At 38.4% G+C, this 59516-nt stretch overlaps 1 protein-coding gene across 5 annotated transcripts; it reads left to right on the top strand.

Moving 5' to 3' along the window:
- Positions 1–6802: 6802 nt before the first annotated feature.
- On the top strand, positions 6803–40740 carry HNRNPR (heterogeneous nuclear ribonucleoprotein R). Of its 5 annotated transcripts, none has more exons than XM_059138470.1 (11): positions 6807–6959; positions 10170–10338; positions 12601–12719; positions 13370–13477; positions 15990–16103; positions 27525–27701; positions 29304–29439; positions 32123–32328; positions 37062–37211; positions 39196–39317; positions 39456–40740. In XM_059138470.1, the coding sequence occupies exons 2-11, from the start codon at positions 10182–10184 to the stop codon at positions 40066–40068; spliced, it is 1902 nt and encodes a 633-aa protein (XP_058994453.1). In that variant the 5' UTR covers positions 6807–6959; positions 10170–10181; the 3' UTR covers positions 40069–40740. The 5 variants fall into 5 exon arrangements, with proteins under 5 accessions (XP_058994454.1, XP_058994453.1, XP_058994450.1 ...); XM_059138467.1 differs by having other exon boundaries at positions 29304–29441; positions 32116–32328; XM_059138469.1 differs by having other exon boundaries at positions 6813–6959; positions 10173–10338; positions 29304–29441; positions 32116–32328.
- The last annotated feature ends 18776 nt before the right edge of the window (positions 40741–59516 follow it).

Raw genomic sequence — 59516 nt, 5'->3', positions numbered from 1 at the left:
ATGAGACCAAGCATTTATCGCTCTTAAGTCGGATCTAATAATCCTAATTATTTAGGAAATAAATTTTAAAAAAGTTGATTCTTGCTTTCTTGGGGTTGACTGGGGCATTGGAAAGGAGAGCTCACTTTTTTCAGTTTTGCCATATTCCCTCAACAGAACCCAAGGATAAGAGAGAATCCATGAAAAAAAAAAAAAAGTAATAAGGACAAAAAGAACTTCAAAATCAGAGACTTCCAACATAAGGTTTGGGAATATGAAGGCTTAAAAAGAGGGAGGTTTAACCTTATTGGTTTTTTTTTAAAAGATTTTATTTATTTATTTGACAGAGATCACAAGTAGGCAGAGAGGCAGGCAGAGAGAGAGAGGAGGAAGCAGGCTCCCTGCTGAGCAGAGAGCCCGATGCGGGACTCGATCCCAGGACCCTGAGATTATGACCTGAGCTGAAGGCAGCAGCTCAACCCACTGAGCCACCCAGGCACCCTAACCTTATTGGTTTTGATTCTTCTCTTCTGACCGTGTAACATAATGATTAAGAGACTAGAATTTGGGGGTGCCTATGTGGCTCAGACAATTAGCATCCGACTCTTGATTTCAGGGTTGTGAGCTCAAGCCCCACATGGCTCCACACTCAGTGGGAGTGACTAGAATTTGGAGTTATATCAGAGTTTGAGTCTCAGCTCTAGCTTGAGCCTGAGTTTCTACATCTGCAAAAGGGAGAGGATACATTTTGATATTTGCCTCTAATACAGCAAGCACTTAATGAGATAATCTCTTAAGTACTTAACAAGTGTTAACTAGTATTTTTTAAATTGGATTTTTTAAAAGATATTATTTATTTATTTGACAGACACAGATCACAAGTAGACAGAGAGGCAGGCAGAGAGAGGGGGAATCAGGCTCCCTGCCCAGCAGAGAGCTTGATGCGGGGCTCGATCCCAGGACCTTGGGATCATGACCTGAGCCAAAAGCAGAGGCTTTAACCCACTGAGCCACCCAGGTGCCCTAGTATTATGAAGACCATATAGGTATAATCTTCATGAGTCATTTTCTTTTCTAGCAAAACTATCCAAAGGACTGCTGCTTCCCAATGTTAGACCCTATGAGGCCACAGTTTTTAGATATGGTTAGTTCTCAGAACAAGTTCCAATTGCATTATGAAGCCACATAAGGAAAATGTCATTATCTTATATTATGATTTGCTTGGGACTCTAAACAGTATCTTCTAACTTGTCAGATTGACATTGATGATTTTTTTTTTTTTGATTGGGAAAAATGTGTACCTCTGCAAGCAAAGAACCTGTCGATGCTGAGACCTTAATTGAGAAGTAGCTTGGCGAGGTGGCTTTTGGAATCACGTGGAACTGTGTTCCAGTCTTGGTTTCAGCTGTGTGGCTTTGAGAAAATGTTTTAACCTGAGACTTGTTTCCTCAATAAAATGGGAAAATATCACTTATCCTTAAGGTTTCATTTAAAGATCAGCAGTAGTATATGTGAAACACCCAATATACAGTAGAAGTTCAAATCACAGTAAAATGTCTTGTTGCTAAGGTGGAGATATGCTTGCCATATTTTTTTAAAGTTTTTTTTTTTTAATTTATTTGACAGAGATCACAAGTAGGCAGAGAGGCAGGCAGAGAGGAGGAAGCAGGCTCCCCGCTGCGCAGAGAGCCCAATGCGGGGCTCGATCCCAGGACCCTGGGACCATGACCTGAGCTGAAGGCAGAGGCTTTAACCCACTGAGCCACCCAGGTGCCCCATGCTTTCCATTTTAAAGTGGCTTTGATGAATTTGAGAATTAGAAGAGAATTCAACGAGCTAGTGCAAAAATAACCACCTTCTCCTCCTCCTCCTCCTCCTCCTCTTCCTTCTTAAATATTTTATTTATTTACTTGACAGACAGCACAGACTAGGGGAGTGGGAGATGGAGAAGCAGGCGCCCCCCTGAGCAGGGAGCAAGACGCAGGACTTCATCCCAGGATCCTGGAATCATGACCAGACCTGAAGGCAGACACTTAACCTACTGAGCCACCTAGGTGCCCTCACCCTTTTAAAGATATATTTATTTATTTTAGAGAGAGTAGAGCTCCATCATGACATGAGCCAAAATCAAGAGTTGGATGCTTAACCAGCTGACCCACCCAGGCGCCCTTGGCACGTTCTTTTTTAAAAGAGCATAATCCTAGGAAGTATAAATGAGAAACAGCTTTCAGCTCTGGTCAGTTTGACTGGAGCACCACAGTGTTGGAAAGCACCTTAGAATAATAATTAAAAAATTAAAGTTTGATGAAGAAAGTGAAGCTTGAAGTTTTCAGGTAAAGCTGAGTAGAGAACTCTTGGCACCTAATGTTAAGAAGGGTTGGTTGGTGATGTCCTTTCCACAACATGCTACATGTGGCATTTATTTTCCATTTTTCTCTCCTCTTTCTTTCTTTCTTTCTTTCTATATTGTTTTTTTCTACCTCGCCCCTGCCTGTGCCTTTGGATTGTGGCTGCATAGCTTGTCCTTGTTAGTAGCAAGAGAAGGCACTTTGAATTGATGTCATCATGTTCGAAGTCTGAAGGAGATACTCAGTGTTATAAAAGGGGAAAAAGCATGATGAATATTGATCTATGGATCCGGTAAGAAGGGTTGATGACTTAAAAAATTCTCTGTTAACTTCAAGGTGTAAGTAGTAAAAGTCAAAGCTTCAATTTGAGTATTCTGCTGTCCTGTAATTGTTTTTAAGAAGCAAAAGCATGTTCATTAACATACCCGCTCAGACCCCAGGTTTGGTCTGTGACAGGTAAGGGTTGTAAGATGGCTTGGCTGCACTGTGCTAATCTCAAAAGATTAGGGATATAGCTAGAATGCTCCCTAACACCTCATTTTTATAATGTCTATTTATATATTTGGCCTGTGTTGTTAGCTTGAATGTAAGCTCTTAGAGGACAGAGATTGTGTTCCATTCATTTTATACTCCCTACTTTTAACACAGTGATTTGTCTGCAGAGGGTATACAATAGATGTTTGTGGAATATCAAATGCACACACACACACACATTTTTTTTGGAGGGGGATGCAAAGCTCCAATGACCATATTTTCCAAAATTTAAAAAATCACAATAAATGGTTTGAAAAGGTGGAGTATATTTCTTATGACTATATGGCCAAAATACTTGAAATGTTATCCCAGAAAATACTGGGTGATGGAATCACTTTAATTATGGTATTCAGCCCAAGGGTTTTTATCCTGTGGTCAGTGAATTTAAAGGAGTCTCCAGATGGAAGTGCATGGTCTTTCAAGTTAGATGAAAAAAGATAACACTTATAAAAAGATTTTATTTATTTATTTGAGAGACAGCAAGAGCTCACATGCATGATCAGCGGGAGGGGCAGGGGGAGGGGGAGAAGCAGACTCTGCTGAGTAGGGAGCCTGATGCAGGGCTCCATCTCAGGACCCCAAGATCATGACCTGAGCTAAAGCTAGAGGCTTAACTGATTGAGCCACCAAGGTGCCCCCCCCAAAATAAACATTTTTATTTTCATGAATGTCAAACTGAAACTTAGCATTATCCCCCATTGTGAATGCAGGCAACAAACCACAGTAGAATTAGCCATAACTTTCACTCTGTCACCAATATATATCAAAGGCATTTTCATATCACGTTAGAGCTTTGGATTTTCTTTTTAAGATTTTATTTATTATTGGGGTGCCCCGGCGGCTCAGTGGGCTAAGCCTCTGCCTTTGGCTCAGGTCATGATCTCCCATTGTCCTGGGATCAAGCCCCGCATCGGGCTCTCTGCTCAGCGGGGAGCCTGCTCCGCCCTCTTTCTCTGCCTGCCCCGCCCTCTTTCTCTGCCTGCTTCTCTGCCTACTTGTGATATCAATCTCTCTCTGTCAAATAAATATTTGACGGAGAGAAAGACAGGGAGAGAGGGAATACAAGCAGGAGAAGTGGGAGAGGGAGAAGCAGGCTTCCTGCTGAGCAGGTAGTGTGATGCAGGGCTTGATCCCGTGACCCTGGGATCATAACCCCAGCTAAAGACAGATGCTTAATGACTGAACCACCCAGGCGCTCCCATATCACATTATAGTTATCATGGACTTCTTGAATATCTTCTCATCACCGCTTTAAAATTTCTGTCGTTATTTGACCTGCTGCAAGAGCTTGATACTTAATGTCTTAATACAAAGATTTATTTCTTTAAAGATGTTATTTATTTATTTGAGAGAGAGAGTGGGAGAGAGAGCACAAGAGTGGTGTGAAGGGCAGAGGGAGAAGCAGACTCCCCATGGAGCAGGGAGCCCCACACAGACTCCATCCGGGGACTCCAAGATCATGACTCCAGCCGAAGGCAGACACTTAACTGACTGAGCCACTCAGGCGCTCGATAAACAGATTTACATCACAAATTTGCTCTTAAAATATTTTTCCTAGGGCGCCAGGGTGGCTCAGTCGATTAGACATCTGCCTTAGGCTCAGGTCATGGTTCCAGCGTCCTGGGATCAAGCCCCGCCTCCAGCTCCCAGCCCCACAGGGAGTCGGCTTCTCCCTCTGCCACGCCTTCCGCTCATTCTAGCAATCTCTCTCTCAAATAAATAAAATCTTTAAAAATATATATCTATTTCCCGGGGTGCCAGGGTGGCTCAGCCTGTTAAGCATCTGCCTTCTACTCAGGTCAATAACCAACAGGTTGTGGTATTCAGCCCCACGTTGGGCTCCCTGCTTCTGGGGCACCTGCTTCTCATTCTCCCTCTTCCTGCCTGTCTCCCTGCTTGTTCTCTCTCTTTCTCTGTCAAAAAATAAACACACACTCATATATTTCCTAACTGTATTTCAATATAAATTTTCTTTTGTAATGCTATGTATTTTATTTAAAATCTAGAATAGATCCATAGCCCTTACCAAATAGCACCAAAAATGTTAATTCTTGAGTTAGGGACACCTGGGTGGCTCAGTCGTTAAGCGTCTGCCTTTGGCTCAGGTCATGATCCCAGGGTCCTGGAATCAAGCCCTGGGTTAGGCTCCCTCACCTGCAGGAGGCCTGCTTCTCCCTCTCCCACTGCCCATGCTTGTGTTCCCTTTCTCCCTTTGTCTCCCTCTGTCAAATAAATAAAATCTAAAAAAAAAAAAATTCTTGAGCTAGAGGCTAATAAAGTTCAAGCCTTGAGGTCTCTCATTTGTACCATGCCCTTCCAAGATTCTGTTCCTCAATTTGTATTTATCATTTTATATCACTTCCAAAAAAGATCCCAGCATTTGTGTAAGTTTCACAACCCTTATTACAACACTTGGATCCACTGAGCCATTTATCTCAGTACTGAGCGCACAGTAGGTTTTTAAAAAAAGATTTATTTGGGGCGCCTGGGTGGCTCAGTGGGTTAAGCCGCTGCCTTCGGCTCAGGTCATGATCTCAGGGTCCTGGGATCGAGTCCCCCATCGGGCTCTCTGCTCAGCGGGGAGCCTGCTTCCTCCTCTCTCTCTCTGCCTCCCTCTCCATCTACTTGTGATCTCTCTCTGTCAAATAAATAAATAAATAAAATCTTAAAAAAAAAAAAAAAGATTTATTTGACAGAGAGAGCAGGAACAGGAGGGGCAGAGGGAGAGGAAGAGACAGCATCTCAAGCAGACTCCCTGCTGAGCGCAGAGCCCAAGGCAGGGCTCTATCCCACCACCTAGATCACCACCTGAGCCAAAAATCAAAGTGCCTAACCAGAGGCGCCATCCAGGCACTTCCATAGTATGCTTTTAATAATTAATTTGGGGCTGATAGCTTCTGGGAAGCTTAAATGATCCTCCAGTGTATCTGGAGATCCTATAGACCACTGCTTGACCTTCCTCCAGTCCCTAAGAGGGCTAGGGCATTGTATGTCGGGGTGGGGAACAGCTGGCCCTACAGAAGTCAGCTGGGAAGATTGTGGGAGGAGAGAGGTTTGCACCAAGGCAAGGACAGAAAACAAACCATAAGGGCGTTACGTTGAAAAATGGGTTTAGGAATAACAGCAATTCACCTCCTTGGGACTTAGCCCTTTCCCTGCACCGCTCTCTTGGCTTCGCAGATGCATGTATCTGCCGTACTTCTTCTTAACAATTAGCTGCAAACCCTGGGAGAAAAGGTCCCTGCTCTAGCATTTGTTAACCCTGCTCTCGAATGGTGCCAACTTCAGCGATTTCTCACGTTCCGAGCTGCCCCAACGATGTGCAACGGGGAGTCCGGGAACAGTTTTCCGATCGCTCCAAGAGATGATTTTTGTCCGTGAAATTCTCCAGCCAGACGGCTAGCCAAATCAACCTTATTAAAGTGTGCTCCAACGGGAGCCCAAAAGACGACCCAGAAGGAGGCCCGACCGCGTGGCGGTGGGCGTGTCTGGGGCGAACGCCTGCGGCGGCAGCGGCGCCGGCAGCGGCAGGAGGGAGGTTAGGGACGCCGCGGTGCCGGCGGAGGGGCGGGAGGGCAGCGAAGGAGCGGGGCCGAAGCGGACAGTAGGGGGCGGGGTTCCGGAGCCGGCCACGCGACGCCAGGCCTAGCTTTTCGGTCTCGCATCGCCCGCGGACGAGGAGCGAAGAGCCTCGCCCACTCAAGGCCCGGTGCCCCACAGCCTCGCCTCTCTAACCGGGGCTCCACCACAGACCCCTTTGTGTTCCTACCCCCGCCCCGGAGGCGCCCCAGCCGGCGGCGCTGACTTCCCTCATTGGCTCAGCCGACGGCTTCATCGATTGGCTCCCCAGTCGTCCAGCGTGAGCCGCTTCTTTCCGCTACTATTGGACGCCCGAGCTGCCTTTCAGGCCGCCGCGTGAGACGATTGCCCGGCCGCTCGGAGTCCCTGGAAGCAGTTCCGGGAAACCCCGCGTGCTGCCGGGATCGCGTCTCTGTCCATGAGGGGGGGAGGGGGTGGCGCGCGCGCCATTTCTAGTCGTTTTCAAAGCGCCTCGCGCTGATTCTCACGGGCCCGGCCGGCGGCCCCAGCTCTGCCCTGGTGAGTCTCGCGCCGGCCCGTGGGGGGAGGGGCCGGGAGCCCCGATCCGACCCGACGGGGCCCAGCCCGGGCTCGGCGCCTTGGCCCCAGTTTCCTTTTCGCTCCGAGGCCCCGGGGTGGGGGTGGGGATGGGCTGGGGGCGGCTTCGGCTTCGTCCGGCCGCGCCGCGGAGGGCCTAGCCCGGCCGAGGCGCCTCCTCGCCCTCGCTCATCCTCCCCCCGCCCCTCCAGCCCCCGGCCGGCGGTCCGGCCCGCCGGGCACCCTCCGCGCGGCCTGCCGGGGACTGCCGTGTTTTTCCCGCCTCCGCCCGCCGCTCCACGCGGCCGGCCCGGCCCGCGGCCTCAGACGCCCGCGGCCCCTTCGCTGCTGTTTTCCGGAGCCGCTTCGCGCTCGTCTCGGCCGGCCTAGCCACGAGTGGGATGTGTTGCTGATCGCGACGGGCATGAGGGGGTGGGGTGGGCAGAGGGCGGGATGCAAACCTCGGGTTACCTGAGCCGGGAGAAAACTTTTGTGGGAGCTGGAGCCCGAGGGCCGATTTGTGTAGGAAGCCTCCCTCCCCTCCCCCATTCTGCATGCTGCGAGCCGAGATTTGAAGGAAAAAATGACTACTAGAGGCCGTGAAACTTAGGCTTCAAGCGGCGCCTGAGATGCATAATTCTAAGAATGTCTCAGGCGCACTAAATTGGAAAGGCGATTCTTTTTCTTAAACGGTAGCAGTCGTGTTGCCACAATGTAAAACTTAAGGCCAAGGGGTTCTTGAAAGCTTCAGTCCTCTCATGCTGACCTGTTTGAGATTTTTGCTGTCCTCAAGAGACTCAATTTATGTCTCATGAGTCAGTCGTAGGATAAGGGCTTGACACTCCTAACCCATGAGATAACCGTTAGTTTTCATTTCGTTGGTTCTTTTAAAGCCCGTCTCTTAATATGAAGAATTTGCACAGAGATGTTCAGAAAAAGTCAGGGAGGGGCTCGTGCTCACTTCCCAAATCTCCCAGCAGCCCTTTAAAATCTTATTTAAATGTCTACTTTTTGCAAAAATGATCAAAAGACTCCAGTCACAGTATATTTGCTGCATCCAGAAATATGGTTTGGCTGTGTGGCATTGTATTGAACTGACACAAGTTTTAAACGGTCTCATACGACATAAAAGAGGTTTTTAAATGAGCACATTGTATTTGGCTTGAAGAGAGAGGTTTTCCTTGATCAGAAAGGTTTTATTTTCTACAATCTAATTATTTTATTTTATTTTTTTGTTAAAGTTTACAAACTTTTTGACAATATCAACCAATTTCAGAATCAACTTGTAGGAGAACCTTTGCAATGGAATGGTAGTCATAAATATTTCTATCTTGTGCTTAATACACAACTTGTCTTTTTTGCTTTACACATACTTAAAAAAAAAATCACCTTAGCAGATGTTCATTGAACTTTCCTGTTAAAAATTTGCTTTCTTTCTGTGACTAATAGTATTCACAGGTGCAATAACTGTTAAGAGTCTTGTGATACTGAGAACTTTTGAGTTCTGATGATCTTATGGTTGTATTTGGGGGTGCGGGAGCATGGGAAAACAGAACTATATGTTCACAAGGAGATTTTGGACTTCAGGGTGCATCTTTATAGAAATAGGTTGTATTAATCAGTAAACGTATTCATCTTACACTGTAAGTAGTTTCTTGATGAAAAGTGTGCCAGTTTTGAATGTTTTCGTTTTTGTCAGTTCATCAGAATTTGAGGCTTGCCTTGAGAAACCTTTCTCCACCCAAAGTTCAACGAGAATCTGCGTCTGTGTAGACTTTAGTGGGCTTGTATCAAGTCTTAATGTTTTGTAATCCTAAGAAGTCATGATATTGATCTTATTTTCAGAATAACCCTTTCTGCATTTTCCTTCCTTCCTACTATTACCTCGTTCCCCTTGGTCTTTCTCCCTTTCTCATTAACTTCAACTAAGTATCAGTGGACTTTGAAAAGAAAAGAAGTTGTTTTAGGTCAGAAAAAGGCACCTGGTGCACCTGCACAGTGGTTTTAAGCCATCTGGAAGTGTGGTTATCTTGCGGGGTTTAGTGCTTTTTAGGAAGCTTGTATTTTCTTTGTAGCTGACTAGGTACCTTGAGGTTCATCAAGAAAAGGAGGCTTCTTCTTGAGATCCATCTTCATGTCCTCTATTTCAGTATTTGTTGCAATGTCTTTATTCTGCTTATTATCTTCATCACATTAACCACAGACAAGTGCACTTTAATTCCCTGTCTTTCGAGGCAGTATAGAGACTGGCCTTGTATGGTTTTATTATCTAATCTCTCTCTTCAGGGAGCTGGTCCATTTCAGTACTATATACAGGTTGAACATACAAAATAGTTTGGGTAGGTTAATCTGGGACATCTGACCTAAGTTTACCCTCATTAGGTAATGTTTGTTGAAACTATTTGGAAGAAGTTAGCCGTCCATTCTTCGATATGTTTTTGCGGCTTTACTGATATGAAAAATTCAATATGTACTCATGATTTTTTTTTTTAAAGATGCAACCTCAATTATAGCTCACTTTTTATTTTACGTGGACTTAAAACAATCGTTTAGCTTTTAAACTTGGTCATTTTTTCTTTTAAATCTGTGAATGGGAATAGCAAATTAATTTTAGAACAAAAATTAATGTCAAGTTGTGTTTTTTTTTTTCTAAGTGAGGCGGAGAGAACCCAAACCACCAGCATGTTGAACTAGAGACAGCAGTGCATTGGTCTCACACCTATCCTAGATTTGAAGCAGAACTAGGAAAATTTGAAAGTCCTTAAACCTTGATTAAGTGGTCTGTGGGTGTTCATTCTGTTTCTAAATCAAACTTTTAAAAACTGTGTAAGAATTGAGAGCTGATGGGCTTTTTAGGATTTTGTGGTGATTTGTTGATATGCTTGTCAGGACACAACAGCTGCTTTTGTTAATCAGCAATTCTACCTTCAGTAAATTCAAGCCTTTTTTTTTTTTTTTTTAACCTCGTGTACATGAAGTTCCTTAAAGTTCTAATGCTTCCATGTACATTTTCTATGTTTTTACAGGGTTATTGTTGCAAATTTAGGTCAGATACATCACAAAAGGCATATAATATTATTTTGATAGAGTTTATTAGCAGCATGTATACAAATTAGTTTAGATAAATCATGCATTGTCCTACAAACTAGTTATTTCTGGCTTAATGTAATATAGCTCCTGAATTTTTTCCAGCAGCATAATAAAATGGCTAATCAGGTGAATGGTAATGCGGTACAGTTAAAAGAAGAGGAAGAACCAATGGATACTTCCAGTGTAACTCACACAGAACACTACAAGACACTGATAGAGGCAGGCCTCCCACAGAAGGTGGCAGAAAGACTTGATGAAATATTTCAGACAGGTATAATATGCATTTCTTGTTTCTGACTGGTTATGAAAGTGAGGGCAAACCACTTTGAATTTTATAGATTTTTTTTTTAAGGTTAAATAATACATATTGTTTCTGATCTATGTAGAGCTGAATGTTTGTTACTTTCCCTTCATTGAGGGCATATTGGGTTTGACTTTGATATTCTTATTTCATTATTTTGAAGCCTTCTTAGTGTTGAATATGCAGTCTTAGTTGTTTCAGAACAGTACATCAATTGGTCTTCGATTTACCACCAATTAAAATGTATGTGTCAGCATACCAAATGTTACATTTTTTTTCTTAATCTAAATCAGTCATCATTTTGCTTTTACTTTTCTACTTTTAGCTTCTTAAAGTGATTGTTAAATTAGCTTAGGTCTGATTAGGTGGCATAATGAGAGGACTGGTTAGACAGTATTGTCTGAAACGAAAATAAATGTCAGACTCCTTGAGAGTTTGTGGCCTGTCTCATTTCTAATAGACAAAAATCCACATCTCTCCGTAATCTGGAAGTGTTGGTTTGTAACAGCTGCTTTTTAAAAAAATTTCGAAGTCCCATGGATAAGTGCTTAAGCAAATTTGAATATCTTAATATGGTCGGTTGTAAGCGGTTTGAAGTTTTTAAAGAGGGAGAGAAATATTTACCCTTAGGGAGTGTTGTTCATTAATAAATGTGTCCTCCCCCTTTGGGGCCATAGATGGAAACTTTCTTCCTCTGTGTTTTGTGTGCCTATCCAGATTCTGGGAGAGAGAATTGAATGGTCTCACAAATGTGTCTTAAGTACTGTAGTAACAAATATCTGTTTTTTTTGTCCTTAAATTTTTTTTTTCAAATCTGAGAAGCTTCGGATAATTTTAGACGTTAAAATGACTTCCGAAAAATGACTCCTGGGTGATGGTTCCATTTGAAAATCAGTCCTCAGGAACTTTCTGTGACATTCTGCCATAGAGAATTGGCAGTGATTTGCTCAGAGATGCTCTCTTGTAGAGTGCTTTGTTATTGACAAGAGGCTGATGGTTCGGGTGTAGGGTTGGATTGACAGATGGATCGATGGGTGTCCTCTGAGTTGTGGCTTTGGGTGGTGGTATGGAATTTTGAAGTAAGGAAACTCCAATAATTAGGCATGCTCATTTTGAGCTTTTAAAACAAATCATGGCAACATTTTCTTAAAGTAACTTTACAAATGGCATTACATTTATTTAAAATATATTTACTGTATGGAATAAAGTTCTTTTTCACTTGATCAAAATGGAGTCACTTTTGATGTTCATAGGGACTTGGAGTTTTAATCTGCCAAATATATCCATTTTATGTTGGATCAATTCTGAAATATAGAGAGAAATACAACACAAACTTAACAGACTTACGAAATTACATTTCAAACTGAGTAGATGTTCTGTGTGCAGTTAATATACTACAGTATAGAATACAGTGCAAATATTTTCTGTATAGTTTACTTGTAAGTCCATAGTAAAGTCCTTAATGCCATTTGAGAAAAACAGTCATTATTGACAGTGTTGAGAATGCCACAGCATCTTTAAACCTCAGCTTGACACATCAGAAGAACAAAAAAATGCCTTAAAATATGACTTTCAGAATTGATTAATCAAGCTGCACTTGCATTTGTAGAAGAGTTTAAAATTATGCCTTTCCACATTCTGATTGCAGCAAAGTAGACGCTCAGATAAACAAATGCATTTCATTTTCTCTTTGGTGCTAAGGAGGAAAAGCCTTTGATACCTTTTGGAGAGTGGAAAGAATTATTTAGTTAAAATGGTTTCTCTTTTTTTTCTCCCACCTCTTGTGTGGTTAGCAACAACTACAACAGTCCATATAATTTGAAGCTTGATCCTTGGGGAATACAGTGTATGATTACCACTCTATAAATCAGAATTTATTGTATTAATACTTAATCTGTAGTACACTGTGTATATCAGATTTATCTTCCAAGCCTTAAGAAGGGGAGGGGAAATGGGGCTAGGTTTTTTGTGGGGTTTCTGTGGGATGTGGGGATTGAAATTCATGTTTATAAGAATTGAAATTCATGTTTGACATTTTATCTTCTATTTTCATATTTGTACTCTCGACCTTTTTGTATAGTATTTGTATAGCTGCCTATATGCATATTAAATGAGAATGTAGTTTGTTAGTAATAGTACTGAATATAACTATTCTTGATGAAACATTGATAGCACGGTTTAGGTTATCCCTTTTGTTGCAATAACATTACCCCTTTTCAATTTAATTTGTAGGATTGGTAGCTTATGTCGATCTTGATGAAAGAGCAATTGATGCTCTCAGGGAATTTAATGAAGAAGGAGCTCTGTCTGTACTACAGCAGTTCAAGGAGAGTGACTTATCACATGTTCAGGTAAGGCCACTTACTAAAAATGCCTTTGAATAACTAATGACCTGAAATTACTTTACCATTACTTTTTTTCCTGAAAAGAACGGATACTTTTTTGTTTGTGACTACCTCTGCTTATATTTAAAAAAAAAAAAAAAAAAAAAAAGTTTAAAGGGGAAAAAACTCTTTCACAGAAGAGTTCTCAGAAAGTAAAATCTCTTCCCACTTCTTTCCAGTAAGTTACTTTAAAAACTTAAAATCAAAGTCAGGATTTGCTGATAGTTATTAATGAGCTTTTATGGGTTTAGAATATTTCGATTTTAAACAGTTGTGGGTTTATCTGACCCTGTTTTATTATCTTGGAGGAAAATAAAGTAGGTAGGAGGAATAGTTTTGGAATGTTTGGCAAAGTTAGTCCACGTGCATTTGAATATCAACAAATGGAAGACTTGCCAGTGTGGAAGGTAAGCACCCTGAGGTCTTTCTTGGCTGTCTTATTGCTGTCTAATCCAGTTTCTGGCACACGGTAACTACTCAGCAAATATTTGTTGAGCGAATAAATGAGTAAATATTTGGTTAAAATTCTCGTCTTTTGAAACTGTAAATTAACTATGTATTTGACCCTTCGATGATTCCTGGTGATTCTTTTTCATTGAATTACTTGTCTATTCTAGAACAAAAGTGCATTTTTATGTGGAGTTATGAAGACCTACAGGCAAAGGGAGAAACAGGGGAGCAAGGTGCAAGAGTCCACAAAGGGGCCAGATGAAGCGAAGATAAAGGTAAAACTGGACTCGGGTCGTTGCAATGGTAATAAGTTGAATGATGAGATTGAATGTTTCTTTTCATGTTTCCTAGAAACAGTTTTCATTGTTCCACATTTTTTTTTAAGCTAGTGTTTTAGAAATGAGATAATTGAAGGAAAATTACACAAGAAGAATTCAGGGGGCAAATATTCAGTTGTATGTTTGGTGGAAAAAAACCTTAATTCAGACCCTTGCCTCATTGTTCTGGCGCTGAAGGATACGTGTTTATTGATGCTTCCACTAATAGCTTTTGAGGTTGACTCAGTCATGTCTCTTAGTTTGGTTTCTTTCTGAGCACTTTATTTCTCTCTCTCTTTTTTTTAAAGAGGTATTTTATAACTGCTTTACTCCTGAATTTTTATTTTTATTTACCTCAGTTTAATTATTTGTAAACTGGGCATAGTAATAGTACCTATTCCCCTAGAGTTGTGAGGATTAAAGGAATTAAGACATGTCAGGTGCTTAGAATAATGCCTGGAATGTAGCAAGAATTGTGTAACTAGCACCAGTTACTGTTATCGTTTAGATAAACTGCTCTGCGAGATAAATACAGGCTTTTGGTGAAAGATCAGTGAACCTCATTCCTTAGTTAAAGGGCTGTTGATGTTTTGCCACAGCGATAGATTTTTCAAATTGAAGTAGTTATTTTACTTAATGAAGTTTGTATGGTTTTGTTTTAGACAGAAAATAGAACTTGTAGTTTCTGACTTGGAATAGTTTACATAGAGCTCCTTTGTACCTTTTTCCTTCATCTGTAAAATGGCATAATTCTTAAATATATTTAAAATAAATACATGAAAATTCCATTTGACATAATAGTTGTTTTTAAAAAAATATATATTGGTGTGTATTGAATAGGCCTATGTTATTTCCCCAAAAGTGGGTATTTGCTTTTGATAAGGTATATATTGCACATGTGATACGTGTATATTACATATTAGACAAGTAAAGTTTAAATGTATAAAATGTATATCGTGTGTATATTGTGTTACACGTGTTTCTGTGCTTAAAATTAGAGCAGCTCTTTTTGGGTCAAAGGTAGAAAAATAGAAGACCCTAAAGTAACTCCGGAATCCTGGGAGTCCTCCGACCATACTTTTGAAAGCCACTAAACTTGATGTCTGGTCTTTCTTGTTGCTTTGATATCCTTTATAGATCTTCATCAGCTTAGGATGGGTTTATCTCGACGTGGATGAAACTGTCCTTAGTCAAAAATATACCCAATGGCACTTAACCTGCCAAACATAGCCTAGCCTACCTTAAATGTGTTTAGAAAACTTACATTAGCCTATCGTTGGGTAAAGTCACCTCTAACACAAAGCACATTTTATAACGAAGTGTTGGCTATCTCGGGTAGTTTGTAAGAGTTCTGTACTGACAGAGAAAAACAGTGGTTGCTATGGATACAGAATGGTGGTTAAATGTATTGGTTGTTTACTCTTGCGATTGAGTGGTTGACTGGGAGCTGAGCCTCCCTGCCTCAGCCTAGCATCACAAGAGTATCATCCTGCATATGGCTAGCACTGGAAAAGATCAAAAATCAAAATTTGAAGTGTGGTTTACTGAATGCATATCACTTTCATACCATCCTGAAGTTGAAAAATTGTAAGTTGAATCATCACGAGTTGGGAGCCATCTAACTTTTGAAACATGAAGTGTAAAAATCTCCCGTTTTTAGGTAGATGACATTTCTTGTTTTCCATTTTGTCTGAGCTGTTGCCTCTCATATAAATACAGACCCTTAAGGGCAAGAGCATTACCTTCTTTTCTACAATCCCTCTTTAGTACCTAATGTTGTGAAGAAGGTTGGTAATCAGGAAACAAAAGGTTTTGTTTTTTGAAACCTGAGAATACTCATTTGGTAATTGCCAAATACTTTGAGTTTGTGTTGTATGAGAAATGGTCTGGTTGTTATAGAGCTTATGATAGAGCAGAAATACAAAAGGATTAAACAAAATAAAGGTTAAATTACTTGACTATAATAGAAATTCACAGTAGGAAGATGTGAGGAATAGTGAATGAGAGAAGCTGCATGAAGAAGGTAGAACTTCTGATGAGAGAACTTTTTTTTTTTTTGAAAGGAATCACAGGTAGGCAGGTGGTATGTAAACGGAACAAGTTAAGGAAAGCTCTCATTGAAGTAGAGGAAAATGCAAAATGAGGACTGCTGCAATACGGAAGTATGGATAGGTATCCTGGGGTCGGCTTATGTCACGTTTGTAATAATCCTTGCCCCATTTTTCTGTTTCTTCATATCAAAAAATCATCGTGTGCTTAGAGATTTAATTTGTGTACAATTCTTTCCATTCATTGTATGGAAAGGAGTAAAATGAAGGGGAACAACACGTGCGAGTGATACCAGTGTGAGTTTTGACATTATTTTACCTAAGCTACATGGCCTATGATGTTGGGATATCCTTTGGAAAAGATTAATATACTGATGTGTGATATAATATTTAAGTATAAACAGATGTATAATTATCTTTAGGCGTTGCTTGAAAGGACTGGCTATACTCTGGATGTAACCACAGGACAGAGGAAGTATGGTGGTCCTCCACCAGACAGTGTGTATTCCGGTGTACAACCTGGCATTGGAACAGAAGTAAGTGTTCTTCAGCTGTTTGCCGAAATCTTTCCAGTTTGTAAATTATTCTTTCTATTGTATGATGGGGAAGAGTAGTTGATTCTTTTTAAAGTTTAGCTGTAATTATTTTCTTTGGCTAGCCATTTGCATTTTACTGTAGTCATAAGCAAGGAGAACCATGTGACTAGTAGATGTCCAAACACTCTGTAAAGGAATGTGGAGTTCTTGGAACTGGTTGCTAAAACCATGCAACCAGCAACACACCATTTTAGGTGCTTGGGTTGAAGTTATGAAAGAGAAACATTTGCTTTATTCTGTTTTGTTTTAGGTCAGTAATTCTGAATAGCACTTGTCCTCCCTCCTTGCCCCTACCCCCACCACATAAAGGGTACTCAGTTTTTGCTGAGAGATTTATTTATTTATTTATTATTTTAAAAAAAATTTTTTTTTTTTTTTTTTAGATTTAATTTATTTATTTGACAGATAGAGATCACAAGTTGGCAGGCAGAGAGGCAGGCAGGAGGAAGCAGACTCCCTGCTGAGCAGAGAGTCTGATGTGGGGCTCAATTGCAAGACCCTGGGATCATGACCTGAGCCAAAGGCAGAGGCTTTAACCCACTGAGCCACCAGGCACCCCTGCTGAGAGATTTATTGATGGGAGTGGGTCACACAAGGGAAGGGTATAGAATCAGATAAAAGGTCGAACACATTGGTCTGTCATTGAACAAAGCAATTTCTGCTGTTCCATCTGTGCCTTCATAGAGGTTTTTTTATATACCTCTATGTTAGCTAACTCTAGCCCCTCCCCTTTTTTTTAAAAGATTTGTTTATTTTAGAGACAGAGCGCACGCAGGGGGGCTTGGGGGTCGGGGGAGGTATAGAGAGGGAGAGCCCCAAGTAGACTCCCATGCTAGTGTGGAGCCTGATGCAGGGCTTGATGTCACAGCCCTGAGATTATGACCTGAGCCAAAACCCAGAGTTGGTCTCTTAACCCCCTGTGCCACCCAGGCGCCCCACCAATTCTGATCCTTTGGTAAAAACTGTGTGCCAAAATATAAATTTACCTCAGGGTCTTTTCTTTCTGGTGTCTTTTCAGGTAGCCAAAAGAATAGTTTGTGAATAAAGACATTACCAGTTAACTTTTTAGATTTATATCAGAAGTAATTCCAGTGTAGTCTCTGTATATAAAATAGAGTTTACGTTCATTGGTCTTTGTTCCCTGAACTGCCTTCAAGCATTATGACAGTTAATATTCTATTTCTTAATATTTAGCAGTATTAAAGAGGACTCTAAGCATCTTTATTTTTCATGATACCTAAATCAGCTGTATATTATTGTTTTGTGTCTCTTTAAAAAAAAAAATTCCAATGTCCATAATTACTGTAGAGTAGGAATTGGACTGTGAGCCATCTAAGTTTGTTCTAGGAGCAAATGTCATGAAATACAGAATATGAGTGAATAGTATTTTTTTTTTTTAAAGATAATTTATTAATGGAGTGCCTGGGTGGCTTAGTTGGTTAAGCATCTGCATTCAGCTTAGGTCCCCTCAGTGGGGAGCCTGCTTCTCCCTCTCCCTCTCTGCCTCCTGCTAACCCTCCTTGTGCACCCTTTCTGTCAAATGAATAAATACAATATTTAAAAAAATAAAAGATTTTCTTATTTTTAAGTAATCTCCATACCAACATGACACTCCAGCTCAGAACCCTGAGATCAGGAGTCACAGTCTACTGACTGAGCCAGCTAGGTACCTCAAGCCATCCTTCATTTTTAATGTTCTGTTTAGATTGTGAATGCTTTCAAATCTACATTTACATTTTATTAACTTTTTTTTTTTTTTTTTTTTTAAGATTTTATTTATTTGAGAGACACAGCGAGAAAGGGAACACAAGCGGAAAGGGAGAGGGAGAGGCGGGCTTCCTGCCTAGCAGAGAGCCTGGTGCAGGGCTCCATCCCGGGATCCTGGGACCATGACCTGGGCCGAAGGCAGATACGTAATGACTGAGCCACCCAGGCACCCCTACATTTTATTAACTTTTGAACAATATACAAATGTAGTTCAGTTTTCTTACTTGAACAGCTATTGTCATAGGTATTTTTTTTCCAAATGACTTTAAGTTTTGTTTTCTTACCTTAAACCCTCATATAAAATAAATAAAAAATGTAATTGCTCTTTTGCTTCTTCCTTATTTAGAGGCAACCTAAAACCACCTCCAAGAGGGAGATACAGTTTGAAAAAGTTATCTATAGTATGCCATCCAGCATGTGATATCCTTATTAGTATTTATCAATTATTACATTTGTCTTAATCTTGTTTCTTTAGTTACAAAAACCTTAGGAATAAAAATTAAATCTATATAATATTGTTAATGTTCTTTCCAATGCCCAGTATAGCCTGGTATAAAATTAGTTGGTTGTATCTATTTCACAATTACAAAAATGAACTTTTTTAGCCTGTTAGATTTGTTTTGTTAATGAGCTCATTAATGGAGACTTGTTTTATCTTTGTTTTATATAGATAAGAAAGGAGTTTGTTAGTATTCGTACCATTTTGCTGAAAGCATTTAAACAACTTAATAGGATAAACTATTTTGAGTATCCAATTAGAAACAAAGGTGGCATCCTAATTGTAAAATATGGTATTCTTTTATATTGTATTGTGTCTTTAGGTAAAATATGGTATTCTTTTATATTGTATTGTGTCTTTAGGGGAAAGATGCATTTTCCTGTATATTAGATATCATCGCATATGGCAGATACCTTTGCAGTGAAATCCCTGTATGAGCCTAAGCCACCCCTATCAAGCAGTTTGTTACAACAAAATCTTAGGATAAAGGTTTGGGTTCTTCCCATAAAGTTAAATCCCAAGAGGTTTGGCCTATACCTGTTGAAAATTAAAGTATTGTTTTGTTTTCTTTTAAAGATTTACTTATTTTAGAGAGCATGTTGGGGAGGGGCAGAGGGAGAGAATCTTCAGGCCGGCTCCACGACCCATGAGATCATGACGTGAGCCAAAACCAAGAGTGGGACACTTGACCAACTGAGCTGTCTATGCTCCCCTAAAATTAAAGTTTTTAAAAATTCAGAAAAATAGGTTTTTAACATATTGGATTACTGATTTAATAAATAAATTGGTTTTAGTTGGTGTCATTTTTGATGCTATGAGGTTTAAGTTTTTGTTCTTTTATGTTTCACTATAGTCATTAAAAATTTTAGCTCTTGATTGAGGAAGTTGAAATTAGGGTCAGCGCCTGAGTCTGACAGTATTAAAATTAAGTTATGAGAAGAGTGAGGTTTTTGTCTTGGTAAAATCTATTGTAAATTAATCCTATAAAGGAGCACTCCTTTGCATTGTTTCTAATCATTGTCCTGAGATAAGAAAGATAGGTATTAATTTTGAAGGGTGTTTTTTAGTGTGTCTGGGCCCTTAGATGCAGTCTGGTTATAGTATCTTTGTGTTCCTCAGCTGGCATTGTAAAACTGTTTAGGGAAACAGCCTCTGTTTTCATTAGTTTCCATGATAATAAGGACTTAGCCTTTTAAAGAGCACAGCAATGGTGTTTTGTAGAGGAATTACTAATGGAGGTGTTAGAGAACCAGTGTATTTAACAGAGATGTAAAAGTATATGACTTAGTAGTACCTGAATTGAATTATGTATAAGGAAAAGCTGCTGTGTTTGCAAAACAGCAAATAGGAGCAGGATAATGGAAGAGCCCTAGTAGATACTCAAAAGACTGTGTTGCACTGCCTGGTAACTCTGTTCCTTCCGGAGCCTCAAAGGACTTTTTCTCTGTTACTGTTGAAGTATTTGATGGTTGGGTAGTAGACAGCCAAAACATTTTTCAAGTCTTGATGCTTAGTGAGTAAAGAGAGAACTGGTTGTTAACGATATTCATTACATTCTGCTTGTTTGCTTTTGGTTTTTAGATTTATTTATTTATTTGACAGACAGAGATCACAAGTAGGCAGAGAGGTAGACAGAGGAAGAGGGGGAAGCAGGCTCCCCACTGAGCAGAGAGCCTGATGTGGGGCTCGATCCCAGGACCCTGAGATTATGAGATTATGACCTGAGCTGAAGGCAGAGGCTTAACCCACTGAGCCACCCAGGCGCCCCCATTCTGTTGGTTCTGATAGGGGCAGGGGGCAGGGGACGCTAACCTGCATATGCCTGAGTGCTTACTCTGAACAGTTCCTGTGGGTCCATAACGGCTCAGGGACTAACAAGTTAATAAAAGGAAAACATTTCTATTTCATTTTAGTTAATTAAAAATTGAGCTTAGAAACTTTTTTTTTTTTTTTTTTTTTTTTTTTTTTTAAAGATTTTTTATTTATTTATTTGACAGAGAGAGATCACACGTAGGCAGAGAGAGAGAGAGGAGGAAGCAGGCTCCCTGCTGAGCAGAAGGCCCGATGTGGGACTCGATCCCAGGACCCTGAGATCATGACCTGAGCCGAAGGCAGCGGCTTAACCCACTGAGCCACCCAGGTGCCCCTGAGCTTAGAAACTTATAACGGAATGATTCCTAGTTTTAAATACTGTTTATTTTTAGCCTTTTTAAGTTACTTAAATGTCCTATGTTAAATTGATCTTGAAGTGAAGCCAGCTCCTGCTTCTCAGTAAGTCAGTATTTTTAGCCTGTTTCTTTTTGAATCCCATTGATTATCATATTGGGAACTTTGTTGATCACAGATTTGTTGATACTTCTTCTAAAGTAAATACAATTCTTACGGAAAATCTGTAAGTTGGACTTCTGACATTCAAATGATACTTCAGAGTATGAGGAACTTGGCTCCTATGAATCTTGTATGTAAAGTGATCAATCAGTCATTAAATTCTGAAAATATAGGTTTTTCACTTTTCACTTGCTTAATGAGGCAAACCCTGTCTGTTCTAAAAATACGGGCACAAGTGTTACATAAGTAATGTAATAACCTGGCACTTCGCTTCCTCACTGAACTGTGTGTCAGGTGTATTTTCACAGTGCCACTTTCTGTGCTCCTTGCTTTATGTGTTTTTGTAACACGTATGGAAGAAATAGGGATAGTGAACAATCTAATTATGAAGCACCATTGCTTTATGTTAATGGAAATAATAGGAACCAGAATTTGCTTCCCAGAACACATTTTAAATGTTCAAATACAAATACCTTCAAATACATAAACACTGTCTGACTGGGCCAGAGACCTCAGCCGCACCAAAAAATATATTTCAAAATGAATACCAATTATCCTTCTATATATTTTTTTTGTCTCAGGACATCTTTTTTTTTTTTTTTTTTTTTTTAAGATTTTATTTATTGGGACGCCTGGGTGGCTCAGTTGGTTAAGCGGCTGCCTTCAGCTCAGGTCATGATCCCAGCGTCCTGAGATTGAGTCCCACATTGGGCTCCTTGCTCAGCAGGGAACCTGCTTCTCTCTCTGTCTCTTCCTGCCACTCTGTCTGCATGTGCTCGCTCTCTCTCTGACAAATAAATAAATCTTTAAAAAAAAAAAAAAGATTCTATTTATATATTGACAGACAGAGATCACAAGTAGGCAGAGAGGCAGGCAGAGAGAGGGGGAAGCAGGCTCCCCGCTGAGCAGAGAGCCCGATGTGGGGCTGGATCGATGACCCTGGGATCATGACCTGAGCCAAAGGCAGAGGCTTGAACCCACTGAGCCACCAGTGCCTGGCTCAGGACATCTTTTATCCACAGTTTTTTTTAGTGCTGTGCCCTTTTAATGAATGGTCATTTATAGGATTGATAAACTGAGGGTGATGAGAAGCCGGGAGATTCTCCGGATATCTTGAAGGCACATCTAACAGGGTTTATTGATGAGTGGGATATGGGAGTATGAGAGAAAGGAGCCAAGGATGACTTCAAGGCTTATGCTTATGACCTGAGCAGCTAGAAGGATGGAGTTGCCATGGATTAAAATGAGGACTGCTGTAGAGAAGGGCAGATTAGCAGATTGAAAGATCGTAATTCAGTTCTGGATATGTTAAGAGTTAGAGGTCTTTTAGACCTCTGAGTGGAGCTGTGTTGAATGAGCAGTTGCTTCTGTAAGCCTGGAATTCAGGGAAGGGTTTTGATTCCTTTGGTATCACCAAGGAAGTGTGTGTAGCCAGACTAAGGGTCTAAAATCTGATCCCTGCAGCCCTCTACATTTAGAGATTGGGGAGATGAGAAGGAACTAGTAAAGGGATCTGAGCAGAAAGAACCAATGAGGTAAGAAAAAAATCAGGGGTGTTGTATCCTAGAAGTTCAGTGAAGAGTGTTTTCATAGCAGGAAGGTGGTCAGTTACAACCAACTTTCCAAGTGAGACAAGGACTGTGAATTGACATTTGATCCTGGCAACAGGGATGTCATCAGTGACTTTGTCAAGAATAGTGGTGAAAGCCCTATTTGGAGAGGATTAAAGAGAGTGGGAGGCACGGGATTTGAGATAGCAAGTACCTACGGCTCTTTTGAGCAGTTTTGCTGGAAAGGGTAGCAGAAAAATGGGACAGTAACTGGAAGGTGTGTCGTAGTCAGGATACATCCTTTTTTCATTTAAATTTTAAGTGTGATGCCCAACCGACAGAGCCATCCAGGGGCCCCTGAAAAAAAATTTTTTTAAGTGACAAATTACGATCATTAGTGTGCTGATGATTAAATTGTTGTCTTTGAGTGGAAGAGAAGGTGTGGGACCTAGTGTATAAGTTAATAGCATGAGGTCGACGTTCATTTGAACATTCATCAAAGATGAACAGCTAGTGGCGCACCTGAGTGGCTCAGTGGGTTAAAGCCTCTGCCTTTGGCTGAGGTCATGATCCCAGGGTCATGAGATCAAGCCCTGCATCAGGCTCTCTGCTCAGCAGGGAGCCTGCTTTCTGCTTCCTCTTCTCTCTCTGCCTTCTTGTGATCTCTGTCAAATAAATAAAAATCTTAAAAAAAAAAAAAAAAAAAAAAGAAAAGAAAAAAAGATGAGCAGCTAATATGTTCCAGGCACTGTGTTCAAGCTGGGAATAAAATGAGGAACGAGATTTGGGCTCTTTGCTCACATGGAAATTGAACCCTCTGGATGTTATTTCCAGATGAAAATACTGAGACTCACTGATTAAGAAACTTGCTCAAAGTAACTAAAAGGTAGATCTGAACCCAGTATAACTTTTCTTTTTTAAAGATTTTATTTGTTTATTTGATAGAGATCACAAGTAGGCAGAGAGGCAGGCTCCCTGCTGAGCAGAGAGCCCGATGCGGGGCTCGATCCTACGACCCTGGGATCGACCCTGGGATCGTGACCTGAGCCGAAGCCAGAGGTTTTAACCACTGAGCTACCCAGGCAGCCCATGAACCCAGCATAACTTAAAACTTAACTATTTCTCATATTCTCCCTGCCTTTGAGCTATCAACCTATTACTCCATGCTGCCATCATCCCTAGTCTGGATTGCCTTGTGAACCTGACTGGGCAGCCTGTTTCTCCATACAGTTCATCTGCTGCCTGGCTGCCAGTCCCTTGGAACATGTCATATCTAGTCACTTGTCTGCTCAAAACCCTCTGCTATCTTCCCAACAGAACTGGAATAAAATGCAAACTCCTAACATGGTTTAACTTAATCTGGCCCCTGTTCTCTCTTTCCCAACTTTTCTTCCAGTTGCTGTCATGTTTGCTCTTCATCAGATATGTTAAGTGTGCCCCCATTTTTCTGTAGTGTTCTTTACCTTGGATTGCTCTTTCCTCAGATTCCCCCCCCCCCCTTCAGATTTTTACTTAATTTTCTACCTTAGGTCTCAATTCAAACTTAACCTTTTTAGGGAGACTCTTCCAATTAAAACACTCTTCCTCATTTATTCCCTTTGCTTGCTTTTTTTTTTTTTTTTTTAAGCCTTTAATACCTCTTGAAAGCATATATATATATTTTTTTTTTTTTAAAGATTTTATTTATTTATTTTGACAGAGAGAGAGAGATAATAAGTAGGCAGAGAGGTAGGCAGAAGCAGGCTCCCCGCCAAGCAGAAAGCCTGATGCAGGGCTTGATCCCAGGACTCTGGGATCACGACCTGAGCCGAACGCAGAGGCTTTAACCCACTGAGTCACCCAGGCGCCCCTCATATATATATTTTTTAACCTTTGTCTCTATCAGTAGTGTGTAAACCTCGTGAATGCTTAGACCTTGTTTGTGGTATTCACTGTATCTCTAGAACTTAGAAAAATACATGGCATATGAGTTGAAGGTATATTGAATTCCCTGTCTCATGAAGAGTTTGGAGAAGTTCTATGAATAGGTTGGAAGTCAGTTCTGTAGGCTAGGTATTATTTATTGGAACAACTCCAGGCCGATATGTAGAAGTTTAGTTGGGTATGGATAGGAATGGAAGGGATTCAAAATAGCTGAGATTTTTGTTTATTGAAAGTATTATTTCCTTGGTCATCTTGGGGGCTGGAGGGAGCAGCAGAAATTATGTTACTCAAGAAAAATGAGGAAAATCAAAGGAAGTGGTTGACAAGGGTGGGTTTTACTCATTTTGATTTTTGGAAAAAAACATTTGTTACAAATCTTGGGGCGCCTGGGGAGCTCAGTGGGTTAAGGCCTCTGCCTTCAGCTCGGGTCATGATCCCTGGGTCCTGGGATCGAGCCACACGTCGGGCTCTCTGCTCGGCGGGGAGCCTGCTTTCCCTTCCTCTCTCTCTGCCTGCCTCTCTGCCTATTTGTGATTTCTGTCTGTCAAATAAATAAAATAAAATCTTAAAAAAATATATCTGTGACAGAATATTTAGAAAATATAATTAAAGGAAAAGAATAAAATTAGAACAGTTTTCTCATGCATTGATAAATCACTATTAGTACTATTTACATCCACAGTCATTCATATCTATGGATACATCTGTATTCAAAAAACAAGAAAACACATTACTGTTTATTGATAATTTGAGGTAAAATTAGGACAGCCAATAGGATATGCTTCCAAATGCAGTTGGAAGTATAAAATTAGGTCTTAGGATGTAGATGTGAGAGATGACTGTATAGATATAGACTGGGAAATGGATATGATCTTTGGAAGTGAAGGAAGCACAGGGAAGATGAGATAGAGCCATAACTTTGGGAACATGCAGACTGTTATTAGGTGAATAGAAGAATCACCGTGGAAAGGATAGAGAAAAAAAGGTAAAAAGACCAGGCCAGTGGAGGATTCTAAAAATTGAAGGGAAGAGAATTTTTAGGAGGCAGCAACACCAGTGTTACCGCTTACCAGGAAGGCAAGATGAGAGTGAGGAAAAAAAGACTTGAATTTAGTTGTTTGAAATCCATTAGTGAATTCCATTTGGGGATGCAGCTTAGTGTTAGAGGAAGAAGTCAGTGTTGTGGTTAAAGAGAGAGCGTAGATGCCAGAGTGAGTTTTTGTTAGAAATATAGTTCTGTTGGGATGTTGCACCCATAATGCCTTAGATGTGTTAACGCTTCGTAGCTGCACAGTACTAAGGATATGGTAGACGGGTTGAATAACTGCGTGATTGAAATAAAGTAGACATGGCCATGTGTTCAAAGCATTTGAAAGTGCTTGAAAGATAAATGGGTAAATATTCTTTGTTTGCATATTGTTTTGTTACGGAAGATTTGGCATGTTTGGAAGGATGCACTTAGCAAAATAGGAGAGTCAAAGAAAAGTTTGCAGTTATTTCCAGGAGAAGGTGGTGTGAAGAAATGGGCTCTGTTATGATTAGGAAGTTAACCTTGGAAAGGAAATAAAATCTCTTTTTCTGAGGTATGAAGAAGGAAAGAATTTAGGAAAGACTATGAGAAAACCACTGACCTTCCCACATGCCCTCCTTGGATGACTTAGTGAATGAGGGTTGGAGACTTTAAGGAGACAGAAGAACTGAATAGCTCTTGTGTGAGAGAATTATGCTAGGGATTCAAAAGAAGTTTTATCAGACAGCCGTGAAGGTATTTTGAAAACGATTGTCTTAGCACAGTTATAGAGCTTAACTTCAGAAACAATATCCAGTAATAATTTGGGCATCTTTTGGATTGCTGTTTCATTATTCAAGTCATTTTTCAAAATGTGAAATGTTGATGTAGATGAGTTTCACTAGAAAACTCATCTCTAGGAACGCCTGGGTGGCTCAGTTGGTTAAGCCTTTGCCTTTGGCTTAGGTCATGATTCCAGGATTCTGGGATCCTTGCTCAGCAGGGAGCCTGCTTCTGCCTTTGCCTGCTGCTCGTCCAGGTTGTGTGCGCTCTCTGTCTCTGACCAATAAAACCTTTAAAGAAAAAGAAAGAAAATTCATCTCAAATGCAGACGCTGACTTACTCTTTAAGGCTACATGTGAAGGCGTCTGGTTGGCTCGGTCAGTTAAGTGTCTGACTCTTGGGTTTTGGCTCAGGTAATGATCTCTGAGGGTCATGAGATCGAGCCCTGTGTCTGGCTCCCTACTCAGTGGGGAGTCTGCTTGAAATTCTCTCCTCCTCTCTCAAATAAATAAATGCATCTAAATAAGGACTGCATGTGGATTGCAAATGTTTTAATGTACAAGATTGTCTTTATTGTTGCCTATGTGGTAGAAGCTTGAAGAAATTGTGGTCTAGTATTAAACATTGAGAAAGTTTTTGATTGTTTAACATATTTATAATAACTTAATCCTTATTACATAATTTTTGTAGTAATTATTTTAAGATTTTATATATAACGTATATATATATTTTTTAAGATTTTGTTTATTTGAAATAGAGAGACCTAGTGAGAGAGGGAACACAAGCAGTGGGAGAGGGAGAAGCAGTGTTCCTGATAAGCAGGGAGCCTAATGCGGGGCTTGATCCCAGGACACTGGGATCATGACCTGAGCTGAAGGCAGAGGCTTAACCCACTGAGCCACCCAGGCACCCCCCCTTAGGATTTATATGTTTGAGAAAGAGAGAGAGGGCATGAGGGGTGGAGGGGCAGAGGGCAAGAGAAACTTAAGCAGGCTCCACGCTGAGCGTGGAGCCCATCACAGGGCTCAGTCTCACGACCCTAAAATCATGACCTGAGGGGAAGTCAAGAGGCGGACGATCATTGACCGTGCCACCTAGGCACTGAGAGTTGAGAAAACTTGAGAAAGACCACTCTAGTATTTATTAAATTACTGTTTTTACAAAAATGCTGATATCATATTTCCCAAAGATATATACATATATCCTTTATTCTATGTTTTTGTGAGAAAAAGAGAAACTATAAAAATAAACAATTCAGAGGTATTTTGCACATGCTTACTAATCATTTTCGTTTTTCAGTATAGAATATTATTCTGTGTTAATGACCATTGGTCATTATAGTAAACATTAGGGTTAACTCCTAATGATTCAAATTGTCTTCATTCCTCTTTAACCATCTTTGTGCCTCTAGCTTCTTAGAAGAAGAGTTGTTGGGCTTTGTGCCTCTAAAATGCTTATATTGGGATTCTAATACAGAGATTTGTTTTTTTTTTTTTCCCCAGGTTTTTGTAGGTAAAATACCAAGAGATTTATATGAGGATGAGTTGGTACCCCTTTTTGAAAAGGCTGGTCCCATTTGGGATCTACGTCTTATGATGGATCCGCTGTCTGGTCAGAACAGAGGGTATGCGTTTATCACCTTCTGCGGGAAGGAAGCTGCACAGGAGGCCGTTAAGCTGGTATGTGATAAACACCCACTGTCTGGCGGCGGATCGGACCGCCTCAATTAAAAACGTTCGCAGTTAACTTTGTTTCGTTTTCTTTGGTTTTTGCTCGGCATGGTTAGATGTTGATAAAGTTGATATGTGACCTTTGCTCTATTTTTTTCTGATGATAAAAGTAAAAAAGACTAAAAATATCCAAGAAATAATGTGTTTGAGAAAGTCTCCCGTAATTCTGTTACTTATTAGATTGGTTAGTATCTAAAGTTTCATTTGATATTTGGCTTCTGCCATTCTCTCTTTGGATTTTAGGCAAAAAAAAAAAGATGTGAATTGTTACTATTAAACTTTAGGACAAGATTCTTAAAAATGTAATGAAAGCTGGGATGGATTCTGGGGGACATAACGGGGTGACAGGGACTTTTAGGACACAGTTCAGGAAATTATCTGAGACTTTTATTTTTATCACAACCTAATCATACAATTTATTGTCTGAGTATATGCCTGTTCTTCTCTGTATTTTGTTTTCAGACCCTCCAGTCTTCTCTGTCTTCAGTCTTTCTTCTTTTTTACGATTTTTTAGTCCATCTTCTGTAATCTAGTAATTTTCTTTTACCCTTTGTATGTAGTAGTCAATAGTACTGCTGTAGTAGTAGTTGTTGTAACAGTTCTGCATATGAGAAATACCTTCTTACCTGTGTTGGTACACCCATCTCAGGAACTTAAAATAACCATGTCATTGTTTCTGCATGCTCTTTCCAGACATTTAAAAGCCTCACTTAGTCTAGTTTCAGGCCTTCTGGAATGGGTACCTCTTTCACCAGGGCTTTTTGTTCTATTAATCGCTTCTAAATTCGTTCCATTCTAGCTTGACCCAGATTTTAGTTTTTATTAAGAACTTTTCCTTCCAACATGTTCTTATTGAGAAAATTTCAAAGCTTCATTTCCTAATTTTTGGCAACCTATAGGTGATTTTTATTTTTTAATAATCATGTATCTTTTAGTAGGCTAATGGGTAAGTAATGTTAAAGTCAAGGAATCTGAAGTTTATCAAAGAAACTATCTTCATAGTGATTTAAATAAAGCCTTTAAAAATTTCCTATCATTTCATATAATTTTGAAGGTATTGTATTTGCTGTGCAGTTTAAAACTTTTCCTGTTTTGATTTAGAATACTGTGTTTTGTGTAGAATATGAAATTCTTCTGAATTTCTTCTTATTGATTATACTTAGTTGTTAACTATTGTTTTGCTTTTGGCTTATCTGTATCTAATTTTATCTCCAAGGATCCTGAATGATCAGTCTTGGGTACTTTTTCTGAAATTCTCTGGAAAATTTTTCAGATAGATAACATTGAAATATGACATAAGGTATTTTAAAAAATAGTGAATAACTCGGTCCTTTATATCCAGAAGAGCAGTGAAAATTAACAGAACCAAACTAAGATGAGAGACTGTAACAAGTTTTAAAATACACATTTTTATAATGGTAAGCGTGAGGGAACTTGGTGAGTTTGTGAAGCAGGAAGTGTTTGACCTTATATTGTTGAGTTTTTTAGAGTGAGACAATTGTCCTGAGTTTGGGATGGTTGTGGGGTATCTGGTTCTTTTCTTCCTTGCAGTGTGACAGCTATGAAATTCGCCCTGGTAAACACCTTGGAGTGTGCATTTCTGTGGCAAACAACAGGCTTTTTGTTGGATCAATTCCGAAGAATAAGACTAAAGAAAACATTCTGGAAGAATTCAGTAAAGTCACAGGTAAAACAAAAATGTATTTAGTAGAAGTTAGTTTTGGGAAATCTGTGGTGCTATTTATAAGTACCAAGAAAGAGAAGTGTATATTAATCTAAAAATGCAAATCTTCAGTGTCTAAATTGCCTCCTTTCTGCTTTACAGTAGTTTGGTCTAAGCATGTTCCCCATGTTCCCTTATATCCTTAATTTCTTGGAATGTCCCCTTACTTCTGTGCCTTCATTGCTCCTTAGCTTTTGCCAGAGTCTTTGCCTGGTAGCCCTTCAGTAAAGGCTTCCCAGCATTCAGCGTGCTTTAGGGCCAAGAGGCTGCGAGTTTTTCTCCTCCTCCTCCTCCCTGTTGCCTTGTCTAGAAATTTCCGATTCTAAATCCATAGAATTGATTGAGAAGTACATTTTACATCACAGGTCTGTATATATTTATAACTGAAACAAAGTTCAACAAAACTTATAATTTCACTTATTTTACATGATTTTAGTGTTATCTTTCCTGTTCCATTTCATTTGTCTTAAACATGGGTAAAGATCAACTCAGTCTAGCTATGGTTTAAAAAACACTGATTTAGACCATTACTTCCCCTCATAAAAGTCATGGTTTTTTGTCCTCCAGATAAACCGTCCTTTCTCCTCCCTTGATGCTGTCATCCGTTGTTCGTCTCGATTCAGTCTTTCATTAATTGAAGATTGCTTTTGGCTCAGAGTCTTTCTCTTCTGCCCTAAGTTGACTTATTTTTGTAGTACCTTTAACATGTACACGGATGACCGTCCAGGCCCCTAGCCTCCTAGTTTCATGACCACCTCATTTCCAGTTCTCTATTTCCGCTCCCCCCACATCCTGATCATGTTCTGGATCTTGCTGCCAGAAATTCTGCCCACTCCAAAGTCTTGATTTTCTAGCGTTCTACTTTGTAACCACTGCCACTCTCCATCACACTCGTGTTGGTCACATGCTCCAAATGGCGCAGTTCTTTGCCCTCATCACTTTATTACCTTTCGGCTCCTTTCTGGCTTCTTACCCGTGTATTCATTCCTTCAGCAGGTGTTTGTCCAGTGCCTGTTAAAGCGGTGGCATTGTGTTATGCGCTGGGATACAGTGGTGAATAAGATCTGTTTTCTGCCCTTGTAGAGCTTACATTCTGGGAAAGGAGTAACACAAAAAACTAAAGAAATATTTACACATTGTGGTAAGCACTGAGAAGAGCAAAATAAGAGATACTTAGCTAGAGAATAGCTATTATCCCCGTTTTGATGTTTATGGAAGGCTTTTCTGATAACATGACATTTCGGGCAAGACCTGAAGAATGAGGAGGATGTAGCAGACAAAGAACAGAGGACTGTGCATTCCAGCAGAACAACACATGCCAAGTCTCCGAAGCAAGAAAGATCTTGGTGTATTATAGGAACTGAGAGAATGCCAGTGTTGTTAAAATTACTGTAGAGTTAAGGGTAGAATTAGATGAAGTAGGCACAGCTTTTGTGGACCTTATAAGAAGTTTAGATTTAATTTTTGTAGAATGAGAAAGTGTTTAAAGATCTCAAGCAGGGAGTAACATCTGTTTCATGTTTACGGAATATTATCTCTACTGCCATATGGGTAATGGTTTAGAGGGGCTTAAGAGTAGAAGTTAATCAATTAGTTGAGGCTATTACAGTAGTTTGGATAGAAGATTGGACGAGGGTAATAGCTGTGAAGGTGGAAAGAAGTAGATGGGCTCTGAATTGAGTAGGGGAGTAAAGGAAAGAAAGTAATGGAAGGAAATCAAGAAAGAGTCGTCAAGTTCTGGCTTGAGAACCAGGAGATGGTCCTATTTATTAGATAGGGAAGTAGAGAAGACACATTTGGGGAGTGGTAACTGTGATTTTGGACATGCTAAATTTGAAATGTCTTTAAGTCTGGATTAGAAATAAAATGTAAGCATTCTTAAGGATATAGATAGCTTCTAAAAGTACAGACTAGCTGATACAACCTAGAAACAACATATGTGGAAAGATGAGAACACAGGACTAAGACCGGAGGGACACCAATATTTAGCAATCATTTTTTTTTTTTTTTAGATTTTATTTATTTGTTTGAGAGAGAGCATGAGAGATTCAGCATGAGCTGGGGGTGAGGGGCAGAGGAAGAGGGAGAGAGAAGCAGACTCCCCGCCGAGCAGGGAGCTTGACGTGGGGCATGATCCCAGGACCTCGGGACCACGGCCTGAGCTGAAGGCAGACACTTAACAGAGCCACCCAGGTGCCCCAGCAATCATTTTCATTCTTGGTAAAAGCAGTAACTTTTAAGTTAGAGCCAAGGATGATTTTTGGTCATGATTACTTGTTTGAATGTAAATTCCTTTGAATTTATATCAGTAATTTGGTTTTTAAATTCCTTGGTTTCGTAAATTGTAAGGTCTTGTTATAGCAAACACTCTAAACCATGGTATCATGTTCTATATCAGAATACAGTAACTGGACCTGTTGCTTATGGCTGTACCCTCAGGACCCTGAAAAATTTAAAAAGGAACGTAAAATACTGTTTCACAATCCATATCTAACAATGCTGATTTAATTGTCTAATAGGTAATTAGGGAATCATTTTGAGGCTTCTTCAATATTTTTTGCTCTTCGGCAAGTGGATTTAGGTCTGCCTGACCGCTAGATGTGTGGTGGATGCTTTTGGCTTATATATCTGGCTGTTGGTTTAACAGAGGGTTTGGTGGACGTTATTCTCTATCATCAACCCGATGACAAAAAGAAGAATCGGGGGTTCTGCTTCCTTGAATATGAGGATCACAAGTCAGCAGCACAAGCCAGACGCCGGCTGATGAGTGGAAAAGTAAAAGTATGGGGAAATGTAGTTACAGTTGAATGGGCTGACCCTGTGGAAGAACCAGATCCAGAAGTCATGGCTAAGGTAAATGCAGTTGCTTGGGATGGGGGTGAGATGATTATTTAAATTTTGTACTCCGATAAAGCTCAACTTTTAAAAGTTATATGATAAATACAGTTTATAGCTCTTGATCTTAATTCTAGAATCTGCTTTAATACCAAACTTAACAGTCTGTCTTGGTATCTAGAAATTTCTGTTAATCATCCCTTTTCCTGGAGATTAAATGTGCAAAAGGAACTGAAGTGAAATTGGTTTAAGTATGGCCATCAGCCTTGAGAATTTGTTCAGTGCTAGGAGCTAGGAAGGAGACAGAGTTTTAAAAAAAAGAGGTCTTATTGAATATAGACAGAAGTAATGTTTTTTGGAGATTATGAATTGCAGTCTTCATTGACCATAGTAAGACTTTTATTACATGGCTGTTGATAATTTATTTAGATTTATAGCTGATTTTTCTATTTCTTTTTTTTAATTTATTGATTAAGTTCCCTTAAGACTGTTGTCTCCATGAAGAAAGGCAGAGGGTTATCGTGTTTGCTCTTGTGTGGTGGTGGCAAAATATGCATGGCAGATCCTGTGTAGGCCCTCACTTTCCTCCTAAGCCTTATACTTCTGTTGCCATGATCCCTGCCTGGTAAATAATGGTGCCATGAGGCTCAATTGTTAGGCTTTCCCTTCGGGTGACTGTTGGAATTGAAGGGACTCATCAGAGTTGCATCTCTGCTGATCTTAGTGAATTTCTGAGTATTTTGGTGTGTCTCTTCCCTTCTTGGTGAGGCAGCAACTCTGTAATGACCATAAATTGGTAGTTGAATTCTCCTAGACTGGGAAATCTTCCTCTAAAGCTTTTTATTCCAGGTTTTGAGCAAGTCCTCTTCACTCCAATTAGTTTGGAGGAGAGCCCTAGTTTATACTTGTGTGAACAGGTTTTATAGGCAAAGTCGTCTTTGGGTTAGAGAAGAACCACAGAGAATGAACCAGAGAGGCTCTCAGATGTGCTGCTCAGTGTCCTTGTATTCCTTGAATGGATTTGTGTTAAGGAAAGGGACTAGGAATTTAAATAGCTCTGATTTTTTTTAATTTTTATTTTTTACTAACTTGATTTTAATTCTATTTGTTTCTTCTATTACAATTAATTGTGACTTTGGGCAAACCTATTGAACTTGGATGTCCTCTATTTTATTAGAGTTGAATAAATCTCTTAAGCATCCTTACACTTTGGAACTGCCTTGTAGAAACAGTAGAGTTTGTATTGCTTTTTCTGTAAAAACATGTTTAAAATAGCAGTATAGATATATTACACATTATAAGAGGTGAATAAAATTCACAGAGAATCTGAAGGTAGTTTGGCTGGTGATTTGTTCAACACTTTTCACATACCTCTTAATAACCTTTTAGATTGAAGTGCATCCTAAACTTTATAGGGTTAGAAAACCTCAACATTTTATTCTAGGAACTATTCTTCCTAGATCATAAACAACATTCAGAATGAAAAAGAGGACTCTATAAACTTGAGTAACACCGACTGAGTAAATTTGATTGACTAATATTGATTCCTTTATTGTTTTCTAAAGTGGAGGGTGGGTGCTCTACCCTTCTGCTGTTAACATTATCAGTGTTCTAATTCATTTAAGATTTTTTTGCCAAGTTGGGTCAGTTTTATAATCAACCGAAACCTAAGAGCCTATATTTCTTAAAGGGACTTTTTTCTGTTGAATGTTTTAAACACACTTTCAACGAGTAATTTTTATATCGTATGTTTTGGTTTCATCTTGAAAAAGAAAAAAAGATCTGTGTTGAGTTTAAAAAAAAAAAAAAAAAAAAGAACCAACTGAGAGGCCTGCATAATGTTGAGTTTGACCTCTGTGACAACACTGTGAAAATCAAGAGGGTAGAGATGGAGGTGGACAGTGGTAGAGTCCCCCCACCTTGAAGTAATACCTTCCCCCAAATAATTTTATTCATATATCCTTTATCTGAGGAAACAGTTTATTCACCGGATGTGTTAATTTTCTTCTTTGAATAGGTAATAGAATTCCTTAGTTCAAAAATCAAAATTACACAGAAAGGTGTAGATTAAAGAAGTCCTACCTCGGCATGCTTGGGTGGCTCAGTCGGTTAAGTGGCTGCCTTCAACTCGGGTCATGATCCCAGGGTCCTGGGATCCAGCCCCACATCGGGCTCCCAGCTCCGTGGAGAGTTTGCTTCTCCCTCTCCCTCTGCTCGCTGCTCTGTCTACTTGTGCTTTCTCTGTATCTCTCTGTCAAATAAATAAATTAAATATTAAAAAAAAAAAAGTCCAACCTCTACCTAGCTGCATCTACTGTGTTCCCTCGTTCCCAGTACACACCCAGTTTTCGTAGTCTCTGGTTTATTCTTGTGGTATTTCCTTAGACAGATACAGGCAAATACGAGTATTCTTACTTTCCTGACTTTTTACATGATGGATACAGGTAACCTGCATTCACTGATCTATATGTGCTTTATTCAGTATCCTAGTTCATGAGCTCTAAGGTGGTATATCACTATTGTGTGTACCAGTAAGAAGTTACTAAATTTTGCCAATTAAATTTTGAAACAGTGCTTGCATGTCACATTAACTGTAAGTTGGATTCCCATTTCAGAGATGTAAAAAAGGAAAAAAATGTCTTACCAACAATGTGTCTTGGTGGTTTCTTCATATCTGCTCTTGGAGCATGTCCTCATTTTTTATGGCTACATAATGTTCCATTGTGTGGGTATGCTATATTGTATTCAGCTGGTTGGGCAGAGTTTCTAATCTTTTATTGTAACAATATTATAGTGAATGAGCTTGTATCTTGTCAGTTGATAAAAGTGCAGATATAGCTATAGGGTAGATTCTCAGAGATAGAATTGTGGGCCACAGAGAACATGCATCTGCAATTATTATAAAATATTTTTGTATTATTGTAAAATGTTGCCATATTTCCCTGTACTGTTTTATCCTCCCACCAGCAAAATACAAGAGGCCCACTTTCCTCATCCTTGTCAAAATTGTAATATTTTTGGATTTTACCAGTCTGGTAAATGGTGTATCTCAAAGCTGTTATGATTTACTTCTCTCACTATGCATGGATTTAAGTTTTTAATATGTTGAAGGGCCATTTGTGTCTCTTTGTATGAACCTTGTATTCATGAATTTTGCATGTCTTTTATTCAGTTTTCCATTGAGCTTTTTCTTATTTTCTGGATCTGATATTTAAAAAATAGAGGTTAACTCTTTGTGATAGAAGTCATTTGTCTTTTGGCTCCACTTCTGGCATTTTTGCCATGTGAAAGCCATTTATTTCTAGTAGTGAATTCTGCCACTCCTTTACATAATAGCTTTTATTTTATTTTAAGATTGTATTTATTTATTTGACAGAGAGAGATCACAAGTAGGCAGAGAGGCAGACAGAGAAAGAGGGGGAAGCAGGCTCCCTGCTGAGCAGAGAGCCCAATGCAGGCCTTGATCCCAGGACCCTTGGAATCATGATCTGAGCAGAAGGCAGCCGCTTAACCCACTGAGCCACTCAGGCACCCCTATAATAGCTTCTAAATTATAAAGCCTTCCTTGGAGCAATGTTATGTAAAGGAATTATCTTTATCTTTCTTTCTTTCCTTCAATATTGTATTTATTTGACAGAGGGAGAGAGAGCACGTGGGCAAGCACAGGCGGGGGAGTGGCAGCAGAGGGAGAGGAAGAGTGGGGCTCAATCCCAGGACCCTTGGATCAGGGTCTGTGTGGAAGGCAGACGGTTAGCCATCTAAGCCATCCAGGAGCCCCACCTTTATTTTCTTTTAATATTTTTCAGACTTTCCCCATCTCCATCTCCACCCCTTTTTAAATTTTTGATCTATTTGGAGTTTACCCTGGTATGTAGTCTGAGGTATGAATCCAACTTTTTTTTTTTCCCAACTTTTTTTTTTTTTAAGATTTTATTTTTTTTAAGTAATCCTTACACCCAGCGTGGGGCTCGAGCTCACAATCCTGAGATCAAGAGTCAGTCACATGCCCCTCTGACTGAGCCAGCCAGGCACCCCCAACTTTTAGTTTTATCCAGGTGAACACTATGCTGTTTCAGTGATTTAAGCATTATAGTTTGTTATATCTGGTAGGGCTAGTCTCCCAATTTTTTTTTTTTCTGACTCTTCTTGTTTATTTTTTCATATGAACTTTAGAATTAGCTTAATTACTCAGTTCTGCAGGGAGCAAAACCCCAAAACATGTTGTTTCAGTTGGTACTCAGGGACCTATTAAATTTGTGAATTAACTTAATAATTATCTCTTGGTTCCTTGAAGGTTCTCTTCACAGTGTTAGTACTTTATTTTTATTTATTTTTTTAGAATTTATTTTTAAAGATTTTATTTATTTGACACAGAGAGAGAGAGTGAGCACAAGGTGGGGGCAGCAGAGGGAGAGGGAGAAGCAGGCTCCCTACTGAGCGGAGAGCCCAATGTGGGGCTCAATCCCAGGACCCCGGGATCATGAACTGAGCCAAAGGCAGGCACTTAACCGACTAAGCCACCCAGGTGCCCCAGTGCTAGTTACAGGGCAGGAGAAGGAACCAATAATCTATATAAATTGGTAACTGATGATAATTTTCTTGGCAATTTTTATACCTTCTGTGATGCACCTTTATTATTTAATGTTTTTGAGAAGGAAAGCCTGTGGTGAAGTTAGGAAGAAATACTTTAATGTAAGACTTCAGCAAAAAATTAGTAGCCAATGCCATTTTTTTTATATTTGTTGTATTAGGTGAAGGTTTTATTTGTGAGAAACTTGGCTACTACAGTGACAGAAGAAATATTGGAAAAGTCATTTTCTGAATTTGGAAAACTCGAACGAGTGAAGAAGTTGAAAGATTATGCGTTTGTTCATTTTGAAGACAGAGGAGCAGCTGTTAAGGTAGAAATTTGAAGTTTTGCTTCTTGATATTTGAATTTTGTTGTTGAGACTTGCTAAACACATAAAATGACTTTAAAAAACTGAAATAAAATTGGTTTTCAGCTTTTGCCGAACTCTGGAACTTACTTTTAATAATCTGTGAAGTGGTAGTAGTGTAACAGGTAAGATTTCATATTTCAAAGCCTGATTATTACTAACTGGGTTTGTGACTTCAGGCAAGTTATTTTTAATCTCTATATTGTTTTTGTAAGCCTGATATTTGATAGCATGATGCCCTGGAAATATTATAAGGTGTAGGAATTAGCTGCTGTAAATGGTAAATAGGTAATGAATTGTATTACATTTGCTTTGTTTACCTTACTTTGTAGATCTGTGAAAGACCAGAGCAGTGTATAGATAATTATACAATAATAGATAATTATACAATAATTATACAATAATAGATAATTATAACAATAATTATATTGTTTTCAATATAATTTACACATTTGTGGAATTCTAGTTGTATTAGCTGTGTTGCTGGTTTCAGGAGTTGTTAGAGATACTTCTTGCATATGATAGTCAATTTGATGATAGTAATGAAAAGTGTGAAAGCATTTTGTGTGGTGGCTAGAGAGGAAAACCTGAATACCTGCGCTGTTTTCTGCCAATAGTGGATCAGCAGTATCTTCCATGTGAATTGGTAGTTTCTTGTTCCTCTCACCTTCCCCAATTGGGGAGAGAAGACAAAACACCTAACAGAAGTTTTTTATTTGGGAAGGTAGGTCGAGAATCCTAAGTGACTCACTCAGGCCTGGTCCTCCTTCGGCGTGGTCTGTTGGAGTGGGGCCCCCTCTAATTTGAGCAGTTTCTGTTTCCTGCCCAGGATATTTGCTTTAAAGTATGCCTTATAGAATCTTTGTATTAGTTAGAATTTTATGGTTTGCTTTTTGATGAAAGCTAATTAGTGAGACAGCATTGCTTATAAAATTCACAGCTTAGTGCAGAATTTAATGCTTGGTTTCTGAAATTGCCAGTGGTATGAAACACGGATAACTAATTTATACCTTCTGAGTATTGCTTCTCATTCAGTTGTTATTAAATAACTCGTCTCTAATTAAAAAGAAGTATAAAAACTGGTAGGGGGGTTTGCCAGAGAGGTCTGTGAAATTTCAAAATGTGTCAGCAATTGGGAAGCTTCTGTGGACTTAGTTGCTTTAGGTGAAGTGCGTGGTCATGGGGAGCACTTAGCAGGTAGAGGAAGACTGAGGTCATCTTTGTCTAGTTGCTTGTAAATCTCTGAATGTTCTTTATGGATAGAGCGTTTTATTCTGTTTGTCCAGAGCGGAAAAGATTGTGTAGGGAAGCAGAAAGGCTGTGGCAAGGAGGTGTGACATTTTGTTACTGAGTTACTTGAACTTGGATGTATGGCAGAGGCTATTCAGTGGAACAACACAGATAAAGGACTAGAGGGTAGGATGCTTTCGATTACTGCTCTGCCGGTGAATCCTCAAGGCTTCATTAGTCTGTGCCTGTTCTAGGTGAAGTGTTGTGGGGGGAACCTAGGCATTTTTTGGTCAGTATCTTGTTCATTTTTACTGATCACCTCATTCAGTAACCCATTTGTCTTTCAGATCTTTAAGATTTTTATGGAAGAGCAGTTTCAGATTTACATGTTGAATGCCATGTTTTTATTTTAAAATTTGAGTCTTGGAAAGTTTGTGTTAATTACGGCATTTCCCAGATGTAGATTTGCTTTTTTGTTACGGCTCAACCTTGAGGGGTTAGTTATTTGGAATTAAGGAGCAGTGATAGGTGGCTCTGGAAGTCCTTCCAGCTTTTTAAATATAAGAGTAGGACATTAGTTTTGTTTTCAATATAATTTACACATAAGAAGGTAAGATTGAAGGAAATAAATACTTTGTATTGGGTATGTCTATATAATTATGTCTTAAAGTTCTGTTTTTACAGGTAAAATAAATTTTATTTTTGTAATTTTGTGTAGGCCATGGATGAAATGAATGGCAAGGAGATAGAAGGGGAAGAAATTGAAATAGTCTTAGCCAAGCCACCAGACAAGAAAAGGAAAGAGCGCCAAGCTGCTAGACAGGCTTCCAGAAGCACTGCGTGAGTCTACATTTTAGTAAATACATCTCTGAACAAAGAATAAGTTGGTAATAGAGATCAACTTAATAAAAAAATTCAGGAATAGACTTGAAGCAAGCTAATTTGTTTTTTTCTTTTCTCCCTTCCCTCCATTGCTAGGTATGAAGATTATTACTATCACCCTCCTCCTCGTATGCCACCTCCAATTAGAGGTCGGGGTCGTGGTGGGGGGAGAGGTGGATATGGCTACCCTCCAGATTACTATGGCTACGAAGATTACTATGATGATTACTATGGTTATGATTATCACGACTATCGTGGAGGCTATGAAGATCCCTACTACGGCTATGATGATGGCTATGCAGTAAGAGGAAGAGGAGGAGGAAGGGGAGGGCGAGGTGCTCCACCACCACCAAGGGGGCGGGGAGCACCACCTCCAAGAGGTAGAGCTGGCTATTCACAGAGGGGGGCACCTTTGGGACCACCAAGAGGCTCTAGGGGTGGTAGAGGGGGTCCTGCACAACAGCAGAGAGGCCGTGGTTCCCGTGGATCTCGGGGCAATCGTGGGGGCAATGTAGGAGGCAAGAGAAAGGCAGATGGGTACAACCAACCTGATTCCAAGCGCCGTCAGACCAACAACCAACAGAACTGGGGTTCCCAACCCATCGCTCAGCAGCCGCTTCAGCAAGGTGGTGACTATTCTGGTAACTATGGTTACAATAATGACAACCAGGAATTTTATCAGGATACTTATGGGCAACAGTGGAAATAGACAAGTGAGGGCTTGAAAATGATATTGGCAAGATCCGATTGGCTCTAGATCTACATTCTTCAAAAAAAAATTGGCTTAACTGTTTCATCTTTAAGTAGCAGTTTGCTGCCATTTGTATTGGGCTGAAGAAATCACTATTGTATATATACTCAAGTCTTTTTATTTTTTTTCCTCTTTTCATAAATGCTCTTGGACATTATTGGGCTTGCAGAGTTCCCTTATTCTGGGGGTTACAATGCTTTTATCGTTTCAGGCTTCATTTTAGCTTCAAAAACAAGCTGAGCACACTGTTAAATCATGATTTTGCAGAACCTTTGGTTTTGGACAGTTTCATTTTTTTGGATTTGGGATAGATTACATAGGAGTATGGAGTATGCTGTAAATAAAAATCCAAGCTAGTGCTTTGTCTTAGTAGTTTTAAGAAATTAAAGCAAACAAATTTAAGTTTTCTTGTATTGAAAATAACCTATGATTGTATGTTTTGCATTCCTAGAAGTAGGTTAACTGTGTTTTTAAATTGTTATAACTTCACACCTTTTTGAAATCTGCCCTACAAAATTTGTTTGGCTTAAACGTCAAAGCCGTGACAATTTGTTCTTTGATGTGATTGTATTTCCAATTTCTTGTTCATGTAAGATTTCAATAAAACTAAAAAATCTATTCAAAACATTACCTATTTCAAATTCAATTGTGTCCTAAAACATTATTTTATTCGTAATCCTTTGCAAGGAATATTGTTTTCAAATTATAACTGCCTATGTGAGTGATCAAATTCATGCAAATTTTCTTGTCTATTCCAATATGTATCGTGGCTATCAGACTGAGGATTAGTCTAAATTCTAGTATTTATTCCAAATCGCACTTTATTGATTGGTGTTCTCTCATAGTCTCTTCTAATTTTGAAATTTTATCCTTTATTTTTATAAAAACGGGTTCAGAGGCTTTTGAACATTCTTGCAGGCATTGGATAATCTGCGTTAAGTAGAATGGGGTTGGGGAAGCAGACTGCAATTTATTTTTGACCCACATTCTTTCTATAAAGGATAATTTGTTGTCTGAAGACCTTATTTGCTGGATAAGTGAATGTATAACAGGAAAAAATGCTAGTACTGTGGCGTCAATTGCACTGCGGACTAAATTTAAATTGTAGTGTACCTAATCGTGACTACCACTTCAGTTACTGGTTTAGGAATATAATTTCCTATTGCTACGTAAATTTGCTTTGAGAAGCACTCGTGCCTTATAAGAGAGGCGTAAAAATATCCACTAGTCATACCTTCTGACTTTCTGTTAATATCTCTTTTATTTTTTTACTACCCTCCTGGCTAAATTTTTGTTGGCCAAGTTATAACATTTATTTCCCTGTTTCCTTTAGAAATTCTGAATTATTATAATGACAGTTTTGCTCGAGAGTAAGAGGAACAAAAGAATCCAAACTTGACAGTGCAGAAATGTCTGGATCACATTCAAATTACCATAAAATTTTCTCTTCCGTTTTACTCTTAGGTGGGTCTAAAATGCTTTAAATTGTAAAAATAAGCCACTTAGGGAGGAATTAAAATGATCACATCTTTATTTTGTGTTTTGTTCCTGTTTGGTGTCTTTTATGACAGCAGTGGTAGATCTCAGGACCGTAAGCCACTTAGTTCCTTATGAGCGTGCTTAGATTGTGTTTTGAGTTTCATGGCTTCTCTCTTGATTTCAAGTAAGAAAATTAGTATTTACTGATGAAAGTCTATATTTATCTCTCTTTAAGAGTACACTTACTATGTAGTTCAGTAAGTTAAAAGACCTTATTAATATTCCTTTTGTTTTTGGAAATTAATAAAGGAATTATGTAGTCTGTCCCAAATTAACATGGGTATTTACTTGGTAAAGCTTAGATACAGTAGTTTTTCTTATGCCCATGTATGTAAGTAAAGACACCAAACATTCTTTAAACGCTGCTTTTAAACTTTGAAAATACAATTTGTAGTGATTGTAAGTCTAACTTAGACTTAAATCCTGATTTTTCTGGGGAAGAAGAAAGCATCTACAAGTAAAATTTGATTTGTTTGTATTTCTTTAAAATTAGATGTTACCAGAGACAAAGTTAATCATGAGGCAAATTAGGAATGGGTAAAGAAGTGATTCTGAAAAAGTAATTGATTGGGCTTCCCCTTCCCCTAAAATATAAACCCTAGCAAAAACATAAGACTAAATCTTGGGTTCCATGAAAAAATCCTTTCCTCTAGTTGCAGATAATATTTTACTCTCACCTATTAAAATATGTCTAAGAGATGTCCCCTAATAATTGCTTTATAGGGTTTTTGTAGCTATTTTGTTTCTCAGAAAAACACAACTTTTTGAACATTAAGTCTCACTTCAGAGCTTTTTCCCTTGTTGAATCTTGTAAACTCCTGCTGTAGCAGCATGCAGAGAAAATAGATTTGGAGCTTAACTTTTCACAGATATAAACCTAACAATCTAATACATAAGCCTGAAAAATGTCCATTCAGGAGGTCTTTATTTTAGATTTTCATTAGGTGCTTTATCTTAATGAATTTTTTTAACGAGTTCTGGGAAATTTCATTCCCTGCTCTTGTGCCATCTTTTTTGTTCCCCAACCTAATTCATTTGCTTTACTTACGAGCCTGCTACAGTAATGTGTGTTGGGAAATATATTTACTTCATATTGAGGCCAACCTCTTCTTTGTAGGTACCTTCCTAAGACTGACCTAAACATACCCCTTCCCCCTAATGGAATGCTAATTTTTATTTGATCACTCATTTATAGCAGTTGCTTAAATGTATGTATTTAAATGACAGTGTTTTAATTTTTTTAAAGCAAAAAAGTTTTAATAAGTTGCCAGATTTCTCATAAATCCAAGTTTATTTGATCAATTGATATGGAAATTGAGTTGCTACGGTTCTGTAGTTAGTTTTTTTAAGCAGAGTTCAGCATAATGGTTTTTGTTTTCTTAGTTACTGGGGTTATTCTGCATAAGAAAGCCCAATGCTTTCTGTTAAAAGACAATTTTTCTCTCATTTGAAATCTGACTTAGGAGGTGAACCCTCTTTTTAAAAAGATTAGCATGCATCAAAATAAATTCTATTTTAAATTCCAAAAGAGAAGGGACATAAAATTCCATTCCTAGCATAAAGCCACATAATATTCTGGAAACTCATTACATCATTTGCCTCCTGCCCATTTGGATAATCATACCTATGTTTTATTAATTGTGTATTATTTGTAAAATCCAAAATCTTTCCAGTAAATGCTTGCTATAAGGCTATTACTTGTCAATTGTAAAGAGTTCTACATTTGTTAAAATTTGCAGTTTTGATTTTTCAAAGAGAATTTTGTTTACTGAGCTATCCAGTATTCTTAAAGAAAACCAACTGAAGTATGTAAAGAAATGTTAGTGTTGTCCCTTTTTGTGTGGCATCTCTTAAGTGAGCAGCTAAGAAAAAGCCTTATAGAAAGAGTGTACTGGATTTATAAGTGTGTTTATGTTTCTCTAAGAATGGGAGCTTCTGTTAACTTAGTTCTCAGTAAGCCTGTGGATTGGGTGACTGACTAGAGAATTCAGAATGACAAATCCACTAACCAAGCATGCTTGCTTTTGTGCTAGTAGTTTGTGAATTAGTTCTGAATTTTGAAATGCAAACACCAAGCCTTAAAAATACTGCATATTTAATGTATTTGGTCAGTAATGAATATAAATATTTAATTTGAAGTAGTTACTGTTAATCTTTCTAGAATAGTTTTTTTTTCTTTTTAAATATATATACTTATGTAATTTTTATTTAGAGGTTACCAGAAGCTCTGGGTTTTTTGTTTTGTTTTGTTTTTGTTTTTTAACCATTTTCAGATGTTATCCAGAAATCTGCAAGTGTACTTTTCCTGTTTTAACTCCTTCCTTTTATCACCTGACTATCAGGGAAGCGAGGTTGAGGCTGCCCTGACCTGACATGTCATGATGTCGACTTGCTAGGTGGGGTTCGCTGGGGACGATAACCAGTGGAATTGTTGGTAAGAAATTTTTTTTTTCCTATTTTTTTTTTATCAGTAGTGGGACATTAAGTGTGGGAGAATGCCCATATTTTATAAGTGGGCATTTATGTTGGCCTTGTAGACAAGTAAGATTTTAATATTAAATAATTTAGTTCTTAATAGGAACATATAATAACTACTTCATACTTTTTATTCTCAAAGTACAGTTTAGCAGGAAAGGTCTGCAAGTATGAAGTAACAAAATACTCAGGGTATATTTTAGGTGGATGAAAATAGACACTTTACAAGATAAATTCTCAAGACTTTTAGATAATAAATTTGCTTTCTTTTACTGTGGTTTCAATCCCTCTAATATCTTCATTATGTTTGCATTTTTATTGGGAAGATTAGTACATAATGCATCTTAAGAGGTGTTTATTGCACGCTGATACTAGCAGAAGTAGAAGTTGTTGATTTAAATAAGCACTAGGAAAAATTATTTTTTTAAATCTTCCAAAAAATTATAACATTGTAAAATGAAACTTGAAAGTTCTAACAGTTTCACAAACAGGAGAGGGCTTGTTTTAAAAATACATTTGACATAATGACTTTGAGTCAAGAGGACATTACTTAGCTAAATATTAGAACCTTGAACATAGCAAAACCATTAATCTGTCAACAACTTGTGTTTTGTCTGAAATCCAGGACAGCTGTTGCGATTAGTAGGTATTGGTAGAATTTGTCAATTTTTAGATGATAGTAAAGATTAAAATCTCTCACAGTAGAGGATTCCATGATAGTAAAGTATAAAGCAAGGAAATTAAATTTAATAACCAAGCATTTCTGGCCATAACATATAAAGAAATTATAATATGACGCAATCACTGATTAAAAGTAATTATGAATATTCATACATGAAGAACCTCCCTAATATTCTTAAGCCTCCTTTGTTGGTTGAACGTATGTCTAGGATGAAACTTGGGTGTTAAACGTGCTAGTCAGTATTCTGAAATCTTGTCTGTAAGCTTGTCGTAGACTACTTATAAATTGCTATAATGAAATTATACTTTAAGAATTGCAGTGATTACATCATTTTGTTGAGGTGCTTGTTTCTCTTCTGACACATTTCATGCTGTACCATTGATAGAAAAGATTATAAAGATTGCACTAATAATGTGCTCTTTGGAAAGCTTGATAGTAAGCAGTAGGAACACACAAGTAATTCTGAAGAGTTCATCTTTGCAGCACAAAGTCTAGTTACTGGCTTTGATATACTAACAACAAAACGCATTTCATGGGATCAGGAAGGGAGACATTGCAGAGTGGGGGGGAAGCTTCAATTCTTCAAATACAAACAGGGGCTTTCATTTTATGTAGTAACTTTGTAGGATCCCATGAACACTGCTTTTCTTGATTTCTCGTTTATAATGGCTGGACAAAAGGAACTTCTCTAGCCTGTTCGGTAACATAGGTAGAATTGTACTTTTAACAAATCCTACTAAGATGTTTAGTACTGTGTTATAAGGCTATTTCTATAATTGAGCTGAAAGCTCCTGTGAACATGACATTGCTATATGCATAGAGTAATATGAGAATATTACAGTAGGAACATTTGCAAGACCACTTAATCAGCAGTTTAATAAAAATCATGCTTTTGGTACAGTGTTCAGGTACCATAACTGTATTGGAATATTTGTACAATGTTAAATATTTTTAATAAAATCGAACATGTTCAAAATGTTGTGTTGGTGATTTTGGGTGGGGTGTGATGGTTTCAATTGTGTAAAACAGATTCAGTAGTTCTGTAATTGAGACTTTTGTGGTCAAATGGAGTTCTGTCTTCACATTTAGTACTAGGTATTGGGTACCGGCTTGAAAGACGACAGTGAGGGAGTGGGAAGGAGTAAAAACAAAAGAGCTGAACTTGACGGGGTCTATTAAAATGTCAGGAAGTAGCTTTACTGGGAGTTAGAGCTGGGTCTTCAGGTTTAAGATGGGAATGTTGGCTTTTGGCATAAAAGTTTGCCAGTAAAGTTTTTGATGAAATTGTGGCATGTCCATTTGGAAATGATCTAGAAAACATACAGAGGCGGGCAAAGGGAAACACCTGTATGGTGCTTTCAGAAGGCATTTTATTCCCCGTGTTCTTGGCCCCTTGACATAACCTGCCAGCAAGTGAAGAAGTGGTGAGGGAATATTTGAGGAAGGCTGTGTTGAAGGGTTTAGGCGCATCATTGGGAAATGTCTCCAGTATACAAGACGCACCATGTTGGGAGTGAGTTCTTCAAACTTGATAAGGTTTTTGTTTTCATATTGATCCCATACTCTTGAGGAGAGCCCTAATACAGTAATTTTTCTTGTGAGTTCTTTCCCTTGAGGGTGTACTTAGTTCTTTATTAGTCAAAGAGGTAGAAGTTCTGCAACACCAAATGGAAATTTACCTGAAGAAATGTGCTCATTTTTCTGCCAACTGTACCATTAATAGCCAAAAGATCTAGGAAGAAAGTGCTAGGGACATAGTGATCTATAAACAAATTGAGTAGGAAACTCTTCAGAAGGAATAGCAATATATTCTGCTTTGTCTGTTTTGAATGAAGATTGTTAAATAAATGTGAGCTTGTAGGGAAGAAAAAGTGATTACCCTACTGTTTTGGGGGGTTTTTTTCCCTACTGTTTTAAGATAAGGAATAGACAAAATAACTCCTCTAGGTTAGTATTTTCCAGAAAGATTTTGTTGTTTTTCTTTTGTCCAAAATCAACAGATCATTCACAGAGACAAGAAGGAATGTTCTAACCAAAAAAATATCTAAACATGGTGTTGACAGAGCTGGGGATGGGGTGGGGCAGTTTACCGATTTATGGTGTGTTTATTCCAAAAATAAGAGGTTGCTTTTGCTGATCATTTTAAGCTTAGGCTCTAGTGGTATCTTTTGGCGCTACCCGAAGCCCTGAATATATTTAGTTCAATTTTAGAAATAATTAGATTTTATTAGATATTTTCAGTGGGGTGTATTATATTTACATAAGGGAGTATTTTCTGCCTGTAGCTATGAAAATCACATTTCTGTTTACTGAAACTTGAAATATGTGGATCATATATAAGCATTTCCTCAAAAACTAATACCCCCAAAAAACCACTAATGAGTAGTGTTTTATTCAACTATTTACTTAGAATTCCCAAAGGGTGAGTTTTAGGCCCAGCTATCCATTTATTAAGAGAGTAGGAGGTTAAATTAGTCATATAATTGTACAACTCAAGTCATGCCTTTAAAATAACATGAGGTTTGATCACTTTAAAATTATTTTCCACAAAGGTAAATGGTGAGGATCAGTATTGTCAAGGATGATACTATTGGGAGTCGGGGCAGGAGCTCAACCTCAGTTTTCAGATAGATAAAAGGGAAAATTTTTCCTTAACTTTGAAAATATTCCATTGTTGAAGATCTCATATACTGTATCAAGCACTTTTTAATAGAATTCGGAGACAAAGCCATGCCTATACTTTGAATACTAAAGCCAAGAATCCTTTAAAACTGCAAATTTCAGTTGTCTGAAAGTAGATCAAACAGCAGTTGATATGTTTTAAGAAGCCATTACTGTTTTTATCAGCGACATCACTATTTTGCAATTTTTGTATTTTTATATTGATCAAGATATTATTAAAACAAACTTTTCATTTGAACCTGTATAAAGGGGTTTATATTTTTTGCTTAATTGATGTGGTCAGAGCAACTTGGGTATACTTCAGGCAGGTTATGATGTAACAGAATTTGAGGTTAGATGATCTGTGTTTAGCATTGACTGGTCATATTGAAACTTTTCATGCTTCCTGTTAAGAAGCAGAACCTTACCAGATTAATCCATATTTATGTAGAGTTGGTGTGGAGAAATTTGATCTGTCTAAATACAACCAATAATATTGTTATCACAATTTTTTTTTTTTAAATAATGAAGAGTAATGTGTTAGTTGTTATGTCATTTCTGTTTGACTTTCCAAAATGTGAGAAAAAAGGTAAATGAGACCATTTGTTGCATCTGTCAAAATAATTTTGAAAGAACTTATGATGATGATTTTAATTTTCTAGTTAAAAACTGTTTAGGTCACAATTCATCATTCGAAACTTCAGTGTGGGTGGATATCCCGGGGGATTTTAAAAAAAAATACAGATTATAATTCAGTGGGTTTGAGATGGGGCAAGAATTTGCATTTCTAACATGCTTCTATGTGATACCGGGTGTCCCTGAGGACACTTTGAGCAATAGATTATCTCACAGTCCCTGGGGGTTCAGAGTAGACCTTAGTAGAGAAGGTATCAGCAGTAGATGTGTGCAGTGGTTTGCAGGATCTGGTTGGTCTAGTTGGATCTAGTTGGAGATTAAAAACTTTGGCAAAGGCCACCACAAATATTAAGAGTGTTCAGGATTGAAAGGAAAGGTTAGGAGACTATCTTCGAGAAAATGAAATGAGTTTAGAAAAATAGGCTTTAATATTAAAGTTTGAGGAAATCGGTGGAAAATAGCAACAGGAAGGGAAAAGCAAAAAAGACCAGGTCACTGAGGAAATGTTCTGGGATATTTATTTAGGAATTAGACCAGAAAGCAGGTTATAAGAGTCATGGAAGATAAAATAAGTACTGAAACCTCAGAAAGGGGAAAGTTGATAGGTTACTACAGAATACCTGTGTGGTTTTCTTTTTCTTGAAATGTTGAACTCTGAAAGAAAAACCATGGTTGACATTCACTAATTAGATCAAAGTAAACCTTGAGTGTGTGGTGGCCAAAGCAGATTAAGGAAGAAAATCACTAAAGGTGACTTGAGAAACAGTTCATATGGATTAAGAGCAACAGATGGGATGTTCTCCATGAGGAGTAGAAATGGCAGGTGTTTGTATCCATTTTTATATAGAGGGACTAGAAGATAGGTAGTCCCTGATAAATGTGGCAAAATATCTGATTTTCAACTCCAAAACTTTATTTTGAAAAATAAAAACAGATGAAGTATGGAAAACAAATACTCTGCTGTTTCCTTTCCTTAGCCAACTTTTTTAATGGTAGGTTAGTCATACTGTGGTGTATTATGTACCAGCCACTGTGCTGAAGAATGGCCTCACATTGTGTATTATTATGTAATCAACAAACCTTTCAGGTAGGTGGTATTGTTCTTACTTTACATGTGAGGAATTCAGAGATCGAGATTATATAATTTGTTACATACAGCTGGTGGTTCACCTGTCTGTGAAGTGGCAAAGCCAGGATTCAAACCCTTTTCTTCCTGACTCCAAGTGTACACTCTTAACTACCGGGTTAGAAATAGGCCTAATAATGTGAGGTTAGAACTAAATGTTAAATTTTAAGTTTACTTTAAAATTTTTACTTTTATAAGAAAATTTGTTTACCTTAAAGCCCTGTAAGCCTAAAATAAAGCCAACCTAGTTAGAATTTAAAATATTTTTCTCCTAGATTAAAGTGGATTGCTAAAGTGTCCTTTTATGTATGTGTTACATTAATAGTTGAGTCATTTGTTTTCTCATCCATCATTCATCTATAAAAATTTAGGCCAAAATATCTGAGAAAGCTAGTTTTCACCTAGGCAACACTATATATTTGATTCAGAAAGGGGTGCCACTTTTCAAATGACTTATATTTTTAAAATTTCACTTCCGCATATTTTACTCACAAAATCCAAACTTATTTTTATTGAGTTCTGTCTGTACTATTTCTTTCCTCCTTCCTTTCCTTTCTTTTTCTTTTTCCTTTTCCTCCTTTCTTTTATACGCTCCACGCCCAATGTGGGGCTTGAACTCAGGACCCTGAGATCAAGAGTCATATGCTCTATTACCAGGCACCCCCCCATCTGAAGTAGCATTTAAGCATTTTTAAACTATTGGTATATTAAGCCATTTCCATCATCTAATATTTAATTTCAGCGCTTCTCTATTTTTCTTTTTTAAACATTTTTAAAAGATGTATTTATGTATGTATGAGAGAGAGAGCATGAGAAGGGGGAGGGTCAGAGGGAGAAGCAGACTCCCTGTAGAGCAGGGAACCCTGATGCAGGACTCTAGGATCATGACCTGAGCCGAAGGCAGTCGTTTAACCACCTGAGCCACCCAGGTGCCCCCCTTCTCCATTTCTCAAGGACTTAGTGAAAGAGGTTGTTAAACAACTTCACTTGTATCTGACCTGAGTGTGTGCGTGTGTGTGCACATGCACAAGAACACAAAATTAGGCATAAAAGTAGCCAGTATGGTGGTGCGTGAGACCTGCTTACACACTCTTAACGAAGATGCTCTCCCCGATACAGGAGGAGAAAAGGCCTTAGAATACTTTTCTAGATAAATTAATAATGGCTTTAGATTATTCCAGGTATTTTCTTTACTACTGTTCCATTTCATGAAAATCTGAGCCATATAGAAAATATATAGGTCAGTAGCAATTGGTAGTTTTGTTAAAAGCCTATTAATTCTCAAGAACTGTTAATATCTTGCTTGTAGAATTCTGTGTAATTTGAGCCATTGCTCAAAGTAATGGGTATTTCAGAATAGAATCAGGGATTCTTTGTTCATCATTCCTGAATTTAAGGTCACCATGATAGTAATGTGACATCATATTGGGGAGGAGCCTAAAAGCTCATTTACTGTGCCTAAGTTCTCAAGTCATTTCTTTGAGTTTCTAACTGATCAGTTGGCATGGTTCTAAGAAAACTAGTTCTTAACAAAATTTTCACAAGGTTAGTTTTGTTTTGGTGTAGATGAAATGTCTGCCAGAGGAAGGTTATTAATAATGTGAAATGTTAAATTAATAATCTGGCCAATGTTACCTGAAAAGTCAGTGTTAATTTCTTTTTAAAAAATAACATTTATGCATTAATTTTAGTGTTGCTTTTATTTTAATCTGAACAATAGGTCAAAGCAATGATAAGTGCTCTTGAAATTTACCCAGAGATTTTTGTCTAGGGCAGGATGTATTTAAGTGTCTGTAGATGGATGTAGTAGCATTGAAGAAAGAAGGTTGAGTAACTGTAGTCTACCAGCTGAACACTCAAAGTCTCAGTATATAATTTGTCATCTTGTTTGAAACATTTGAAAAAACATTTAAATAATTCTAATGAGATAATAAACTCAAATTAAGCATCTTCATGTCTTCTGGTGTTGAAAATTCTTAGTCTTATTTTATTAATGTAACATGTTTTTCACCTTAAAAAGAAGATGGCAAAAATATGGGTAGTAGCTGCTAGTTTATTTCTCTATAGTGTGAGCTCTCAATAGTAGTAGGAACTACCAAAAATTCCCATTCTGGATTTTACCTTTGAAAGGTATTATGAAAGTAATTAACTTGTTTTTCTTTTCAGAAAGTGCAGTAAACATCTCCATCAAGGCATTAATGCTTAAAAAGGGATATTAAGTGGATCAATCTTAGTACATCATCAACCAGATCTAGATAATTGGCTAAAAGTCAGCTATTTATTAAAAAGTGTAGTTTATACCTAACATTGATGGTTGATTCGTGATCCATTCATTGAGTGTTCTGTGTGTTCAGAGTTAGGACTATATTAGTAATCTGTAGTAATCTGTGACCATTATCTTCAAAGAATTCAGATTAGATTCTGGGAGGCAGTAATAGATTTATAAATCGTAGTGACAGTCATCAAACCAAATCCTCCAGAAATACCACTGGAAACTTAAAAAGCTATTTTGTGCTCCTGTTTCAGCTCATAACTGGAACACATGAATAATGTGTATGATTTCAGTTATCCTGGTGAGCAGAAAAGTTTGTAAATTGTGTCATGATTTTGTTTGTTTGTTTGTTTAGCTAACTAAAAATATAGTGCCCACTGGATATGATCAAAGTAAGTTGATCCTAAGAATTTTAGCCTATACAGTTCAATTTTTAAGAACATATAAATAATGTAAAGAGGTGATTGAATCTGAAAGAACAAGTGTGAAGGTAGGTTTCCTTACATTTTTATTTTTCTATTACTGAAAACTTTCAACCTTTCAGTGCAAAATCTCTGGTCGTCTTTGAACTAATAAACAGTTCTCTGAAACATTTCTTCCCTCCCTGAGGATAAACAGACATACAGATGCTGCTTCGTGCGAATGGGAGAGATTTACTAAAAACAACTCTCTCCTCCATTTCCTTAACTCGTAAAGTTCCTTACGTGATCAGGCTGTTTTTGTACTTCACTATTGTCTTTTCGAAGCTGATGAGTCTAGTGTCTGATAACACATTTCTTGTCACGGTATTACAGGATTTTAATACATGTGACAGGAGCCACTGCTGAGGTGCTTGAGAAAGAAAAGATATGATGGCCCCTTTTCCAAAAAGACTCCGGACTACGTTGTCACAAGACTAGGGTTTAACCCACCAACTTACCCTCTTTCACAGCTTGCAGCTTCTTACTTTTCACTCATGAACCTTCTTTTTCCAAAGTTCTCTAAGACCTGTGGCTGTCAGCAAGAGAGAACTGAAGTTAACATGTTGACAGTTTCAGTCAAAAACACATTGACAGAAGGGCTAATACTGAATATCTCCAATGGGTTGTCATTGTTTTAAAGTTACTTGAACTTAAGTATTTAAGTGTAGAAACGGAGGTCCAGAGATAGTGTGGTCTAAGACCTCCAGAGCACAAGTAGCCAATCTGGTATTGGACCTAGCGGGGAGCTGATAGCCCAGTTTACATTTTAATCACCACCCTGTACTGCCTTCTGGATTTTATTTGCTCTTTGCTGTCTTATCAGGTAAATGTCATTGCGCTTCTTTGAAATAATAGAATAAATTGGATCCTGCCATCTACTATGTTAGACTGGTGGTCTTCCCAGCTCAGAACTAAAGATGGGGCCAAAAACTAGTTCTAGGAGTAAGAGCTTAAGAACTATGTTGTATTGCGATAGTAAAACTACTGGTGGCCTCTGAATAGCTGTGCAACTTCCGTTTGGAAAGAAATGCTAACAAGCAGCCTCCAGTAATCGAATGATGCTTCTTAAACCTGTGTATGATTTTTCAAACAGCTCTTTTTTTGTACTTGTAACAAAAAAGCCACAAACATCTTTGATTCGCGATTTCCTCTGATGAGTCTTAAAACCTCTCCTAGTTAGAGTGTTCAGGATTTGTTTTAAATTATTTGTAATAAAATGGAGCCAGGCTTGTTGGTATTTTATCTGCAATCACTATGATTTTACATGGAATTCAATTTTATTGTCTTTCTTTCCAGATTGGAGTTCTTACTCTTTGAAGGTAAAAGCCACTTTATTTTTGTGAACACTTCTTAGTTGCCCTGTTTTGTACCTTCCCTGGCTTTCTTTTATGTCTTTGAAGTGGCTACCTGAAGGTCATGAAGTATGCTGGGCGCATACATAACCATGGCTTCGTGTAGTGCTGATTTATCTTTTTTTTTTAACACTTTTCTGATTACTTGCAGTTCTCTTTCCATTTGTGTGTGTGCATTTTAGAAGTGGGGCATAATTGTTTCCATTTCACTACATAACTCACAGGATTTGCCTACACTAGGGTTGCAGAGTAAAGCTAGAGCAGAAGCAGAACTTAGGTCCCAGTAGTTTTCCTCTCACTTTGATTCCTGGAGAAAGAAGTCTGTGAGTTTACCCAAGCAGAGTTGAGTGGCATTCCGACTGATTGCCTGTTAACTTGGGAAAAATCTGTTCTGTAATAGTAATAGCCTCTGTGTGTATGTTTTTATGTATGTGTATGTATATACACACATACATGCACACAGCTGGTGGATAAATAATTCAGCAATATCAGAACTGGGATTTATTTAACGACCTGGAAGGTAGCCATCAAAGTCAGACTGGCTCTAGTTAAACTTAGCACCAAGACCAGCTTCTGTTCCAGATAGACCTCTGATGAACTAAAGCACCCTTGGTTGCTCTGGGGCTCCATCCCTCTCTGTTCTGCCTACAAGATTTGTAATCACAGATATTTTCATTGCTTTTCAGGCAAACCAGGGTGCTAATGGCATCAGTGACCTTCCTGTCATTTCAATTACCTTTTTTCTTGCCATCACTGTCCTTGATCTTGTTATTTTTGAGGCAGACCTCAAAACTTCTTTGGCTTTTGCTGGTTTGGTCTGATCCACACTTCTGTGGATTTCCTTGTCCCCTATAATGTCCCCTCCCTGTGTCTTTTGTCTTTCTTTAGGAACTTCAAGCACTGTTAGGACTACTGGATTTTATATCTCTCACCCCAATCTTTCATTCTCATATGTACCTCCAGATCAGATGAAACTTGATAATGTTGAAAAATAGTTACCAGTTTCTGTTCATTTAATAGACGCTTAATGAATACATATGTTCCTGCCCTGTACTGGCAACTGGGGATACAAGGCGGAGCATCTGGCATGAGGAACAAAGCTTTATAGACCAGCCATAGAAGAATTCATGTGTTTGGGCAGCACTTCTTGATCTTACAGGTTCCTTCTATTAGATTTTCTGTCAGTCAAGCTGTGCTTATTCTTCTATGGATTTTTTCCTTAATTTCTTTAGTCATTAATCTACTATCCTAGGATGGCAGTTCTTTATCTTCTAAGAGAATGACTTGGAACCAATGTAGGAAAAGGTATCAGACCAGTTATACAGTTACACTGTAATACTGGAGTTCATTGGAAAACTTGTGTTAAAACATTTTAATGTTTAGATTTAAACAAAAGAAAAAAATTAAATGTAAAACGTTTAAACATATATTAAAACATTCTAGGAATTCAGCAATATCTCCTAAGTGAATTACATTTTACTCATTACAGCAGCGTTTACATTCAGATCTAGATAGTAATTTGGGAACGCCACCTTTAGATAATATTCTGGGTACTAAAAATACAGCAGTGGGAGTAAGACAGTTTTTTCCCCTTTTGGAGCTGGTTAGGTTAGGTTATTAAGGGGGGAAAAATTCACATTTAGTCTTCTTGACCCCCAAGGCCAAGCCTTAAAGGTGAGAAAGGCATTGCTGTGTGATTTACAAGTCTGTTCCTAGATCGTTTCACCTCTTCCTAACTGTCCTACTCAATCTCTTCTACTGCCCTCTTGGTCCTGTACAGCTGCCGGGATTCTCACAAATGCCGGCATTCCTGTTACATCATGGTCACAAGTCTAAGTTCTTAAAATTTGAGGCCTTTTATATACTACTTGTCTCCCCTTTCAGACCTTTCATTCCTTTCCTAATCTGTCTGTGATTCTACTTAAACCTTTACGGTTAGCTTGAGGAAAGTTATACCGCCCTTGTCCAGGTTACTCAATTCCTCCCTAGCAATTATTTTGGAGATCATTCCATTTTCTTAAGAGACTTGGATTGCGGTGGGTTCGTTCTTGAAGTAACCAGAATACATGGCAGAGCTATCATAAACGCCGTGTACTGAATGACTTCAGACTCCAGCCAGAACTCCCAGAAGTATTTAGAATTCATTAAACAGCAGTTCGACAAGATTGTATTGTACCTTGTTATCTAGGTGCCGTGGGTAACGATATGTAAGAAAATGCTGAAGGGTCAGAATTAATTCGGTTATGAGAGTTTGCTGTCAGGTTTTGAGGTGAACCTCATGCCTCAGAGGGATTTCCTGCTCTGATAGAGAACGTAGACCAAACGGTAGCAAACAGCCTAGTTGGCCAGTCCTGGCCTAAAAATTGCACAGGTGACTACATAGATTTTCACATGCTTCTGTGTTTTCTAAAAGCAAATGTACCGTGGTGTTACTGCAGTAGTCATCTCTACTACACGTGAGATTGTTTTAGAGAGGTTTTTTTCTCTAGTCATGGTGATAAACTACTTTAGATGAAGTCCATTCGACTTGCCTCCTTATGACATCCGCGCTCCAGCTGTCTCTTCTTGGGGAAAGTGCAGAAGAAAGGCTTCTTGATATTCTGACTTTTGACTTGATACCTAATCCAACACCCCTCACACTAGTCAAGGAATAGCTCCATTCATTGAGTTCCTGTGTACCAGACCACAGACCTCGGTGCTTTCCGTTTCTTGAGTATTCGCAGGAACTCCTGAGTTAGGTAGTAGTGTTAGTGTATCCCAGTTTTACCAGTGGGAAAGCAGGCTTAGCCAGTAAGTAGTGTCACACACTACTTAGCAGCTAGTGTGTGACAAAGCAAGTAGGAGAATTAAGACTTCTCTCATTTTTATCTTTCTCTGCAAGTATGTATGTAGCTTTATAGAGCAAGAGACATCTTTTCTTCTGTTAGATTTATTGTGGGAAGGGTTTGAACGACAAGCTTAAAAGAGCCAAAGGTTTATTCTAGAATATAAGGTTTAAGTTTGGAGAAATTTGCTGTTGTGTGCTTCTCTTGCCCTGCCCTCAGCATCACAGACTACTTCCTTTTCCGTATTTTGTGATTGATTTATGTTTACTTCTGTATATTTACAGAAGCTTCAGAGGAAAGAAGTTGATCTTGTACTTGCAAGTGTAACCTGGTCGCTTTGATTATCCCTAGAGCAATCTCGAACGTTTCAGTTCACCCTGCATTTAGCACGCGGACACACTGTATGTACAAGGGCACGCTGCCTACCATCTCCTGACACCAACAGCAGTAGTTGGTGCCAAGCAAGGAGAGGAGAGCGACCTTCTCTGTAGCCCCGCGACTTCTATGTCCAGACAGCATCTTAAAGAATCTACCTAAAGCAGTTTTAAAGTTAGGTATCATTAGATACATTCTTAAAATCTGGACTCCCTTGCAGCCAGTCAGGGAGATCCCTGCTTTTGCTCTTGCAAAATTAAAAATAACAGCCAACTAAAAAAACTTCTTAGGTGAATTATGTGTGTTGTGCGTAGCACTACCATTTGTTAAGTGCCTACTGCATGTCAAGTATTTGTGCCAAGTGTTTTTGGGCGGTCTGTTTTAATTTTCACAGCTTCACAGATGGGGACACTGAGATGCCGGAACATTTTGTAGTAGAGCCATGATTCAGACACCCAGTAACTGGTTTGTTCAAAACTAGAATGCCAGAGTGTTGTAGAGCGTTGCTGTTTTGTTTCTGTTTTAAGTTTATAGTGTTTCTCTCTCTTCACCTCCATCTCTCTCCTCCCCCTGTTCTGTGTTGGGTCCCACCCCACCACCTTTCTGTCAGTGATTTTTGTTTGTTTTGTTTTGCTTTTATTCTTTTTCAAAGGATTTTAGCATCCTCAGAAGTAGAAAACTGGGAATTTATTCATAAGTTTAGAGATTTTATAAAAGACTTCAGAATAACTATACTTCATTGACTTGTATCTAAAAATTTTTCATTTTGAATTGTTATTTAGGAGGAGGGCTATTAAAGTGTTCTCTTTGCCCGTGTATGATACATTTTAGATCTCCCACATTTTTCCCTGGATATTTATCAGCAGATGGTGTAGAGGTTTGGTAAGTAGCACAGTTTGATTTTGTATGTCTCAAGGGTTTCTCATTTAGTCACATATTTGAATTTCCTTTATTCTGGCCTTCTTTTCCCTGGTGACTCTATTTGCAGTATTAACTGGAAATCCTTGTACTGATGCTAATTTTGATCTTTTTTTTCACTAGCATGTATTGGAGCACTCACACTTGAAGAAGGACATAGGTAAAAAGTATCATACGGAACATTTTCTACAAATTAGGGTTATGAAATCTCCTTTAGTTGCGTACCTGCCGTATTCAGTGTGAAAATTATTTATAAAACAATTTAAATGGTATAGATTTTTCCAAAATGATTGTGGGTATTTTGATTCTCTTTTATTTTATAAATGTAACATCAATTTTCTTAATCCTTAAGATCAAAAAAGGTGGTTTTATGTTACATTAGGAAATGGTTACCACTTTGAAGTATTTCCCCTTTAGGCAGGACTTCAGGTACTTACAAAATGAAGAGCAAACATTAAAACACATTTTAGATTTATCAGAATCACGCCTTTCTGCTGCTTTGTCCCAAATGCTTTTTCTTAGATCCCCAGAACCCTCATTGGGTTATAAATCCCCTATCAGTGTCTCAGTTCTGAGCCATTTGTGCCAAGACGAGCCCTTCATATGCTTGTAAGTTCTTCCCTAAGACTAGAGGTTGTAGAAGACCAAAAAACTTGGCAATGGGTTCATAAAGTTGTTTAAAACATCCTTTGTTTTAAAATCAAGATACACCACACATTTAAAAATTATAAAGTTAGTGACACCAAAAATTTTAACACATTAATTTTTCCGTCAAGTGTTCCTTGAAAACTAGATGCCCACAGTGGTTTTTGTTTTTGTTTTTGTTTTTCACTTGGAATTACCTGAAGTTGACTTAAAGTCATTTATTTGTAGAAGAAGAACTTTGTAGTGAATGACTGAAAAGGACTAAGTTCTGCAAAATCAGAACATGAGTTCCCACATTTGTGTAATATATATTCTCTCTTTTCCTACTTTGTCTTGATAATCAAATCTTTTAGTAACAAGGCTGATGGCAATCTAGTAGGAAAAATTGAGAACAAGCCACATTCTACATCTCATTTATAGTAATCTGATTTAGCAAGATATCCGAGGATGTGGTAGAAGCATGAGTCAACTGAAGAATTTACTTCAAAAACTAGTGGAGAGCAATCAAAGATTATTAAGGCATCTTTGATTGAAAGTAGTTTGTCATGGGGAACCTTCATGTTCAGTAGGAAATCTACCTGGTCTGTAAAAATTTTATGTTCAGTGGATTTTTAGGAATTAGCCTATTTCATAAAGCAAGGAGAAACTTAATAATGCAAGTGTGACTGCTGACACTCGGAAATACTATGTCCATTTATTTCTGAAGGTGACATTCCAGGTTGTGTAACAGTTGCTGGCAAAATTCATTTAAATTCAGATATTCCAACTTTGCTTCTTTGCTTTAGCACCGTTCTGTAAAGTTGCCTGAAGATTCAGTTTAGTTGGAAAACAAGGGCTTGAGAAATGGAGCTGTGTGTTTAGTATGTTCGTGTTTTCATGAAAAAGACAGTGCAGGAACGGACGTGCCAGCAATTAAAAGATAGTCCTACATTTAGGATTTCTTTTCCTTGGAAGTTTGGGCTAGAAGTTAATAGCCTTTGGCTCATGAAACTGCAGCAGCTTCTGTCTCTGCTCCTCTCTCTTCACCTAAGGGGGAAGAGTCAGTCCCGAAAGTAGCCTCCATTCACCGTGTCCCTTACAATCTGCCGTGACCTTGATTTCTAAGGTTCTCAGAACCAAAGACAAGAAGAAAGGGAAGAGAGTGTTAATCCTATAGACTGTTTGCGGCCTCTAATTTAACCCTTTGGGTGATATATATATTAAAACCATTTGCTTTGACTATAGATCTGCCTCTAGTTTCAGCACTGATTCCCCCCCCCCCCCGAAATGTCCAGGAGCATTGTTCGGTTTCTTAAAGAAAGTGGAGGGGGAAGGCCCACAAATGGTAGAGGAGAATTATGCAAGAAAAATGTCGAAAAAATAATAAAGAGGTTGCAGGGAATGGAGTGAGGTCAGCATTAGGGAGGTAGGAGGTGATAAAAATCTGTATTAAGTAATTT

Source organism: Mustela lutreola, chromosome 10 (genome assembly GCF_030435805.1).
Source record: "Mustela lutreola isolate mMusLut2 chromosome 10, mMusLut2.pri, whole genome shotgun sequence".
In the NCBI taxonomy this organism is placed as follows: domain Eukaryota; kingdom Metazoa; phylum Chordata; class Mammalia; order Carnivora; family Mustelidae; genus Mustela; species Mustela lutreola.
The sequence above is the reverse complement of the archived record's forward strand: the minus strand, read 5'-3'. Positions and strand labels throughout refer to the sequence as shown.

What these genes read in the sequence shown, in the direction of transcription:
- HNRNPR (XM_059138467.1), top strand. Translation starts at nt 10,182, where the DNA reads ATGGCTAATCAGGTGAATGGTAATGCGGTACAGTTAAAAGAAGAGGAA. An exon ending in GTGACTTATCACATGTTCAG is followed by an intron (nt 12,720 to 13,369) that starts GTAAGGCCACTT and finishes TGTCTATTCTAG; the next exon opens with AACAAAAGTGCATTTTTATG. An exon ending in ATCCAGAAGTCATGGCTAAG is followed by an intron (nt 32,329 to 37,061) that starts GTAAATGCAGTT and finishes TTGTTGTATTAG; the next exon opens with GTGAAGGTTTTATTTGTGAG.